Raw genomic sequence first — 71,086 nt, 5'->3', positions numbered from 1 at the left:
GGTTCTACTGCCAGGACACTTCTCCGGCTGGTGAAAACCCGCTGCCCGGCTTCCGCGCCTTGCGCCTTGAATCCAACCACCCGCTGCCGGACAAGTTGACTGCTATTGATCGTTTGTCACTCACCCCCACTATTAGGAAAATCAAAGATCTTTTGGGGAATGGTTTAGATGGCATCGACCTGGTCCGAGTCTGGGTTGCTTGGCGAGTGATTCCATTAAGCCGCCACCCCGGCTTAATGTGTACTTACTCAGGCGAAAAGGATGACCCACTGCGTCATAGTCCTGACAACTTACCAGATGATGCGGTGGAAGCTACAACCCAGTCTTTCCTGAAAGAGGGCACGGTGACTAGTAATGCCTTTGGCTTACTTCCTTTCTGCAAGAAGAACCCGGCCCCTCCAGTGAGTTATTATCCTCCACAATTATCTTTATTATGTTATACCTTACCTTTACTCATAACCCTTTATCCTTATTCATAGGCAAATAGCGACTTCTGGAAGGTCAAGTATGACCATGAGGCTGCCAAACAAGCCAGAGCAGCGAAAAGAGCCGAAAGAAGAACCGCTAAGACTGGAACTTCAAGAAAGAGGAAACCCAGCGCCTCAGATATGATGAAACTGGATGATACTGAGGATGATGAAGAAGAGGTAACTCCTAATTCCTCTGACTCTTTTATCATCATGTTATTGACATTAATTCCTTTCAGGAGGATACAGGCAACAGCCAAGCTGTTAAAGAGGTAACTATAATCTCCTCCGACTCAGAGCCTTTACCGAGGTTGAAAATCCGAAGAGTGACCCGGAAAGTAAGATTTTCACATCCTTTAGCTTACCAAGACCCTCAATTTCTTTTGAAGCGACAGATTTATGAGAGCCGGAGGCAGACCCGGACCAGCAAAGACGCGGAACTCTCCTCCGGCTTACCTGATGTGACCAGGAAACGCCAGGCTGAGGTTATCTCCGATTTACGCCTTCTTTTTCCTTTGGCGGGTTTCATTCGTCAGCCTCTCAATTCTTCTGACTCCAACTATCAGGATATTTCACCTTCCTCCAGTGAGTCTATGCAGTCCGACATGCCAGCCTTCAAAACTGCTCCCGGGTAATATGAACTTGTTGTACCTTATGCCTTATTTTACTCATATTTTTTGTATTTAACCTGTCTACTTTTTCCACAGTGTGCAAGTAAAGCCCAGCAAAAGGGCAAAAAAGAATAAACCGCCCCAAGAGCCGGTTGTGACTGAACCAGAGCTGGGCACAGCTGCTCCTGATGCCTCTGCTCACGAGCCGCCGCCTCAACCATCTCATGATGTTCCTATATCTTCCTCTGACCCGCCTACTGAGCAAACTCTCAACGATTCTGGTAACCCAGAGGCTCCTAGCCCCGCCAAGGCAAATGATCCGGAAGTTGAGATTCTCAAGACTCAGTTTGTTGAGCCGGCACAGCCAACTGTACTTGCCAAGTGTTCTAAAGAGGAATTAGTAGAACGCCGAAAGGCCAAGCTGGACGTCATTGACTATACTCATTTGAGTATTGGAGAGATCGTCTCCGGCTATATCAATCAAGTACATAGCAGCCGTGACCTAGAAATTGACATGGTGAAGCGGATACAGCAAAAATCTGAGGTATGACTTATGCTAGCTTTCTTTAACCATACTTACTGTACCAGCCCCCAAGTCTATTGCTTATAAGTAAATATGTTGTAGACTTTAGAAAATTTCCTAGCACTGCTTATCCGGCTTAGGAAAAAGACATTTAACCCGGTTGTAGCACTTGCGATACACATTAGCCCCCAAGTGCCAAACATCTTTGCTTGCAAAGTGCTTGGGACTTAATTTCCATGAGCCGGAGTAGTAATTGAAAGTTCTTCAGTATACATTAGCCCCCAAGTGTCAAGTACCTTTGCTTGCAAAGTGCTTGGGACTTAATATTATTTACCGTAATCTTGACTACTATCCGGTGCAATGCAGGCCATCATAAGTCAATTTGAATCGGAGATTGTTGACCTGAAGAACCGCGTGGCAGCCCAGGAGATTGAAACTCAAAAGGCTAACTCCAAATTTGAATTCAGCGTCTCTGAACAAGAGAAGCTGAAGAAAAATTTTGAATCGGAGAAGAAAATTTGGGCTGATGAAAAGGCCGCACTGGTGACCTGGGCCGAGACAGCAGAGGCATCACTTGCGGAAGCAACGGCCGAACTGTCCGACTTAAAGCGCCAGATATCTCGAATGGTCTCATCAATCTTTGGTGAGTGACTTACTCAAACCTTAAATGACCATTTCAGTTGTTTCCTCTGACTCACCTTATGCTTAATAACGTAGGCCCCAGGAGCACAAATCTCAAGCAGAACATGGTGATCAAGCTGAAGGCGGTTTATACTCTGGTGGAACAGCTCTACACCGGGTCCCAACGTGCTCTGGCCGGTGTGGCTTTATCAAATGATGTTCCCTATCTCCTGCAAGATGTGCTGAAGCGGCTTGCTGTGCTACCTCAGCGAATCCAAGAGTTAAGACGAGCATTTGCAAGAGCTGGAGCTATAGCCGCATTGAGCCGGGCCAAGGCGTGGCTTCCAGAACTAGACCCCGCTGATATTGCTCTTGGGTATCCAAGTTTAAAGGAAGATGGCACCGTGTTTAATGATAAGGATTTCACCGCCTGTGTGAAGGATATACGTCCGGTGGCTACTCTTATTGGGAACGACACTGACCTCACCAAGTGTCAGCCGGGTTATGACAAGGAGAATCGGAGAATCCCCACGCCGCATTATGACGATGTCAGCTTGATCCCTCCAACCCGTAAGCACACCTTTGCTCCTGAAGTCGACCCAACCGGTTTAATAGATGATGAAGCTGAGTTTGAGGCCTTGAGTAGCATTGACTGGGCCTCATCATCCTTCCAGGACAAAGCAGCCGGCGGAGAGACGGAGAAGGATAACCCGGAGGCTTCAAATCAACCCCAAGAGTAGATTGTCAGGCGCCACCTGCTTATGTCATTGTAGAAAAACAATGCCGCATCATTCAGACTCTGGGAGTCTTGTAACAGAGTAAAAAATACCTTGAGTTTTGCTATGCCTTTGCGCATGCTTATGGCCCTTAATACTTGCATAAGCCGCCGTCACTATGCACTTTGTAGTTTATATGAATCTGTTATGTCCTTTGCAGAAATACCTTGCATTGCCTTGTGATGCTTACGGCTGCTTTTTCGGCTTATATAAACCAACCTCCGAGGGTAAGTTTAACTCCTGAAAATTGGCACATACAAGTTCACCTGGTACTTAACAACCTGATATAACCAATATTAATCCTAGAGGATTGTAATGTATTCCATTGTATTTTCAAGAGGGTCACAAGATATCCAATGTTGACACTTGTAAAATATGATAAACAAAATTCAAGGGTTTCTGATTCGAATACGATCAGTGAACCGTTCCAAAGGGGTTGAGCTAAGATTCGGATACGATCTATTAGCCCCCAGTGGCTGTGGCGATGCCGATCAAGTGGGTATCGATAGCTATGTTCTCTTTGGTTCGAATATGACCTATGTTTGAACACGAAGCCCCCAAGTGACCATAAGAGTTGTTTAATGACGCTGATTCGAATATGATCCATGTCAAACCCAAAAGGGGTTAAGCTATGATTCAAATATGATCAAGAAGCCCCCAAGTGGGTTTGGCAGTATGCCGATCAAGTGGGTATCGACAGCTATGTTCTCTTTGGTTCGAATACGACCTATGTTTGAACAGGAAGCCCCCAAGTGATCACGGCTAGATTCAGATATGATCATAAACCGGACCAAAGGAAAGCCGGATTCAGATATGATCCGCTTCTCCTTGGTTATCTCCACCACCTGACAAAGAAAACACATAAACCTTTTTTTGGGAGTGGAAAAAAGGACAGAGGTCCTGCTTTATTGCTTTATGTAATATACATAGTATAAGTACATACACATTAGAGCCGATGGCTCAAGTATAATAAGGCCGAAGATGAGAGATATTCCACGGCCAACGGGTCTCCTCCTCTGACTTACGTGAGTCTTTGTGTTCCCGAACATCGATAAGGTAGTATGATCCGTTGTTCAGATTCTTGCTGACCACAAAGGGTCCTTCCCAAGGAGGGGATAGCTTGTGCATGTCAGATTGATCCTGGATGAGTCGGAGCACTAAGTCGCCTTCCTGAAAGGTTCTGGACTTAACCCGGCGGCTGTGGTAGCAGCGCGGGTCTTACTGGTAAATCGCCGAGAGGGCTATTGCCAAGTCTCGCTCTTCACCCAACAGGTCAAGTGCGTCTTGCCGAGCTTTTTCGTTGTCTTCCTCAACATAAGCCGCCACATGGGGTGAGTCATGACGGATGTCACTTGGCAGGACCGCCTCTGCTCCATACACCATAAAGAAAGGCGTGTAACCCGTAGATCTGTTAGGTGTAGTATTGATGCTCCAGAGTACAGAAGGTAACTCATCCACCCAACAACCCGGCGTCCGCTGCAAGGGGACCAAGAGCCGGGGCTTGATACCCCTCAAGATTTCTTGATTAGCTCATTCTGCTTGACCATTAGATTGAGGGTGAGCCGCAGCTGAAATGTCAAGCCGGATATGCTCTCGTTGACAGAACTCTTCCATAGCTCCTTTGGAAAGGTTAGTGCCATTATCAGTTATGATGCTATGTGGAAAACCAAAGCGAAAAATCACCTTTTTCATAAACTGGACCACCGTGGCTGCACCACAGTTACTGACTGGCTCCGCCTCCACCCACTTTGTGAACTTGTCAACCGCCACCAAGAGGTGAGTCTTTTTATCCTTAGACCTTTTGAAAGGCCCGACCATATCAAGCCCCCAGACTGCAAATGGCCAGGTAATTGGAATCATCCTCAATTCTTGAGCCGGCACATGGGCTCGTCGTGAGAATTTCTGACATCCGTCACATTTACTGACCAGGTCTTCCGCATCAGCATGAGCCGTCAGTCAATAAAACCCATGATGGAAAGCTTTGGCCACAAGAGATTTTGAGCCGGCGTGATGACCACAATCGCCTTCATGAATCTCACGAAGGATCTCCTGACCCTCTGTAGGTGACACGCAACGTTGAATCGCTCCAGTGACGCTGTAATGATGTAACTCGCCATTGACAATTGTCATGGACTTGGACCGCCGGGCGATTTGTCTTGCCAAGGTCTCATCTTCAGGCAACTCTCCCCGGGTCATGTAAGCCAAATAAGGCACTGTCCAATCCGGGATAACGTGGAGAGCCGCCACCAGCTGTGCCTCCGGGTATGGTATTGCCAGATCTTCCTCTGTAGGTAACTTAACAGAAGGATTATGCAAAACATCAAGAAAGGTGTTAGGCGGCACCGGCTTACGCTGAGACCCCAGCCGGCTTAAGGCATCAGCCGCCTCATTCTTCCTTCGATCAATGTGTTCCACTATGTAACCCTTGAAATGTCTAGCCACAGCATCGACTTCACGATAGTAAGCCGCCATGAGGGGATCTTTAGAATCCCACTTTCCCGACACCTGTTGAGCCACAAGGTCTGAGTCTCCTAAGCATCTTACCCGGCTCAAGTTCATCTCTTTGGCCATCCGGAGACCATGGAGCAGGGCCTCGTACTCAGCTGCATTTTTAGTACAAGGAAACATAAGCTGGAGCACATAACAAAATTTGTCACCTCGAGGGGAAGTTAATACAACTCCAGCCCCCGAGCCTTCCAACTGTCTGGACCCATCAAAGTGAATAATCCAATAAGTGTTATCGGGCTTCTCTTTAGGTGCCTGTAGCTCTGTCCAGTCGTTGATGAAATCCACCAAAGCTTGAGACTTAATGGCAGTGTGCGGTACGTACTTCAGACCATGAGGCCCGAGCTCGATGGCCCATTTGGCGACTCGTCCTATAGCCTCTCTGTTCTGAATAATGTCTCCCAAGGGGGCAGAACTTACCACAATGATAGGGTGACCTTGGAAGTATTGCTTCAACTTCCGGCTTGCCATGAACACCCCGTAAACAAGTTTCTGCCAATGAGGATATCTTTGTTTTGACTCGATGAGTACCTCACTGACATAATAAACCGGCTGTTGAACCGGATGTTCCTTACCAGCCTCCTTGCGCCCTACCACAATTGCCACACTGACGGCTCGTGAATTAGCAGCCACATATAACAGCAAAGGCTCTTTGTCAATGGGAGCCGCAAGAACCGGCGGCTCAGATAACTGCCTCTTCAAATCCTCAAAAGCAGCATTAGTAGCATCACTCCAGACAAAGGTGTCTACCTTCTTCATCAATTGGTACAGCGGTAGGGCCTTCTCCCCTAACCGGCTTAAAGCGGCAACACGACCCGCCAATCGCTGAACATCATTGATACATGCTGGTTTAGCCAAAGAAGTGATTGCCTTAATCTTCTCCGGATTAGCCTCGATGCCCCTGTTTGAGACCAAGAATCCCAAAAGCTTGCCTGCAGGCACCCCAAATACACACTTCTCCGGGTTAAGCATCATTTTGTAAACCCGGAGATTGTCAAAGGTTTCTCTGAGATCAGATATCAAGGTTTCCGCCTCTCTGGATTTCACCACTATGTCATCCACATACACATGAACATTGCGCCCAATCTGATTGTGGAGACAATTCTGTACACACCGTTGATAAGTCGCCTGGGCACTCTTGAGCCCAAAAGGCATAGACACATAGCAGAAGGCTCCAAACGGGGTGATGAAAGCCGTCTTCTCCTGGTCCTTAACTGCCATCTTGATCTGATGATAACCAGAATAAGCATCCAAAAAGCTCAAACGCGCACAACCTGCCGTAGCATCAATGATTTGATCAATACGGGGGAGAGCAAAAGGATCAGCCGGACAAGCCTTATTTAAGTCCGTGTAATCCACACACATCCGCCAGGTGCCGTTTTTCTTGAGTACGAGCACCGGGTTAGCCAACCACTCTGGGTGAAAAACTTCGACAATGAACCCAGCCGCCAAGAGCCGGGCGACCTCTTCTCCTATAGCTTTTCGTCGCTCTTCATTGAATCGCCGCAGAAACTGCCTGACCGGCTTATACTTCGGATCAATATTAAGAGTGTGCTCAGCGAGTCCTCTCGGTACACCCGGCATGTCAGAAGGTTTCCATGCAAAGATGTCCCGGTTCTCACGGATGAACTCGATGAGCGCGCTTTCCTATTTAGGATCCAAGTTGGCACTGATGCTAAATTGCTTAGATGAATCGCCCGGAGTGAAATCAACAAGCTTAGTCTCTGCAGTCGATTTAAACTTCATAGCCGGGTCATGCTCCGTAGTCGGCTTCTTGAGAGAAGTCATATCCGCCGGGTCAACATTATCTTGATAAAATTTGAGCTCCTCTGCTGCACAGATAAACTCGGCATAAGCCGCATCGCCTTCTTCGCATTCCAGGGCCACCTTTCGGCTTCCATGCACGGTGATGGTACCCTTGTAACCCGGCATCTTGAGCTGTAAATAAACATAACACGGCCGCGCCATGAACTTGGCATAAGTCGGCCGCCCAAACAAAGCGTGATATGGACTCTTGATTTTTACCACCTCAAAAGTTAACTTTTCTGCCCTAGAATCATGCTCGTCTCCAAAAGCCACCTCTAGCTCAATCTTACCCACAGGATACGTCGATTTACCAGGCACCACTCCATGGAAGACGGTGTTGGAAGTCTTTAAATTCTTGTCAGTTAAGCCCATGCGCCGAAAGGTCTCGTAATAGAGGATGTTGATGCTGCTACCTCCATCCATGAGCACCTTAGTAAATTTATAACCACCAACCTGTGGTGCCACTACCAAGGCCAGTTGACCCGGATTATCAACCCGGGGAGGGTGATCCTCCCTGCTCCAGACAATAGGCTGTTCCGACCACCTCAAGTAACGAGGGACTGCCGGCTCAACAGAATTCACAGCCCTCTTATGAACTTTCTGATCACGTTTACACAAACTTGTGGTGAACACGTGATACTGCCCACTGTTTAGCTGTTTTGGATGACTCTGATAACCCGACTGCTGTTGCTGACCTCCTTGACCAGACTGTTGTTGATTATAATCACCCTGGCTTCCCTGAAAGCCGGATCCTGAACCGCCGCCCGGGCCATGAAAGCCGCCAGCTCCTGAGCCGCCGCCTGGGCCTTGATTGCCATCAAACGTACTAGAATTCTTGAAAGCCTTCATGATTGCGCAATCCTTCCATAAGTGAGTCGCTGGTCGTTCCCGGGTGCCGTGTTTTGGGCAGGGCTCATTGAGTAATTTCTCAAGAGACAGGCCTGACCCGCCAAACCGGGGTGGCTTTCCTTTGCGCTTCTGATTGTTACCCTGTGCATTGGCCACAAATTCTGGGTTACCGTCCGCCTTACGCTTATTACCTCCTTGACTCGCCGGGTTATGCTGCTGACCCTTTCCATTGTCGTTCTTCTTTCCCTTCCCTGTCTTTTCCTCATCAGACGCGGGATCCTTGGTACTATCAGAATCGGCATACTTGACTAAAGCCGCCATTAGCGTCCCCATATCGTTGCAATCACGCTTAAGGCGCCCCAGTTTCTGTCTCAGAGGCTCAAAACGGCAATTCTTCTCCAGCATGAGAACTGCTGAGCCGGCATCCATCTTGTCAGACGAATGTATTATATCTTTGACCCGGCGTACCCAATGAGTCGTAGATTCACCTTCCTCCTGCTTACAATTTGTCAGGTCCACAATCGACATAGACTGCTTGCAAGTGTCCTTGAAGTTCTAGATGAAACGGGCCTTTAGCTCCGCCCATGAACCAATGGAATTGGGTGGAAAACCCTTTAACCAAGAACGGGCCATTCCGTCCAACATCATGGTGAAGTATTTAGCGATCGCTTCATCGTTAACCTCCAGCAGCTCCATGGCCATCTCGTAACTTTCAATCCACGCCCCAGGCTGTAAATCGGCCGTATAATTCGGCACCTTTCGAGGTCCCTTGAAATCCTTGGGCAGACGTACATTCCGTAGAGCCGGTATCAGACAAGGAACTCCTTCGGTTCTAGTAGCAACACCCGCCTCAACAGAAGTCATCAGGTAAGCCGGTGAGTCCTGTTGGGCTGCTAGCTGAGCCGCTAGCTGAGCTGCCCGCTCGTCCTCCTGACGTATCCGATCCTGAACCGGGTTATACCCGTCGGGCTGGTTCCGGCGCTGAGCGCTACTTGACCAGGCCTCTGACTCCATGTGTCTACTGTAACTCGGGCTCCGGTTTTGACGAGGCGGAGCTAACCAGGGCGGAGGAGTTGAGTGAATCCTGTCCCGGCTGTAGGAGTAGGTCTCTTGCTGAGCCAGGGCTGTTTGGACAAGTTCCCTGATCTTCCGGGTTTCCACCGCTGTCGGATCATTAACATCTACTGGGAGAGCCGCCAAACGTGCGGATGCTGCGATTAAGTTCTCCATGGGGTTGGAGAAGTGACCCTGTGGTATTGGCACGTAATGGGGTGGTGCCATATTGTCGTGAAGAGGCGCCGTCACCGGAGGCTAGACTGGGCCTCCCCTTCCGGATGTCATAAACTGATTTGCACCTGGCAGGTTACTTAGGCCGGCCCCGGGTGTAGCGAAGAGATTCCGAGGATCATAAATCTGAGGTAAACGGGACTGAGTTTTCTGATGTCTCCTCCTCATTACCTCATTGGATGCGTTTAAGCTTAACGTGAGTTGCAAGGCCTCTGCCTGAAGTTGCTGCGCCCGCGCGTCCAAAGCCGCCCGTTCTATTGCTAATCTAGCGTCTTCAGCTGCTACGGTTTCCTTGGCCCGGGCGATCTCGTCGCGAACCTGTGCCACCTCTGCCTCATGCTCAGATTGATTCGCAGGGATGACTGTAACAGTTAACAAAGCCGTAAGCTTATCCATGAGATCCATCAGCACCTGAGCTGGTGAGCGCACAGGGCCTCCTGCCCTGGCTACTCCTAACCCGGACGTTATCGCCGCTGAGGCTGTAGAATTTTGGCCGGGTTGAGTACCAGCCATGAAGACTCCTGCCCAGTTTGGCGACTCTGAGGGGTCCGGAATAGTGCTGCCATCGAAACAGCCCCCAAGCACACCATCTTGAACTTGATACAGCGAATCTGCTGAGCCGGCGGACGAATCACCGTCAGAGAGGACGGCCGGCTCATCATCACCTTCAGATCCTTCAGGAAGTTCACCTCCGTGGATGCAACCCACAAAGGCACGATTCACGACGGGTTGAGCTCAGGCGGGTTTCACACGCTGAGCCGTCTCGACGAGGTCGGTGCAGCTGTCCGGCTCAGGGCCCGGCTCACCAATCCGGCCGATGAAGACGTGAATTCCGCCAAAGGGGACCCGGTATCCGTACTCAATTGAGCCGGCGTCGGGGCCCCAGCCTTCGTCGTCGATGTAGATCTTGCCGCGACGACTCTTGGTCATCCGGCCAACTGCGTATCCCTTGAGCCCTTCAAAGCTGCCCTTCAAGAACTCAAATCCACCGTGCGCTGGCCCCACGGTGGGCGCCAACTGTCGTGGAATTGTCATGGCAGATGTCCTCTTGCAAGGACTTAATCGTGGAGCCATCGCAGCTAGGAAGCTTGAAGGGGTTAATCGGGACAAAGGATACGCGAGGTTTATACTAGTTCAGCCCCTTACGGTGAAGGAAGGCCTACGTATAGTTGGGTTGGAATTGCTTGAGGTTTCGATGACCAGGGAGCGAGATACGCTATGCCCGGTTCTCGATTTTGTTGTTTCTTATCCTAAGCCACCAGTGGGTCGTCCCCTTATATACACGGGTCGACGCCCTACGGCTTACAGAGTCCCGGCCGGCTCATAAACAGTGTCCGGCTCGGTGACTAGTTACTTCTACCTTACAATACAAGTCACGCCCTTATGGCAGTTTATCACCATGGGCCATAAATCGCCTGTGGGCCTTTAGACCCTTTACTGAACCGCCATCTTCATGTCTTGGTCTTGGGCTTCAGATGGGCTTCTCTTTGCGTAACCCGGCCCCTCCTGGGCGGCTTACATAAATAGTTATATCCCCAACAACTGCTGCTGCTGGTGGCCCCTGATGGTTGTAACCTCCCTGGTTTCCCTGACTCCCTTGATTGCTGTATCTGGTTTGATTGCCCTGAAATCCTGAACCGGGGCTGCCGCCTCCATAACCCGGCCCGTGGAAACCACCTCCTGAACCGCCGGGTGGGCCATTATCATACTGAAACATATTGGAGTTCTTGAAATCTCGCATGATATAACAATCCTTCCAAAGATGCGATGCTGGCCTCTCCTTTGATCCATGCTTTGGACAGGGTTGGTTTAACAGGCGCTCCAAATTGGGGCCTGAACCTCCACCTCTCTGGGTTGCTTGCCATTACGGCGCTGACCGTTGTCCTAAGCATTGGTGTTAGCCACAAAGTCCAAGCTATTGTCGGCCTTGTGCTTACCGTTGTTCCCATGGCCTGCCGGATTATGCTGCTGACCCTTGGTGTTGCCGTTCTTTTTCCCTTTCCCCGGTTTGTCCTCCTCTAAGTCAGGGTCTTTGGTAGTATCTGAATCGGCGTATTTAACCAAAGCGGCCATAAGCGTTGACATATCATTGCAGTGACGTTTGAGTCTTCCTAACTTCTGTTTGAGCGGCAGAAAACGGCAATTGCCCTCCAATGTTAGTACTGCGGTATCTGCATTGATACGATCCGATGAATGCAAAATTGTTGAGACCCGCTTTACCCAATGGGTCATGGACTCTCCATCCTCTTGGACACAAGCGGCCAGATCCACAATTGACATGGGCTGCTTATAAGTATCTTTGAAGTTCTGGATAAACCGGTGCTTCAATTCGGCCCATGATCCGACAGAGTTAGTTGGTAAGCTCTTCAACCAAGTACGAGTTGTTCCTTCCAACATCATGGTGAAGTATTTAGCACATACTACTTCATCCACATCCAACATCTCCATTGCCATCTCGTAGCTTTCAACCCACGCCTCTGGTTGCAGATCGGCGGTGTAATTGGGTGCCTTACGAGGTCCTTTGAAATCCTTGGGCAGTCTCACTTTACGCAAAGCGGGGGTAAGACACGGCACCCCTAAGGAACTGAATACCACACCAGGTTCGACTGAAGTGGTGGCATGAACCGGAGTAGGTTGACGGGCTCCGTGCAGAGCTGCTAACTCGGCCTCTCAACATGCACGACCATGATCCACCACATCCTGCGCATTGGCACCTCCTCCTGCTGGGTTGTGCCCTTGAGGCGAGTTACGGCGACGTGCACTACTTGACACGGCCGGTTCATCCTCAACGTGTGTGATGTAGCTCCGGCTTGGATGGGGGTGGAATGAATCCTCTCACGACTGTGCGAATATGCCTGCTACTGGTTTAGAGCTGTTTGAAGGAGATCTCTGGCCCGTCGTGCTTCAACCGCAACTGGTGATTCACCGTCGATTGGGAGGGCTGCTAACCGTGAAGCAGCGGCTACAATGTTGTCCAACGGGTTGGAGTAATGCCCGGGAGGTGTTGGAACATACTGTGGCACAATGTTGTTCTGACGAGGCGGGTCCATCATGCGCGGCTGAACCGGCGCTCCTGTCCCTGGCGCCTCCGTCCGGTTTAATATTGGCTGGTTACTAGTTCCTGCTCCTGGTGTATTGAAGAGATTTCTTGGCTCATAACTCGGCGGGAGATGCGATCGGTATCTTCTTCTCATGACTTCTTCTGACGCATTCTGATCCAGCCTAAACTGGTAGGCCTGAGCTTCCAACTCGGCCCGTTCTGTAGCCATCCTAGCGTTCTCTGCTGCTAGGTCCGCTTTAGCCTGAGTTATCTAATCTTTCACCTTTGCAATCTCCACGTTGTGCTGATCCCTGGCTGCTGCATCCACCTCTGCGGCCATCAATGTTGCCAAAGCGTCGAACAAGTTAGACAGAACTTGAGCCGGAGGCGGCGCAGAGCTTCCTGCCCCCGCCGGCGTGGCCGTTGCTGAACCGGAGAGTATTGCTGCGGCGGTTGATGAGTGGGGCGCTGACTGTGTACCGGCCATGAAGATAGCGGCCGGTTTGGTAGATCAGGGGAGTCCGGAATACTGTTGCCCTCGGAACCTCCACTAATCCGGCCATCCTGCAGCTGATAGATCGATTCGGTTTCTCAAGAAGACTCGCCGTCGGAGAAGATAACGGTTTCTCCATTGGATGTCGGTCCGTCCTCATACTCTGCTCCATGGATGACACCTACGAAAACATGCTTTGCCATGGGCTGAACTGGGGACGGGCTTGCACGCTGAGCCGTCTCAATGATGTCGGTGCAGGTGTCCGGCTCAAGGCCCGGTTCGCCAATCTTGCCGATGAAGACGTGAATCCCACCAAAGGGGACCCGGTACCCGTATTCGATTGAATCAGCCTCGGGGCCCCATCCTGCGTTGCCGATGTAGAGCTTGCCGCAATGACTCTTCATCATCTGGCCCACAGTGTATCCCTTGAGTCCATCAAAGCTGCCCTTTAAGAACTCGAAACCATCATGTGATAGCCCCACGGTGGGCGCCAACTGTCGTGGGTTTGTCACGGCAGATGTCCTTGTGAAAGGACTTAGTCGTGGAGCCATCACAATGGGTTAGCTTAAAGGGGTTAAACCGGACAAGGGGACACGGGGAGTTTATACTAGTTCGGCCCCTTCGATGAAGGTAAAAGCCTACGTCTAGTTGTGATTGGTATTGCTAGGGTTTTGATGACCAGGGAGTGAATCCGCTTTGGCTGGCCCTCGAGTTGTTGTCTGTTCTCCTCAAACCGTGGCCGGGTCGTCCCTTTATATACACAGGTTGACGCCCGCTGGTTTACAGAGTCCCAAAGCCGGATTATAAACGTGTCCGGTTCGGTCTCTATACTTCCTATCTTACAATGCAAGTTACATAATAAGGTCGGTTTACATCTACAGGCCTTAACTCGCCTTTGGGCCTTGGGCCTCCATAAAGTGCCATCATTCTTATGTCTTCGTGGTCTTCTAATCTTCATAAAGTTAACCCGGCTACTCCTGGCCGGTTTATGTCCAGTAGCAATATCCCCAACACAAAGGGTTTACTAGAGTCTATAATCTAGTTCACATCGCTATGTGATTAACACCCAAAGAGTGATCATGTTTTTCTTGTGAGAGAAGTTTAGTCTACGGGTCTGCAACATTCAGATCCGTATGTATTTCACAAATTTCTATGTCTACAATGCTCTGCACGGAGCTACTCTAGCTAATTGCTCCCACTTTCAATATGTATCCAGATTGAGACTTAGAGTCATCTAGATCGATGTAAAAAGCTTGCATCGACGTAACTCTTTACGACGAACTCTTTTATCACCTCCATAACCGAGAAATATTTCCTTAGTCCTCTAAGGATAATTTTGACCATTGTCCAGTGATCTACTCCTAGATCACTATTGTGCTCCCTTGCCAGAAAGATGCTAAGGTATACAATAGGACTGGTAAACAGCATAGCATACTTTATAGAACCTATGACTGAGGCATAGGGAATGACTTATCATTCTCTTTCTATTTTCTGCTGTGGTCGGGTTTTGAGTTTTTACTCAACTTCACACCTTGCAACATAGGCAAGAACTCCTTCTTTGACTGTTCCATTTGGAACTATTTCAAAATCTTGTCAAGGTATGTACTCATTGAAATAACTTATCAAGCGTCTTGATCTATCTCTATAGATCTTGATGCTCGATGTGTAAGCAGCTTCATCGAGGTCTTTCTTTGAAAAAAACTCCTTTCAAATACTCCTTTATGCTTTCCAGAGAATTCTACATTCTTTCCGATCAACAATATGTCATTCACATATACTTATCAGAAATGTTGTAGTGCTCCCACTCACTTTCTTGTAAATACAGGCTTCAACGCAAGTCTGTATAAAACCATATACTTTGATCATTTTATCAAAGCATATATTCCAACTCCGAGATGCTTGCACCAGTCCATAGATGGATCGCTGGAGATTGCTCACTTTGTTAGCACCTTTAGGGTCGACAAAACCTTATGGTTGCATCATATACAACTATTTTTTTAAGAAATCCATGAAGGAATATAGTTTTGACATCCATTTGCCAGATTTCATAAAATGCGGCAACTGCTAACATGATTCGGACAGACTTTTAAGCATCGCTACGAGTGAAAAAATCTCATCGTAGTCAACACCTTGAACTTGTCGAAAACACTGCGGCAATTCGAGCTTTGTAGATAGTAACACTACTATCAGCGTCCGTCTTCCTCTTGAAGATCCATTTATTCTTAATGACTCACCAATTATCGGGCAAGTCAATCAAAGTCCATACTTTGTTCTCATACATGGATCCAATCTCAGATTTCATGGCCTCAAGCCATTTCGTGGAATCTGGGCTCATCATCGCTTCCTCATAGTTCGTAGGTTCGTCATGGTCAATTAACATGACCTCCAGAACAGGATTACCATACCACTCTGGTGCAAATCTCACTCTGGTTGACATACGAGGTTCGGTAGTAACTTGATCTGAAGTCACATGATCATCATCATTAGCTTCCTCACTAATTGGTGTAGGAGTCACAGAAACAGATTTATGTGATGATCTACTTTCCAATAAGGTAGCAGGTATAGTTACCTCATCAAGTTCTACTTTCCTCCCACTCACTTCTTTCGAGATAAACTCCTTCTCTAGAAAGGATCCATTCTCAGCAACGAATGTCTTGCCTTCGGATCTGTGATAGAAGGTGTACCCAACTGTCTCCTTTGGGTATCCTATGAAGACACATTTCTCCGATTTGGGTTTGAACTTATTAGGATGAAACTTTTTCTTATAAGCATCACAACCCCAAACTTTAAGAAACGACAGCTTAGGTTTCTTGCTAAACCACAGTTCATACGGTGTCGTCTGAACGGATTTAGATGGTGCCCTTTTTAATGTGAATGCAGCTGTCTCTAATGCATAAACCCCAACATGATAGTGATAAATCGGTAAGAGACATCATAGATCGCACCATATCTAATAAAGTACGGTTATGATGTTCGGACACACCATTACGCTGTGGTGTTCTAGGTGGCGTGAGTTGTGAAACTATTTCGCATTGTTTCAAGTGAAGACCAAACTCGTAACTCAAATATTCTCCTCCGCGATTAGATCGTAGAAACTTTATTTTCTTGTTACGATGATTTTCCACTTCACTCTGAAATTATATGAACTTTTCAAATGTTTCAGACTTATGTTTCATCAAGTAGATATACACATATCTGCTCAAATCATCTGTGAAGGTCAGAAAACAACGATACCCGCCGTGAGTCTCAACACTCATTGGTCTGCATACATCGGTATGTATTATTTCCAATAAGTCAGTGGCTCGCTCCATTGTTCCGGAGAACGGAGTCTTAGTCATATTTCCCATGAGGCATGGTTTGCAAGCATCAAAATGATTCATAATCAAGTGATTCCAAAAGCCCGTCAGCATAGAGTTTCTTCATGCGCTTTACACCAATATGACCTAAACGGCAGTGCCACAAATAAGTTGCACTATCATTATTAACTTTGCATATTTTGGCTTCAATATTATGAATATGTGTATCACTATGATCGAGATCCAACGAACCATTTTCATTGGGTGTATGACCATAGAAGGTTTTATTCATGTAAACAGAACAACAATTATTCTCTAACTTAAATGAATAACCATTCTACAAAAAACATGATCAAATCATATTCATGCTCAACGCAAACACCAAATAACATTTATTTAGGTTTAACACTAATCCCGAAAGTATAGGGAGTGTGCGATGATGCTCATATCAATCTTGGAACCACTTCCAACACACATCGTCACTTCACCCTTAACTAGTCTTTGTTCATTCTGCAACTCCCGTTTTCGAGTTACTACTCTTAGCAACTGAACCAGTATCAAATACCGAGGGGTTGCTATAAACACTAGTAAAGTACACATCAATAAAATGTATATCAAATATAGCATTGTTCACTTTGCTATCCTTCTTATCCGCCAAATACTTGGGGCAGTTCCGCTTCCAGTGACCAGTCCCTTTGCAGTAGAAGCACTTAGTCTCAGGCTTAGGCCCAGATTTGGGCTTCTTTACTTGAGCAGCAACTTGCTTGTTGTTCTTCTTGAAGTTCCCTTTCTTTCCCTTTGCCCTTTTCTTGAAACTAGTGGTCTTGTTAATCATCAACACTTGATGCTCTTTCTTGATTTCTACCTTCATCGATTTCATCATCATGAAAAGCTCAGGAATCGTTTTCGTCATCCCTTGCATACTATAGTTCATCACGAAGTTCTGCTAACTTGGTGATGGTGACTATAGAATTCTGTCAATCACTATTTTATCTGGAAGATTAACTCCCACTTGATTCAAGCGATTGTAGTACCCAGACAATCTGAGCACATGCTCACTGCTTGAGCTATTCTCCTCCATCTTTTAGCTATAGAACTTGTTGGAGACTTCATATCTCTCAACTCGGGTATTTTCTTGAAATATTAACTTCAACTCCTAGAACATCTCATATGATCCATGACATTCAAAACGTCTTTGAAGTCCCTATTCTAAGTTGTTAAGCATGGTGCACTAAACTATCAAGTAGTCATCATATTGAGCTAGCCAAATGTTCATAACGTCTGCATCTGCTCCTGCAATAGGTCTGTCACCTAGAGGTGCATCAAGGACATAATTCTTCTGTGCAGCAATGAGGATAATCCTCAGATCACAGATCCAATCCACATCATTGCTACTAACATCTTTCAACTTAGTTTTCTCTAGGAACATATCAAAAATAAAACAGAGGAGCTAAATGCGAGCTATTGATCCACAACATAGATATGCTAATACTACCAGGACTAAGTTGATGATAAATTAAAGTTCAATTAATCATATTACTTAAGAACTCCCACTTAGATAGACATCCCTCTAATCATCTAAGTGATCACGTGATCCAAATCAACTAAACCATAACCGATCATCACGTGAAATGGAGTAGTTTTCAATGGTGAACATCACTATGTTGATCATATCTACTATATGATTCACGCTCGACCTTTCGATCTCAGTGTTCCGAGGCCATATCTGCATATGCTAGGCTCGTCAAGTTTAACCTGAGTATTCTGCGTGTGCAAAACTAGCTTGGACCTGTTGTAGATGGGCGTAGAGCTTATCACACCCGATCATCACGTGGTGTCTAGGCACGACGAACTTTGGCAACAGTGCATACTCAGGGAGAACACTTTTATCTTGAAATTTAGTGAGAGATCATGTTATAATGCTACCGTTAATCAAAGCAAAATAAGATGTATAAAAGATAAACATCACATGCAATCATAATATGTGACATGATATGGCCATCATCATCTTGTGCTTTTGATCTCCATCTCCAAAGTACTATCATGATCTCCATTTTTACCGGCATGACACTATGATCTCCATCATCTTGATCTTTTATCAATGTGTCGTCACATGGTCGTCTCACCAGCTATTGCTTTTGCAACTGTTGTTATCCTATAGCGATAAAGTAAAGCAATTACATAGCACTTGCATCTTATGCAAATAAAGAGACAACCATAAGGCTCGTGCCAGTAGTCGATAACTTTAACAAAACATGATCATCTCATGCAATAAAAAATAGCATCATGTCTTGACCATATCACATCACGACATGCCCTGCAAAAACAAGTTAGACGTCCTCTACTTTGTTGTTGCAAGTTTTACGTGGCTGCTACGGGCTGAGCAAGAACCGTTCTTACCTACGCATCAAAACCACAACGATAGTTTGTCAAGTTAGTGTTGTTTTAACCTTCTAAAGGACCGGGCATAGCCACACTCAGTTCAACTAAAGTTGGAGAAACTGACACCCGCCAGGCACCTGTGTGCAAAGCACGTCGGTAGAACCAGTCTCGTGTAAGCGTACACGTAATGTCGGTCCGGGCCGCTTCATCCAACAATACCACCGAACCAAAGTATGACATGCTGGTAAGCAGTATGACTTGTATCGCACACAACTCACTTGTGTTCTACTCGTGCATATAACATCAACGCATAAAACCTGGCTCGAATGCCACTGTTGGGGAACGTAGTAATTTCAAAAAAAAATCCTACGCACACACAGGATCATGGTGATGCATAGAAACGAGAGGGGAGAGTGTGTCCACGTACCCTCGTAGACCGAAAGCGGAAGCGTTATGACAACGCGGTTGATGTAGTCGTACGTCTTCATGATCGACCGATCCTCAGTACCGAACGTAAGGCACCTCCGCGTTCAGCACACGTTCAGCTTGGTGATGTCCCACGAACTCATGATCTAGTAGAGCTCGGGGAAGAGTTTCATCAGCACGACGGTGTGGTGATGATGTTGATGAAGTTACGGCAACAGGGCTTCGCCTAAACACCGCTACAGTATGACCGAGGTGGATTATGGTGGAGGGGGCACCGCACACGGCTGGGAGAGATCTTTGTGATCAACTTGTGTGTCTAGAGGTGTCCCCCTGCCCCTGTATATAAAGGAGAAAGGGGGAGGCCAGACGGCCCTTGTTGGTGCGCCTAGGGGGAGGAATCCTCCTCCTAGTAGGAGTAGGATTCCTCTCTTTCCTACTCCTACTAGGAGGGGGAAAGGCAGGGAGAGAAAGAAAAGGAAAGGGGGCGCCCCCCCTTCTCCTAGTCCAATTCAGAAAGGGGGAAGGGGCGCGCTGCCTGCCCTAGGCCGGCCCCTCTCTCTTTCCCTTATGTCCCAACAAGGCCCATTAGCCCCCGGGGGGTTTCGGTAACCCCTTCGGTACTCTGGTAAAATCCCGATTTCACCCGGAACTATTCTGATGTCCAAATGTAGGCTTCCAATATGTCAATCTTTATGTCTCGACCATTTTGAGACTCCTCGTCATGTCCGTGATCAAATCTGGGACTCCGAACTACCTTCGGTACATCAAAACATATAGACTCATAAAACCGATCGTCACAGAACTTTAAGCGTGCGGACCCTACGGGTTTGAGAACTATGTAGACATGACCGAGACACGTCTCCGGTCAATAACCAATAGCGGAACCTGGATGCTCATATTGTTTCATACATATTCTATGAAGATCTTTATCGGTCAAACCGCACAACACTATACGTTGCTCTCTTTGTCATCGGTATGTTACTTGCCCGAGATTCGACCGTCGGTATCCCAATACCTAGTTCAATATCATTACCGACAAGTCTCTTTACTCGTTCCGTAATACATCATCCCGTAACTAACTCATTAGTTATCATGCTTGCAAGGCTTATAGTGATGTGTATTACCGAGAGGGCCCAAAGATACCTCTCCGACAATCGCAGTGACAAATCCTAATCTTGATCTATGCCAACCCAACAAGTACCTTCGGAGACACCTGTAGAGCACCTTTATAATCACCCAGTTACATTATGACGTTTGGTAGCACACAAAGTGTTCCTCCGGTAAACGGGAGTTGCATAATCTCATAGTCATAGGAACTTGTATAAGTCATGAAGAAAGCAATAGCAACAAACTAAACGATCAAGTGCTAAGCTAACGGAATGGGTCAAGTCAATCACATCATTCTCCCAATGATGTGATTCCGTTAATCAAATGGCAACTCTTTGTCTATGGCTAGGAAACATAACCATCTTTGATCAACGAGCTAGTCAAGTAGAGGCATACTAGTGACACTCTGTTTGTCTATGTATTCACACATGTATCATGTTTCCGGTTAATACAATTCTAGCATGAATAATAAACATTTATCATGATATAAGGAAATAAATAATAACTTTATTATTGCCTCTAGGGCATATTTCCTTCAAATGAAACAAAAGAAAATAGGAAAGCGGTTAAAGGATGTTACCGGAGTGCCTGCAGACTTGTCTGTATTGTGCTTCCATCAATGCCCATGGTATCTTGAGTGCGTAATTATGTATGCGCGGTATAGTTTTAACGGGTATATGAGATGGGCAGCGGAAGCCGAACTGCTATTTATGTTTCGGATTTGATCGATCTTCAGGGGGAAATTGCTTCCGTCCTCCGGCATTTAGCTGGTGAGCCGCTTCGTTGTCCCTATTGCCTGGTGGCCCATTTCCATTGTGTCTGGCATTGAGCCTGCCGGCCTGCTTGAGGACCCAACAGCTTCTGTTGGTGTGATTAGCTGGTTTATTGGGGTGGCCATGAATCTGGCAGGGCCGGTCCAATATCTTGTCTAGTTTGGATGGTCCGTCTCTGTTTGCCTTGAATGGATTTTTCCGTTGACCGGGCTTGGGATCACTGAATCCGGCGTTGACCGCTGTGTCGCGTGATCTTTCATTATCATTGTGACTGTTGTGTATGCTTCGTCGTGGCTTGCCATTGCCGTCTCGGATTTTGGAAGTGCCTGAGTCGCTATCATTGTTGCTTCTACGAGCGAGCCAGTTGTCTTCTCCCGCACAAAAGTGGGTCATTAGAGCGATAAGGGCTGTCATGGATCTAGGCCCTTCTTGACCGAGGTGGCGCGCAAGCCATTCATCCCGGACGCTGTGTTTAAAGGCCGCAAGGGCCTCCGCGTCCGGACAGTCAACGATTTGGTTCTTTTTAACTAGGAATCTGGTCCAGAGCTTCCTGGCTGACTCTCCGGGCTGCTGGACGATGTTACTTAAGTCATCAGCATCTGGCGGCCGGACATATGTTCCTTGGAAGTTATTGCGAAAGGCGTCCTCCAAATCCTCCCAGCTGCTGATAGAATTTTCCGGCAGACTGTTTAACTAGTACCGAGCTGGTCCTTTGAGTTTTAGTGGTAGGTATTTGACGGCATGAAGGTCGTCACCGCGGGCCATGTGGATATGGAGGAGGAAGTCCTCGATCCATACCGCGGGATATGTTGTTTCATCGTATGATTCGATATTCATGGGTTTGAACCCGTCTGGGAATTCATGCTCCATTACTTCATTTGTGAAGCAAAGAGGGTGTGCGGCGCCTCTATGTTGGGCCACACTGCGTCGGATCTCCGACAGAGTCCATTTGCGGTTTTCAGCCGGGTGTGGCTATGTTTGACACGTCTGAATAGGTGGTCGTCGTCATGTGTCGAGGTATGTCCTTGCAACCTATAGATCGCTCTTAAGTGTCCTGCTTTGCTACCCGAGTCTTGTTGACGGTCGTATGTATAACCCCGAGCTATTTTGGCCTTGCTTTTACTGCGAGGTGGGGCGGTCTGGTGTTCGGCTTGAGGTGCCGCTTTACCTGGGCCCAGTTGTGGTCGACCTGCCGCATTATGTGATGATGGTACGGGCTTCAGCGCCTTATTGTTGCCCTGGGGTAGCAATCTATGCTTTGGGTAGCTTTTGGCTGGTCCACTAAGGTCGTATTCTTCGGCGGCTAGGATTTCGGTCCATCTATCATTGAGCAAATCTTGGTCAGCTTGAAGCTGCTGCTGCTTCTTTTTCAGGCTCCTTGTAGTGGCTATTAGTTGGCGCTTAAAGCGCTTCTGCTCACGAGGTTCCTCAGGCACGATGAAATCCTCAGTGCCAAGGCCCACCTCATCCTCAGAGAGCGGAAGGTAATTGTCGTCCTCCGAATCTTTGTGTGTGGCCTATTTGACAGGGCTAACCTGCCCATCTTCTTGTTCATTAGTTGAATCAACGGGGTCTTCGCTGTCATCGGCATCATTGTCCATGCCGTCGACATTCTTGGAGTCGTAATCAAGTGTATCGGTCAAATTCTCGACTGTGGCTATGAAGTGGGTGGTGGGTGGGAAGCACAATTCTCCACAGTCAGCCCCTGGTTCGAGCCAGATATAGTTCGGCTATGAGTCCTCCGACGAGGACAGGTTTTTTAAGGAATTAAGCACATCACCCAAAGGCGAATGCTGGAAGATGTATGTGGCGCTGAATTTAAAGATCGATAAATGATCAAGCTCGGCATCCACAGGCTCGCACGGTTCGGAACCTACGACCGGAGACGAGTCCGGCGTTCCGGTGGCATAGGCATCGTGTGAGACCAGGTCCATGTGCGGCTCCAACATCGTGGAGTCTGCGGCCTCCGAGGTGGGGTTAATCCTCCCGTCTTTGGATGGCGCGGCATGATACGTCTCCAAAATATCTATAATTTTTTATTGTTCCATGCTATTATATTATCAACTTTGGATGTTTATGGGCTTTATTATGCACTTTTATATTATTTTTGGGACTAACCTATTAACCCAGAGCCCAGTGTCAGTTTCTGTTTTTTCCTTGTTTTAGAGTATCGCAGAAAAGGAAAATCAAACGGAGTCCAATTGACCTGAAACTTCACGGAACTTATTTTTGGAAGGAAAGCAACACGGGAGACTTGGAGTCCACGTAAGGGAAGCAACGAGGAAGCCACGAGGCAGGGGGCGTGCCCACCCCCCTGGGCGCGCCCTCCACTCTCGTGGGCCCCTCGTGGCTCCCCTAACGTACTTCTTCCACCTATATATCTCCATATACCCTAAAAACATCCGGGAGCACAATAGATCGGGAGTTCCGCCGCCAGAAGCCTCCGTAGCCACCGAAAGCCAATCTAGACCTGTTCCGGCATCCTGTCGGAGGGGGAATCCCTCTCCGGTGGCCATCTTCATCATCTCGGTGCTCTCCATGATGAGGAGGGAGTAGTTCTCCCTCGGGGCTGAGGGTATGTGCCAGTAGCTATGTGTTTGATCTCTCTCTCTCTCTCTCTCGTGTTCTTGAGGTGGCACGATCTTGATGTATCGCGAGCTTTGCTATTATAGTTGGATCTTATGATGTTTCTCCCCCTCTACTCTCTTGTAATGGATTGAGTTTTCCCTTTGAAGTTATCTTATCGGATTGAGTCTTTAAGGATTTGAGAACACTTGATGTATGTCTTGTCGTGCGTATCTGTGGTGACAATGGGATACCATGTGATTTACTTGATGTATATTTTGGTGATCAACTTGCGGGTTCCGCCCATGAACCTATGCATAGGGGTTGGCACACGTTTTCGTCGTGATTCTCCGGTAGAAACTTTGGGGCACTCTTTGAGGTTCTATGTGTTGGTTGAATAGATGAATCTGAGATTGTGTGATGCATATCGTATAATCATACCCATGGATACTTGAGGTGACATTAGGGTTTTGGTTGATTTGTGTCTTAAGGTGTTATTCTAGTACGAACTCTAGGGCTGTTTGTGACACTTATAGGAATAGCCCAACGGATTGATTGGAAAGAATAACTTTGAGGTGGTTTCGTACCCTACCATAATCTCTTCGTTCTTTCTCCGCTATTAGTGACTTTGGAGTGACTCTTTGTTGCATCTTGAGGGATAGTTAGGTGATCCAATTATGTTATTATTGTTGAGGGAACTTGCACTAGTGAAAGCATGAACCCTAGGCCTTGTTTCAATGCATTGCAATACCGTTTACGCTCACTTTTATCATTAGTTTCCTTGCTGTTTTTATATTTTCAGATTACAAAAACCTTTATCTACCATCCATATACCACTTGTATCACCATCTCTTTGCCGAACTAGTGCACCTATACAATTTACCATTGTATTGGGTGTGTTGGGGACACAAGAGACTCTTTGTTATTTGGTTGCAGGGTTGCTTTAGAGAGACCATCTTCATCCTATGCCTCCCACGAATTGATAAAGCTTAGGTCATCCACTTGAGGGAAATTTGCTGCTGTCCTACAAACCTCTGCACTTGGAGGCCCAACAACGTCTACAAGAAGAAGGTTGTGTAGTAGACATCAAGCTCTTTTCTGGCGCCATTGCCGGGGAGGTGAGTGCTTGAAGTTATATCTTTAGATCTTGCAATCGAGTCTTTTAGTTTCTTGTTTTATCACTAGTTTAGTTTATAAAAAAATTATTAAAAAATATGGAATTAAGGGTACCTCATATGCTTCATCTTTTTAATATCTATCGTGAAAATAAGGATTCCGATAATTGTGCTCAAGTGCTAGAAGAAGAATGCATTAAAATGTTTAGCACTAAATATTTGAATGATGAGCATGATTGCAATGTTGTTAGTATGAATTCCTTGACTATCCATGATGCTAATGATATGCGAAGCCACAAGCTTGGGGAAGCTATGTTTGATGAAGATGATATTTTTTTTCCCCCAATTTTGATGAGAAAATTTATTATGATGAAAGCATGCCTCCTATTTATGATGATTATATTGATGAAAGTGGATTTGGAGAGGTCATGACTTTATTTTGTGATGAATCCACTATTCCGGAAGAGGTTCCAATTGATTATGAGAACAAAGTTGCTATATATGATGATTATTGTGATGACTTGTATGCTATAAAGAATAATGATATACATGAAACTTGTCATCATGATTTTAGTTTTCAATTGGATTATGCCTCACATGATAACTGTTTTGTTGAGTTTGCTCCCACTATTATTCATGAGAAGAATTTTGCTTGTGTGGAGAGTAATAAAATTTCTATGCTTATAGATCATGAAAAGAATGCTTTAGGTGCTGGTTATATTGTTGAATTCATTCATGATGCTACTGAAAATTATTATGAGGAAGGAATATATGCTTGTAGGAATTGCAATAATATCAAGTTTCCTCTCTATGTGCTTAAAGTTATGAAGTTATGCTTGTTTTACCTTCCTATGCAAGTTGATTCTTGTTCCCACAAGTTGTTTGCTCACAAAATCCCTATGCATAGGAAGTGGGTTAGACTTAAATATGCTAGTCATATTCTTCATGATGCTCTCTTTATGTTTCAATTCTTATCTTTTATGTGAGCATCATTGAAATCATCATGCCTAGCTAGGGGCGTTAAACGATATCTCTTGTTGGGAGGCAACCCAATTTTATTTTTGTTCCTTGCTTTTTTTTCCTGTTTAGTAATAAATAATTTATCTAGCCTCTGTTATGATTGAGTTTTTTGTTTTAATTAGTGTTTGTGCCAAGTAGAACCTTTGGGAAGACTTGGGGAAAATCTTGTTGATCTTGCTGTAAAAAACAGAAACTCTAGCGCTCATGAGAATTGCTGCCATTTTTTATTGGAGAGTGATAATTAGTTAATTCTTTTTGCATATGATTAATAGATAAATTCCTCACGTCCAACAATTTATTTTAGATTTTTGGGGTTCCAGATCTTGCGTTAGCTACAGATTACTACAGATTGTTCTGTTTTTGACAGATTCTGTTTTTCGTGTGTTGTTTGCTTATTTTAATGAATCTATGGCTAGTAAAATAGTTTATAAACTATAGAGAAGTTGGAATACAGTAGGTTTAACACCAATATAAATAAATAATGAGTTCATTACATTACCTTGAAGTGGTGTTTTGTTTTGTTTCGCTAACGGAGCTCACGAGTTTTCTGTTAAGTTTTGTGTTGTGAAGTTTTCAAGTTTTGGGTAAAGATTCGATGGACTATGGAATAAGGAGTGGCAAGAGCCTAAGATTGGGGATGACCAAGGCACCTCAAGGTAATATTCAGGGACAACCAAGAGCCTAAGCTTGGGGATGCCCCGGAAGGCATCCCCTCTTTCGTCTTCGTTCATCGGTAACTTTACTTGGAGCTATATTTTTATTCGCCACATGATATGTGTTTTGCTTGGAGCGTCAATTTATCTTATTTTGTTTTGCTTGCTGTTTGAATAAAATACCAAGATCCGAAATTATTAAATGTTAGAGAGTCTTCACATAGTTGCATAATTATTCGACTACTCATTGATCTTCACTTATATCTTTCGGAGTAGTTTGTCATTTGCTCTAGTGCTTCACTTATATCTTTTTAGAGCACGGTGGTGGTTTTATTTTATAGAAATAGATGAACTCTCATGCTTCACTTATATTATATTGAGAGTCTTTAGAACAGCATGGTAATTTGCTTTGGTTATGAAACTAGTCCTAATATGATGGGCATCCAAGATGGGTATAATAAAAACTTTCATATAAAGTGCATTGAATACTATGAGAAGTTTGATACTTGATAATTGTTTTGAGATATGGAGTGTTGGGGAATGTAACAGAAATTCAAAAAATTTCTACGTGTCACCAAGATCTATCTATGGAGAAACCAGCAACGAGGGGAAGGAGAGTGCATCTACATACCCTTGTAGATCGCTAAGCGGAAGCGTTCAAGAGAACGGGGTTGAAGGAGTCGTACTCGTCGTGATCCAAATCACCGGAGATCCTAGTGCCGAACGGACGGCACCTCCGCGTTCAACACACGTACAGCCCGACGATGTCTCCCATGCCTTGATCCAGCAAGGAGAGAGGGAGAGGTTGAGGAAGACTCCATCCAACAACAGCACAACGGCGTGGTGGTGGTGGAGGAGCGTGGTACTCCAGCAGGGCTTCGCCAAGCACTGCAAGAGACAAGGAGGGAGAGGGGTAGGGCTGCGCCAAGAAGGAGAGGAACTCATGTGTATTGGGCAGCCCAAACCTCAAGTATATATAGGGGGAGGGGAGGGGCTGCGCCCCCACCTAGGTTTCCACCCCTAGGGGTGGCGGCCAGCCTAGATCCCATCTAGGGGAGGCGGCCAAGGGGGGAGGGAGGGAGGCGCACCACTAGGTGGGCCTTAGGCCCATCTGAGCCTAGGGTTTGCCCCCTTCCACTCTCCCTTGAGCCTTGGGCCTTGGTGGGGGGCGCACCAGCCCACCTGGGGCTGGTCCCCTCCCACACTTGGCCCATGCAGCCCACCGGGGCTGGTGGCCCCACTTGGTGGACCCCCGGGACCCTCCCGGTGGTCCCGGTACATTACCGATAAACCACGAAACTTTTCCGGCGACCAAAACAGGACTTCCCATATATAAATCTTTACCTCTGGACCATTCCGGAACTCCTCGTGACGTCCGGGATCTCATCCGGGACTCCGAACAACATTCGGTAACCACGTATATCTATTCCCTATAACCCTAGCGTCATCGAACCTTAAGTGTGTAGACCCTACGGGTTCGGGAACCATGCAGACATGACCAAGATGTTCTCCGGTCAATAACCAACAGCGGGATCTGGATACCCATGTTGGTTCCCACATGTTCCACGATGATCTCATCGGATGAACCACGATGTCGAGGATTCGATCAATCCCGTATACAATTCCCTTTCTCTAGCGGTACGATACTTGCCCGAGATTCGATCGTCGGTATCCCGATACCTTGTTCAATCTCGTTACTGGCAAGTCTCTTTACTTGTTCCATAACACATCATCCCGTGATCAACTCCTTGATCACATTGTGCACATTATGATGATATCCTACCGAGTGGACCCAGAGATACCTCTCCGTCACACGGAGTGACAAATCCCAGTCTCGATTCATGCCAACCCAACAGACACTTTCGGAGATACCCGTAGTGCACCTTTATAGCCACCCAGTTACGTTGTGACGTTTGGCACACCCAAAGTATTCCTACGGTATCCGGGAGTTGCACAATCTCATGGTCTAAGGAAATGATACTTGACATTAGAAAAGCTTTAGCATACGAACTACACGATCTAGTGCTATGCTTAGGATTGGGTCTTGTCCATCACATCATTCTCCTAATGATGTGATCCCGTCATCAACGACATCCAATGTCCATGGTCAGGAAACCGTAACCATCTATTGATCAACGAGCTAGTCAACTAGAGGCTTACTAGGGACATGGTGTTGTCTATGTATCCACACATGTAACTGAGTTTCCTATCAATACAATTCTAGCATGGATAATAAACGATTATCATGAACAAGTAAACATAATAATAATCAATTTATTATTGCCTCTAGGGCATATTTCCAACAGTCTCCCACTTGCACTAGAGTCAATAATCTAGTTCATATCGCCATGTGATTAACACTCACAGGTCACATCGCCATGTGACCAACATCCAAGAGTTTACTAGTGTCACTAAACTAGTTCACATCATCATGTGATTAAGACTCAATGAGTTCTGGGTTTGATCATGTTTTGCTTGTGAGAGAGGTTTTAGTCAACGGGTCTGCAACATTCAGATCCGTATGTACTTCGCAAATCTCCAGGTCATATTATAAATGCTGCTTCCACGCTCCACTTGGAGCTATTCCAAATGGTTGCTCCACTATACGTATCCGGTTTGCTACTCAGAGTCATTCGGATAGGTGTTAAAGCTTGCATCGATGTAACCCTTTACGCTGAACTCTTTATCACCTCCATAATCGAGAAACATGTCCTTATTACTCCAAGGACAATTTTGACCGCTATCTAGTGATCCACTCCTGGATCACCTTTGTACCCTCTTGCCAGACATGTGGCAAGGCACACATCAGGTGCGGTACTCAGCATGGCATACCGTATAGAGCCTATGACAAAAGCATAGGGGACGACATTCGTCCTTTCTCTTTCTTCTGCCGTGGTCGAGCTTTAACTCTTAACTTCATACCTTACAACTCAGGCAAGAACTCCTTCTTTGACTGATCCATCTTGAACACCTTCAAGATCATGTCAAGGTATGTGCTCATTTGAAAGTACCATTAACTGTTTTGATCTATCCTTATAGATCTTGATGCTCAATGTTCAAGTAGCTTAATCCAGGCTTTCCATTGAAAAACACTTTTCAAATAACTCTGCATGCTTTCTAGAAATTCTACATCATTTTCGATCAACAACATGTTAACAACACATACTCATCGGAAATTCTATAGTGCTCCCACTCACTTCTTTGGAAATACAAGTTTCTCATAAACTTTGTATACACCCTAAATCTTTGATCATCTCATCAAAGCATACATTCCAACTCCGAGATGCTTACTCCAGTCCTTAGAAGGATTGCTGGAGCTTTGCATACTTATTAGCATCTTTCAGGATTGACAAAACCTTCCGGTTGTATCACATACAACCTTTCCTCAAGAAAATCGTCAAGGAAACAATGTTTTGACATCCTATCTGCAAGATTTCATAAATAATGCAGTAATTGCTAATATAACTCCAACAGACTCTTAGCATCGCTACGAATGAGAAAGTCTCATCGTAGTCAACTCCTTGAACTTGTCGGAAAACATCTTAACGACAAGTCGAACTTTCTTAATGGTGATACTTACCATCATTGTCCGTCTTCCTTTTAAAATCCATCTGTACTCAACAGCCTTACGACCATCGAGCCGTTCTGCCAAAGTCTACACTTTGTTTTCATATATGGATCCTCTCTCGGATTATATGGCCTCGAGCCATTTTGGAATCCAGGCCCACCATCGCTTCTCCATAGCTCGTAGGTTCATTGTTGTCTAGCAACATGACTTCCAAGACAGGATCACGTACCACTCTGAAGTAGTACGCATCCTTGTCATCCCACGAGGTTTGGTAGTGACTTGATCTGAAGTTTCATGATCACTATCATAAGCTTCCACTTCAATTGATGTAGGTGCCACAGGAACAACTTCCTGTGCCCTGCCACACACTAGTGGAAGAGACGGTTCAATAACCTCATCAAGTCTCCACCATCCTCCCACTCAATTCTTTCGAGAGAAACTTTTCCTTGAGAAAGGACCCGATTCTAGAAACAATCCCTTATTGCTTTCGGATCTGAGACAGGAGGTATACCCAACTGTTTTGGGTGTCCTATGAAGATGCATTTATCCGCTTTGGGTTCGAGCTTATCAGCCTGAAACTTTTCACATAAGTGTCGCAGCCCCAAACTTTTAAGAAATGACAGCTTAGGTTTCTCTAAACCATAGTTCATACGGTGTCATCTCATCAGAATTACGTGGTGCCCTATTTAAAGTGAATGTGGTTGTCTCTAATGCCTAACCCATAAACTATCGTGGTAATTCGATAAGAGACATCATGGTATGCATCATATCCAATAGGGTGCAGTTATGATGTTCGGACACACCATCACACTATGGTGTTCCAGGCTGCATTAGTTGTGAAACAATTTCCACAATGTCTTAATTCTGTGCCAAACTCGTAATTCAGATATTCATCTCTATGATCATATCATAGATCTTTTTATCCTCTTGTCACGACGATCTTTCAACTTCACCCTGAAATTACTTGAACCTTTCAATAATTCAGACTCGTGATTCATCAAGTAAATATACTCAACATCTACTCAAATCATCTGTGAAGTAAGAACATAACGATATCCACTACACGCTCAGCACTCATTGGACTGCACACATCAAAATGTATTACTTCCAACAAGTTGCTTTCTAGTTCCATTTTACTGAAAACGAGGCTTTCAGTCATCTTGCCCATGTGGTATGATTTGCATGTCTCAAGTGATTCAAAGTCAAGTGAGTCCAAACGGTCCATTTGCATGGAGTTTCTTCATGCATATACACCAATAGACATGGTTCGCATGTCTCAAACTTTTCAAAACGAGTGAGTCCAAAGATCCATCAACATGGAGCTTCTTCATGCGTTTTATACCGATATGACTTACGTGGCAGTGCCACAAGTAGGTGGTACTATCATTACTATCTTATATCTTTTGGCATGAACATGTGTATCACTACGATCGAGATTCAATAAACCATTCATTTTAGGTGCAAGACCATTGAAGGTATTATTCAAATAAACAGAGTAACCATTATTCTCCTTAAATGAATAACCGTATTGCGATAGACATAATCCAATCATATCTATGCTCAACGCAAACACCAATCTTGATGGTAGAGGGAGCGTACGATATTTGATCAACCTTGGAAATACTTCCAGCACATATCGTCATCTCACCTTTAGCTAGTCTCCGTTTATTCCGTAGCTTTTATTTCGAGTTACTAACACTTAGAAACCGAACCGATATCTAATACCCTGGTGCTACTAGGAGTACTAGTAAAGTACACATTAACATAATGTATATCCAATATACTTCTATCGACAGCCTTCTCATCTACCAAGTATCTAGGGTAATTCTGCTCCAGTGGCTGTTTCCCTTATTACAGAAGCACTCAGTCTCGGGTTTGGGTTCAACCTTGGGTTTCTCCACTAGAGCAGCAGCTGATTTGCCGTTTCATGAAGTATCCCTTCTTGCCCTTGCTCTTCTTGAAACTAGTGGTTTCACTAACCATCAACAATTGATGCTCCTTCTTGATTTCTACTTTTGTGGTGTCAAACATCGTGAATATCTCAAGGATCATCATATATGTCCCCGATACATTATAGTTCATCATGAAGCTCTAGCAGCTTGGTGGTAATGACTTCGGAGAAACATCACTATCTCATCTAGAAGATCAACTCCCACTCGATTCAAATGATTGTTGTACTCAGACAATCTGAGCACAAGCTCAACAATTGAGATTTTCTCCTTAGTTTACAGGCTAAGAAAATCATCGGGGGTCTCATACCTCTTGACGTGGGCACGAGCCTGAAATCCCAATTTCAGCCCTCGAAACATCTCATATGTTTCGCGACGTTTCAAAACGTCTTCGGTGCCTCAACTCTAAACCGTTTAACTGAACTATCACGTAGTTATCAAAATGTGTATGTCAGATGTTCGCAACATCCACAGACGACGTTCGAGGTTCAGCACACTGAGCGGTGCATTTAAGGACATAAGCCTTCTATGAAGCAATGAGGACAATCCTCAGTTTACGGACCTAGTCCGCATAATTGCTACTATCAACTTTCAACTAAATTTTCTCTAGGAACATATCTAAACAGTAGAACTGAAGCGCGAGCTACGACATAATTTGCGAAGACCTTTTGACTATGTTCAGGATAATTAAGTTCATCTTATGAACTCCCACTCAGATAGACATCCCTCTAGTCATCTAAGTGATTACATGATCCGAGTCAACTAGGCCGTGTCCGATCATCACGTGAGACGGACTAGTCATCATCGGTGAACATCTTCATGTTGATCGTATCTACCATACGACTCATGTTCGACCTTTCGGTCTCTTGTGTTCCGAGGCCATGTCTGTACATGCTAGGCTCGTCAAGTCAACCTAAGTGTTTCGCGTGTCTAAATCTGTCTTACACCCGTTGTATGTGAATGTTAGAATCTATCACACCCGATCATCACGTGGTGCTTCGAAACAACAAACTGTCGCAACGGTGCACAGTTAGGGGGAACACTTTCTTGAAATTATTATGAGGGATCATCTTATTTACTACCGTCGTTCTAAGTAAACAAGATGCGAAAACATGATAAACATCACATGCAATCAAATAATAGTGACATGATATGGCCAATATCATATAGCTCCTTTGATCTCCATCTTGGGGCTCCATGATCATCTTGTCACCGGCATGACACCATGATCTCCATCATCATGATCTCCATCATCGTGTCTCCATGAAGTTGCTCGCCAACTATTACTTCTACTACTATGGCTACCGGTTAGCAATAAAGTAAAGTAATTACATGGCGTTGTTCAATGACACGCAGGTCATACAATAAATAAAGACAACTCCCATGGCTCCTGCCGGTTGTCATACTCATCGACATGCAAGTCGTGATTCCTATTACAAGAACATGATCAATCTCATACATCACATATATCATTCATCACATCCTTTTGGCCATTTCACATCACATGGCATACCCTGCAAAAACAAGTTAGATGTCCTCTAATTGTTGTTTGCATGTTTTACGTGGCTGCTGTGGGTTTCTAGCAAGAACGTTTCTTACCTACGCAAAAACCACAACGTGATATGCCAATTGCTATTTACCCTTCATAAGGACCCTTTTCATCGAATCTGATCCGACTAAAGTGGGAGAGACAGACACCCGCTAGCCACCTTATGCAACTAGTGCATGTTAGTCGGTGGAACCAGTCTCACGTAAGAGTACGTGTAAGGTCGGTCCGGGTCGCTTCATCCCACGATGCCGCCGAATCAAGATAAGACTAGTAACGGCAAGTAAATTGACAAAATCAATGCCCACAACTGCTTTGTGTTCTACTCGTGCATAGAATCTACGCAATAGACCTAGCTCATGATGCCACTGTTGGGGAACGTAACAGAAATTCAAAAAATTTCTACGTGTCACCAAGATCTATCTATGGAGAAACCAGCAACGAGGGGAAGGAGAGTGCATCTACATACCCTTGTAGATCACTAAGTGGAAGCGTTCAAGAGAACGGGGTTGAAGGAGTCGTACTCGTCGTGATCCAAATCACCGGAGATCCTAGTGCCGAACGGACGGCACCTCCGCGTTCAACACACGTACAGCCCGACGATGTCTCCCATGCCTTGATCCAGCAAGGAGAGAGGGAGAGGTTGAGGAAGACTCCATCCAACAGCAGCACAACAGCGTGGTGGTGGTGGAGGAGCGTGGTACTCCAGCAGGGCTTCGCCAAGCACCGCAAGAGACAAGGAGGGAGAGGGGTAGGGCTGCGCCAAGAAGGAGAGGAACTCATGTGTATTGGGCAGCCCAAACCTCAAGTATATATAGGGGGAGGGGAGGGGCTGCGCCCCCACCTAGGTTTTCACCCCTAGGGGTGGCGGCCAGCCTAGATCCCATCTAGGGGAGGCAGCAAGGGGGGAGAGAGGGAGGCGCACCACTAGGTGGGCCTTAGGCCCATCTGAGCCTAGGGTTTGCCCCCTTCCACTCTCCCTTGAGCCTTGGGCCTTGGTGGAGGGGGCGCACCAGCCCACCTGGGGCTGGTACCCTCCCACACTTGGCCCATGCAGCCCTCCGGGGCTGGTGGCCCCACTTGGTGGACCCCCGGGACCCTCCCGATGGTCCCGATACGTTACCGATAAACCCCGAAACTTTTTCGGCGACCAAAACAGGACTTCCCATATATAAATCTTTACCTCCGGACCATTCCGGAACTCCTAGTGACGTCCGGGATCTCATACGGGACTCCGAACAACATTCGGTAACCACGTATATCTATTCCCTATAACCCTAGCGTCATCGAACCTTAAGTGTGTAGACCCTACGGGTTCGGGAACCATGCAGACATGACCAAGACGTTCTCCGGTCAATAACCAACAGCAGGATCTGGATACCCATGTTGGTTCCCACATGTTCCATGATGATCTCATCGGATGAACCACGATGTCGAGGATTCGATCAATCCCGTATACAATTCCCTTTGTCTAGCGGTACGATACTTGCCCGAGATTCGATCGTCGGTATCCCGATACCTTGTTCAATCTCGTTACTGGCAAGTCTCTTTACTCGTTCCGTAACACATCATCCCGTGATCAACTCCTTGATCACATTGTGCACATTATGATGATGTCCTACCGAGTGGGCCCAAGATACCTCTCCGTCACACGGAGTGACAAATCCCAGTCTCGATTCGTGCCAACCCAACAGACACTTTCGGAGATACCCGTAGTGCACCTTTATAGCCACCCAGTTACGTTGTGACGTTTGGCACACCCAAAGTATTCCTACGGTATCCGGGAGTTGCACAATCTCATGGTCTAAGGAAATGATACTTGACATTAGAAAAGCTTTAGCATACGAACTACACGATCTAGTGCTATGCTTAGGATTGGATCTTGTCCATCACATCATTCTCCTAATGATGTGATCCCGTCATCAACGACATCTAATGTCCATGGTCAGGAAACCGTAACCATCTATTGATCAACGAGCTAGTCAACTAGAGGCTTACTAGGGACATGGTGTTGTCTGTGTATCCACACATGTAACTGAGTTTCCTATCAATACAATTCTAGCATGGATAATAAACGATTATCATGAACAAGGAAATATAATAATAATCAATTTATTATTGCCTCTAGGGCATATTTCCAACATGGAGATGGTGATATTAGAGTCATGCTAGTTGAGTAGTTGTGAATTTGAGAAATACTTGTGTTGAAGTTTGTGATTCCCGTAGCATGCATGTATGGTGAACCGTTATGTCATGAAGTCGGAGCATGATTTATTTATTGATTGTCTTCCTTATGAGTGGCGGTCGGGGATGAGCGATGGTCTTTTCCTACCAATCTATCCCCCTAGGAGCATGCGTGTAGTACTTTGTTTCGATAACTAATAGGTTTTTGCAATAAATATGTGAGTTCTTTATGACTAATGTTGAGTCCATGGATTATACGCACTCTCACCCTTCCACCATTGCTAGCCTCTCTAATACCGCGCACCTTTCGCCAGTATCATAAACCCACCATATACCTTCCTCAAAACAGCCACCATACCTACCTATTATGGCATTTCCATAGCCATTCCGAGATATATTGCCATGCAACTTTCCACCGTTCCGTTTATTATGACACGCTCCATCATTGTCATATTGCTATGCATGATCATGTAGTTGACATCGTATTTGTGGCAAAGCCACCGTTCATAATTCTTTCATACATGTCACTCATGCATCATTGCACATCCTGGTACACCGCCGGAGGCATTCATATAGAGTCATATCTTGTTTTAAGTATCAAGTTGTAATTCTTGAGTTGTAAGTAAATAAAGTGTGATGATCATCATTATTAGAGCATTTTCCCAGTGAGGAAAGGATGATGGAGACCATGATTCCCCCACAAGTCGGGATGAGACTCCGGACGAAAAAAAATTAAATAAAAGAGGCCAAAGAAGCCCAAATAAAAAAAGGAAAAAAGAGGCCAAAAAAGTAGAAAGGCCCAAATAAAAAAATATAAAAAAATGAGAGAAAAAGAGAGAAGGGGCAATGCTACTATCCTTTTACCACACTTGTGCTTCAAAGTAGCACCATGATCTTCATGATAGAGAGTCTCCTATGTTGTCACTTTCATATACTAGTGGGAATCTTTCATTATAGAACTTGGCTTGTATATTCCAATGATGGGCTTCCTCAAAATGCCCTAGGTCTTCGTGAGCAAGCGAGTTGGATTCACACCCATTAGTTTCTTTTGTTGAGTTTTCATACACTTATAGCTCTAGTGCATCCGTTGCATGGCAATCCCTACTCACTCACATTGATATCTATTGATGGGCATCTCTAGAGCCCATTGATACGCCTAGTTGGTGTGAGACTATCTTCTCCCTTTTTGTCTTCTCCACAACCACCATTCTATTCCACCTATAGTGCTATGTCCATGGCTCATGCTCATGTATTGCGTGAAGATTAAAAAAGTTTGAGAACATCAAAAGTATGAAACAATTGCTTGGCTTGTCATCGTGGTTGTGCATGATTTAAATACGTTGTGTGGTGAAGATGGAGCATAGCCAGACTATATGATTTTTGTAGGGATAGCTTTCTTTAGCCATGTTATTTTGAGAAGACATGATTGCTTTGTTAGTATGCTTGAAGTATTATTATTTTTATGTCAATATTAAACTTTTGTCTTGAATCTTATGGATCTGAATATTCTTGCCACAATAAAGAGATTTACATGGATAAATATGTTAGGTAGCATTCCACATCAAAAATTCTGTTTTTATCATTTACCTACTCGAGGACGAGCATAAATTAAGCTTGGGGATGCTGATATGTCTCCAACGTATCTATAATTTTTGATTGTTCCATGCTATTATATTATCAACTTTGGATGTTTATGGGCTTTATTATGCACTTTTATATTATTTTTGGGACTAACCTATTAACCAGAGCCCAGTGCCAGTTTCTGTTTTTTCCTTGTTTTAGAGTATCGCAGAAAAGGAAAATCAAACGGAGTCCAATTAACCTGAAACTTCATGGAACTTATTTTTGGAAGGAAAGCAACCCGGGAGACTTGGAGTCCACGTAAGCGAAGCAACGAGGAAGCCATGAGGCAGGGGGCGCGCCCACCCCCTGGGCGTGCCCTCCACCGTCATGGGCCCCTCGTGGCTCCCCTGACATACTTCTTCCACCTATATATCTCCATATACCCTAAAAACATCCGGGAGCACAATAGATCGGGAGTTCCGCCGCCAGAAGCCTCCGTAGCCACCGAAAGCCAATCTAGACCCGTTCCGGCACCCTGCCGGAGGGGGAATCCCTCTCCGGTGGCCATCTTCATCATCCCGGTGCTCTCCATGACGAGGAGGGAGTAGTTCTCCCTCGAGACTGAGGGTATGTACCAGTAGCTATGTGTTTGATCTCTCTCTCTCTCTCGTGTTCTTGAGGTGGCACGATCTTGATGTATCGCGAGCTTTGCTATTATAGTTGGATCTTATGATGTTTCTCCCCCTCTACTCTCTTGTAATGGATTGAGTTTTCCCTTTGAAGTTATATTATCGGGTTGAGTCTTTAAGGATTTGAGAACACTTGATGTATGTCTTGCCGTGCGTATCTGTGGTGACAATGGGATACCACGTGATTCACTTGATGTATGTTTTGGTGATCAACTTGCGGGTTCCTCCCATGAACCTATGCATAGGGGTTGGCACACGTTTTCGTCGTGATTCTCCGATAGAAACTTTGGGCACTCTTTGAGGTTCTATGTGTTGGTTGAATAGATGAATCTGAGATTGTGTGATGCATATCGTATAATCATACCCATGGATACTTGAGGTGACATTGGAGTATCTAGGTGACATTAGGGTTTTGGATGATTTGTGTCTTAAGGTGTTATTCTAGTACGAACTCTAGGGTTGTTTGTGACACTTATAGGAATAGCCCAACGGATTGATTGGAAAGAATAACTTTGAGGTGGTTTCGTACCCTACCATAATCTCTTCGTTCGTTCTCCGCTATTAGTGACTTTGGAGTGACTCTTTGTTGCATGTTGAGGGATAGTTATGTGATCCAATTATTATATTATTGTTGAGGGAACTTGCACTAGTGAAAGTATGAACTCTAGGCCTTGTTTCAACGCATTGCAATACCGTTTACACTCACTTTTATCATTAGGTACCTTGCTGTTTTTATATTTTCAGATTACAAAAACCTTTATCTACCATCCATATACCACTTGTATCACCATCTCTTCGCCGAACTAGTGCACCTATACAATTTACCATTGTATTGGGTGTGTTGGGGACACAAGAGACTCTTTGTTATTTGGTTGCAGGGTTGCTTGAGAGAGACCATCTTCATCCTACGCCTCCCACGGATTGATAAATCTTAGGTCATCCACTTGAGGGAAATTTGTTGCTATCCTACAAACCTCTGCACTTGGAGGCCCAACAACGTCTACAAGAAGAAGGTTGTGTAGTAGACATCACGGCCTGCTCCCGCTCTAGGGTCAGAGCGGTTACAGGAGCGATCTCCTGGATGCGGCCCGATGACAGATTTAGGTCATGGTCATCGGGGTGACCGGGAGCGGCCACCGCGGTATTTAATCCGGCGAAGATCAAGTCTCCACAGATGTCCACCACATAGTTCAAACTCCCAAATCTGACCTGATGACCAGGGGCGTAGCTTTCGATCTGCTCCAAATGGCCAAATGAGTTGGCCCGCAGTGCGAAGCCGCCGAACACGAAGATCTGCCCGGGGATCATTATCGACGATTGAAGGGGCCATCAAACCTTTCAGCGACAGCACAAAGGAACTCTCAATGAAAGCACCAATGTCGGTGTCAAAACCGGCGGATCTCGGATAGGGGGTCCCGAACAGTGCGTCTAAGGTTGATGGTAACATGAGACATGGGACACGATGTTTACCCAGGTTCGGGCCCTCTCTACAGAGGTAATACCCTACGTCCTGCTTGATTGATATTGATGAGTATGAGTATTACAAGAGTTGATCTACCACGAGATCGTAATGGCTAAACCCTAAAAGTCTAGCATGTATGACTATGGTATTGAGTATATCCTTTTCGGACTACACCCTCCGGTTTATATAGACACCGGGGGGGTCTAGAGTTACATAGAGTCGGTTACATAAGATGGAATCTTCATAGTTGTTTGCCAAGCTTGCCTTCCACGCCAAGGAGAGTCCCATATGGACACAGGTTCAGTCTTCGTTCTTCATATCTTCACAGCCCATCAGTCCGGCCCATAGATAACAGGTCAGGCGCCCGAGGACCCCTTAGTCCAGGACTCCCTCACATGCCAATTGTGGGAAAAAGCTGAACACAAATTGTCCTCTTTGCTTTGCACGATGAACCAAGAGAGTAAGTTGATTTTGTTGAATTCTTTGATAACCTCCCTCATGATCTACCACATGCCCACCCTTAAATTTCCATTGAAATTGATAGAGCACCTGGACAAAATCAGAAGATGAATGTGCGTTATATCGACTAGAGGGGGGTGAATAGGTGATTTGTACAAATTCGTCGCTGAGGAATTTTAGGGTGAGGAATTTCCTAAGCAAAAAACTACTTAGCAGCAGAATAAGTACTCAGATGCAAGCATAACAGAGTAGTAGCACAATCATCATGATGAAATGAAAACAAGCACATAGTACAAGTAGCGTAAACACATGATAATCAGGCTGAAGACAAAGTGACTAAAGAATTAGGATTGAGGAAATTGACAAAGTCTTTAGTCAAAGTCTTCAAATAGTAACGATCAAGTACTTCTATACAGAAATGAGGAAATGAAAGGGTTGAGGAAATAGAACCAGTAGCTTGGTAAAGACAGTGATTTGGTAGACCAGTTCCAACTGCTGTGACAGTCGTACGTCTGGTTGGAGCCGCTAGGTATTTAAACCCGAGGACACACAATCCTCACCGTATTCTCCTTGAGCTAAGGTCACACAGACCTCACGCCAATCACTCGTTGTAAGTCTTCAGGTGACTTCCAAACCTTCACAGACTCGGTCACTCGGCGATCCACAATTTCCTCTTGGATTCTCTAGACCATGACGCCTAACCGTCTGGAGGATGCACAGTCCTCAAAGATAACAAGCGTCGGTTCCACACAGGAACAATCTTTTCAGTGATGCCCAATCACTTTGGGTTTGTAGGTGTTTGGGTTTGGGTTTTCCTCATTTGATGATTTTCGCTCAAAGTCCTCGGAGGATGGGATGCTCTCAATGACAATTGTTAGTTTCTCGCGGAGCAGTCAACCAGCTAGTGGTTGTAGGGGACGGCTATTTATAGCCTAGGGAACAACCCGACATGATAAGACATAAATACCCTTCAATGATACGACCGTTAGCTGGGTAGATATTTTAGGACAACTGGTGCATAGCACAACAACGGTCGGAAATTTGACTATCAAATTCCTCAGGGCTATCATGTTCCTCACTTGTAGGCAATCCGCACTGGCGAATTCCTAACTCCTCAGTAAGAACAAATTCCTCAGAGACCAGAAGATCTTCGTCTCTGTCACTAAAGAAATTGACTGAACTATATGAGATTTCCAATGGCTTCACTCAAATGGATTGGTAAGTGTAGGATTTTGAGATGAGCGTCACTTGAAAACTTTTCCTTAGTTTTACCTCGACCCCATTTAACAGTACGATGTTTCCTATGACTCAAGAAAGAGAAAATGAAACTATGAAAACAAAAGTCTTCACGCTTCATATTCCTCGCATGAATATCAAGTCTTCATGGTCACACCAATTTCTTCACTTTCAAAGTCTTCAAGAAAACCAAAGTCTTTAGCCGAAGACATTTATTTTTAGGGGTCGACTTTCATCGTAAATATCAAACTCCTCATAGACTTATAGACCTGTGCACACTCACGAACTCATTAGTCCCTTAACCTATAAGTCTTCAATACACCAAAATCACTAAGGGGCACTAGATGCACTTATAGAAGAAGATGCCTCTGGCGCAAGAAAACTGAACATGGGGAGACATGTAGTTCTTTGGCGGCTTGGGATTTGGTATGTAGACCCAAAAAACTGCCAGGGGACGTTGCATGGAAAATAAAAAAATCTACGCACACGCAAGATCTTTCCATGGAGATGCATAGCTACGAGAGGGGGAGAGCATCTTCATACCCTTGAAGATCGCTAAGCGGAAGTGTTTATCAATGCGGTTGATGTAGTCGTACACCTTCACGATTCGTCCCGATCAAGTACCGAACGTACAGTACCTCCGCGTTCAGCACACGTTTAGCTCGATGACGTCCTCGCCTTCTTGATCCAACAAGAGGGGTGAAGTGGTAGATGAGTTTCGGTAGCACGACGGCGTGGTGACGGTGGTGGTGAAGAACAATCTCCGCAGGGCTTCGACAAGCACAACAGAAACTATGACGGAGGATAAACTAGAGAGGGTGGAGTTGCCGACACATGGCTTGGTGAATCTTGATGTGTTCCGGGTGCTAGCCCTGCCCCTCTATTTATATGCTATGCCCTGGGGTCGTTTCTTGGAGAAACAGCCTCCTCAAAGTCGGTTTGGCACACAAGGCAAGAGTCTTTCTCGGACTCCAAGACCAGGCGCCAGGGTCCTTGGCCCCAGACGCCAGGGTCCCTGCCGTCTGGCCCCCTAGCCTCCGCAAAACTCTTTTTGCACCTTCCTAAAGTTTTATGGGCTTTACCCCTTGGCCCAAATAAAGTGTTCTCGTAGCCAAACTAAACTTGAAGTTACACATTCAAGCACAATTCTGCCTTAATCAAACAATCTTTCTTCTGTCAAAGATCAATCAATCTTTCTCTATGGCTGTGGGCTTGAAGCGATGTTACTTGAACCATTCAAAATACATAAATTATTTTAAGTTCCCAACTATCATTCAGATATTTATATTATTATTTTTAGAATGGACGGGCACGGCAACGCGCCTTAACGGTCTAGTATAGAAGAAAAGCGCCCCCTCCCCAAGGATCATCATAGGCCCTGCATGTGTGCTGAAATAACATATGGGGCTGATGAGACTTGATCAAGTGTATGTCTCGCCTTTAACGAGACGAAAGCCAAGCTCGCCTAGAGAACGACAGTTGTTTGGCCTTAGTAGTCATGTGGTTTTGTCACATTGACGTCAGACATGTGCATTTTCATTCCTCTCTATATTAAAAACTAAATACATATATTATGACAAATAATTTAGTTAATCTTTTTTAAAGTGTTCATCATTCATTAAAGAAATGTTCATGTATGGTAAATAAAAATGTTAGCTGAGCATTTAGAGAATTATGTACCAATTTAAAAAAAAGTTGACATTTCTAAAATTTTCATGCATTTTTTTGTATGTAACATGTTCTAAAAATGTTGCAATGAGAAAATATGTGTAATTAAAGAAATGTTTTGCATCATTCAAAAAACGTAAATTTCATTTTAAAGAATGTTCACACATTTTATTTTTATATTTAAAAACATTATTTATAGAATTAGAAAAAATATTCAATTTGTTTTAAAAAAGGTTTGGTATTTCAATGTATATTTGAAAAATATTTAACACATATGCAGAAAATTGTTGAACAAACTATTTTGCAAATAGTGAAGATAATTTAGATGTATACGACAGATATATGATGTGTTTGGAAAAAAAGTAGACATTCTTTCCACAATTAGCCCCCCGCCCCGTGGTTCCCATTTTTATTGCAAAAGAGAAACCAGTGAGTACCACAAATTGTTGTCTCTCTCTGGCATGAGAGTTTTGAAACTTATTACAATCATCCACACCCACAATGTCTAATCCAGGATATAAAAAACAAAAGAAAGGCTAGAAAAACTAGTAGAGAAAAAAAAGTATATTTGAAAAAGTGTTAAACTTATTGTAAAATGTGTATAAAAAACGTTCCTAATGTATACATAAAATGTACAATATGTGTAAAAAATAGACTTGTTTTAGAAGAAAGAAGAAAAAGGAAAGCAAAAAAAGGGGGAAAACTGCAGAAAGTAACGACGAAACTGAAAAGAAAGAACAAGAAAAAGAAAGAGGAAAAAAAGAAAAACATAAGAGAACCAGAGAAAAAAATAAAACCCAAAGAAAACTGATGCTAAACAGTAAAAAAAGACCTATAAAACCAGTGGAAAAAACGAGAGCAACTAGTTAACGAGCGCTAATTCGGGAGCTTCGCAACGATCAGCGCCACTTGGCGCGCTCTCAGCCATTCGCCACGTGTCGCGCTCTGGACGCTTCCTTCGGATTTTGTTTTTTTATTTTTCCACACGCGTTTTCGGCTTTTTAAACGGTTTTTTCCCGGGTTTTTTCGACGTTTTGGTTTTCCCTCGGTCTTTCTTAGCTTTTTGATTAAAAAAATTGAAAAAAAAAATTTGCGCGAAAAAACGTGTTTTCTTTTTTTTCGCAAAAGTCACGGATTTTCTTCTGCGAGAGGCACGGTTGTGCTTTATCGAGAGTCATGGCCGTGCCTTTCGGAAACGAAAAAAAACGCATTTTCTGTTTTTTTTCTTTTGTGAGATTCACGGTTTTTCTTCCGCGAGAGGCACGGTTGTGCTTTTGCGAGAGTCACGGCCGTGCCTCTCGGAAAGAGAAAAACAAAACGCGTTTTCTGTTTTTTTTTCTTTCCTGAGAGTCACGGTTTTGCTTCCGCGAGAGGCATGGTTGTGCTTACGCGAAAGTCACGGCCGTGCCTCTCGGAAAGGGAAAAAAATACGCGTTTTCTTTTTTTTTCTTTCACGAGAGTCACGGTTTTGCTTCCGCGAGAGGCACGGTTGTGCTTTCGCGAGAGTCACGGTCGTGCCTCTCGAAAACGAAAAAAACGCGTTTTCTGTTTTTTTTTCCTTCCACGAGAGTCACGGTTTTGCTTCCACGAGAGGCACGGTTGTGATTTCGCGAGAGGCACGGGTGTGCCTCTTTCGGAAAGGGAAAAAACCATGCTCCCGGTTCAGTTTTTTCGTTCGGTTTTTTCGTGAAAAAAAAGTTCGTCAAAATCTATCAACATGGGATCTAGTTTTGAAGATCTCAACGGGAGGAATCCAACGGTGAAAACGGTTCGAGATTTGGACGCACGGTTTAAGAGATAAAACGTTTTGAATAAACGGATCAACGAAAAAAGGATAAACTCCCAGGTTGCGACAAGTGACGCGCTGCATGTATGCCACTTGTCGCGATCTAGGAAAGTGAAGTGTTCTTTGTAACGAGTACTCCTTAATTAGTGATTTCGGGACGCGCAGCAACAATATTGGGCCAATCCAGTAGCACCGCACTGTAGGCGAGAGCTAATACACGACACGCAAAGGCGGTACATAGCTGTCACGCGCTTATAACGCCCCGAGCCCAGGGGAAGCGCGGTTCCCCAGCGGGCCTGGGCCGTCGGGCTAGTTTCCTGGTCCCCTTGCCAGTCTCTCTGTTGTGTTCCGTTTCCGATCCCCGAAGGCGAGCGGACTGCCTTGCTCCACCACATCACCGGCGCTCGGCCTTCTCCCCCTCGCAATCGCATCGCGTCGCCCGGATTCTATATTCCTCCGCGGAAACCTCACGCAATCCCAACAGATATCCCCCCTCCCAATCCCGTCCCCTCCGCGGCAATCTGTTCCGATCGTAGCCCGTTCTGCGTCTCATCCATCCCGTCTCGGATCCCATCTCCTCACGCCCTCGTAAGCGACTTTCCCCCTCCTCGATTGATTGCAGCAGAGCGACTCCTGGCCGGTGGTGCGTCCGTACTGTATCGACACCGTCGGCAATTCCGGCCATTGGTTTGGTTTCTGAGGTACGAGCATTAGAACCCCAGAGATTCTGGGCGCGCGCCATCTAGATCCGCCACCGTGTATTTTTCGGGGTAGTGTTGGAACTGGAATCTGTTCATGCTGTTAGGCTGGCTGTTGTTAGCTTGGAACCAGGGCTTGCTCGAAAGAAAATCTAGCGCTACTTATAAATTGTAATGAATAAATAACTGTACCGGTGATGGAGCTAGTTTGTGTTTCGCTGTAAAGTTTCGAGCTTGTTGATAATCCTGAAATTTTGGTTCGGATCCTTTGGATATAAGGAGCTAAATAGTGTTACTTTCCTTGTCATCCTAGTTCTCCGTTGCGGAGAATTGCGATATTGTACATTTTCTTATGCGGCTTAAATAGTTTCCCCTCATACTCGCTTATGTTTTTTACAGGTAAATAACAGGTCCAAGAGAAGTAGAAGCAAAGGTCCACTCAAGATGGTATGCATTACTTCAACTGCCCTTGAAATTTCCTATGCAACTAAGTGCCGTACTGCCATGGATATTATATTAGACAATTAGATTGTATACCTGCAAAAAAAAGGAAAAAAAAAAGAAAAGAGAATTAGGCTGTATATGTGACTATATTTCGTATTTGTATGCTTGGTGCCAAGTTATTTCTGCCTACAAATGCCAAGATAGGGTTCAAGTGTGGCATTTGATAGATGAATCTGGTTATGTTCATACTCTTTGAAGGATTCTTTTGAATATCAGTTGATGAAAGTCATTGCTAGTCTGACCATACTAACAATAAACTGATCCGGAGATAACTTTGGTAAAAAAATAAATTTCACATCGAATTAATTTTAGTACACAGTACTTTCTTGTTGTTCCTTGTTTACACCTCGAGTGAATTAATAGTAAATTAGTAATACACCTACGTGAACTGGGAAGGGGAGCCTTGGCGCGGTGGTAAAGCTGTTCCCCCCTCTGTGAACTGGACTAATTAATCATTGGATCATCCCTTCATGTATGTACGATTTGTCTTTCTTATTGAATAGTTTGCAAAATACTTCACACCTTAACGCAAATGTGCATATCTGCAGGTTAATCTTGATTAACTCTGTTCCTGTGATAGTCATGGCGTTCGTAATTATTGTATTGTGGTCCTTTTTCATTCTTAGCTTAGAACAGCTTTTCTGAACAGATGCCACAGTAGTTAGTTTCTCTCGTATTTGGTGTAGTTCGCATATGCTTAGCTAACCCAAATTTTCTCTTATGCAGTTTTACGCGGGATATGGTTACCATGCTAGTAATTTTGAGCAAACGTACCGCTGCTATCCAGCATCTTTTTTTGACAAGGTATTCTACTTGCGGTATCAATTTTATCTGCTAGTACCTAGCAGTGCTAGAATCTGAATTGTATATAACCATCTTTCTGAATTTTTATATTTTCCAGCCACACCTGGAAGGTGGTGACAAAGGTAAGCCTTGGAGCCTCTTCTCTCCTCTTGTTCTTCAGTTTCAATATCACTTAACTCTAATATAGTTCTATGTTTTCCAATGCAGTAATAATGCCGCCATCTGCCCTTGATCGTCTGGGTAAAGCTCAAATCCTCTTCCATTAGACCTTAGGCTGAATGTCGTAGCTTCATATTGTTGACTTTAATCACTCTTGAGAGAATATTATTATGTGCATTTGTAACTGTTTGGTTTTGATTTAACAGCTTCCCTGCACATTGAGTATCCTATGCTATTTGAACTGCACAATGGTGTCACCGACAGGATTTCACACTGTGGTGTATTGGAGTTTGTAGCAGAAGAAGGCATGATCATCATGCCCTACTGGGTATGTGCTATGAGTGAACTTGCTTTACTGCTCTCTTCAGTTGAAAAGTATTCCGACTGAGTTGTTACATAATTTTTCTCTCATATGTATAGATGATGCAAAACATGCTTCTTCAAGAGGGTGACATTGTGCGTGTCAAGAATGCTACTCTTCCCAAGGGTACATATGTGAAGCTGCAGCCTCACACGACTGATTTCCTGGACATCTCGAATCCCAAAGCCATGTCAGTAGCTAGACGTTTGCACTAAAACCCATTCATTTTTTTTGCCATTCACCATGTTAATAACTGATAACTTTGTGCTAGAGTTGTCTATTAAAGTCACTTAATTCATTTTGTCATCATTAATATGCTTGTGTAACTTTGCAGCTTGGAGAAAACTCTAAGAAACTTCTCTTGCTTAACCACGGGCGACAGCATCATGGTAGCTTACAACAACAAACAGTATTATATTGATATTGTTGAAGCAAAACCTGCTTCTGCAGTTAGCATTATTGAGACAGACTGTGAGGTGGACTTTGCACCTCCTCTTGATTACAAAGAACCTGAAAAACCACAGCGTCCCATAGTTCCTGCAGGCAAGGCACCTGCTGAAGGTATGTGTTTTACTCTTGTCAAAATCATAGTTGCTGAATGTGATTGTGTTTTACGTTATTGTTGAACAAATTTATTGTTCCTGTCTGGCATACGTTTTATAGCTGCAGATAAACCTGGGAATAGTTTGACATCCAAACTAAAACCAGTCCAGTCTATAGAAATACACGCCACACATCCAAACCAAACCAAACCAACCCAAATATTTTCATCTAGAATCTAAACCAAACCAAACTATGCATGCTCTCCATTCAACCCAGTCCAAACCATTTCCAAAATTTGGATTGAACCCACAGATTCAAACCGTGGACAAATCCATAAGAGGGCACGCCATGAATGTAGTCAAAGCTCGTGACAGCCGACGGGCTCCGGCCAGCAGCAGCGGCTGTTGGATTTGAAGCACTAGTAGCTTGGATCCTCTAGAGAGCAAACACGTACGAGTGCAAAGCTAGCCCAAAGAGACTAGCACACAGACAGGTTGATCGATTTTGTAGCCGCACGTGCACGCCCTCGCCGCATAGGATACATACATACGTGAACCGTCTTGCAGTGCGTGTGGCCGTGTGGGCAGCAGCAGCAATGTCCGATCGCGTCTTTGAAGTTTGGCTGGAGGTGGAAGCGGTGCGCGGCTCAGACTAATCGCTTGATTTGGTCTCAAACCATGGTTTGCACTTGTTTTGGACTAAGAAATATGAACCCAAACCTATCCAGTCCATTCTTAGGCACAACCCAAACCAAACCGAACTGGTTTCCATCTCAATCCAATAGAGGCCAAATCTATATAGAAATCAAATCAAAAGCCAATCCAAAAACTAAGTTTCAGTCCAAACTATTCCCAGGCTTAGCTGCAGATCTATTTAGGCCCTGTTCACAATGGATGTATAGAAAACAAAGGAACAAAAACCTTTACAGGAATAGGATTGGGGTGCTAGTAGAAACCTATGGGAGAGAGAAACAAGGGAAGTAGAAAATCAAGACCGTTTGGTTCACAGGAAAGGAATTAGGAACATGCAAAAGGTTTGGGACCCACCAATCGCAGCACATGACCCAAGCACCCCATGTGGGCCTCTAGTAGTAGCTTTTCCTGTGCCTCGCCTAGGGACTCTGCCAAAAAAAAGAGCTCCCGGCAGATGTTTTATTTCCTGTGAAATCAAAGGTTATGGAAACTTTCCTCTAGCCGTTCGTTCCTGCAGACCGAACGCTACTTCCGTAAAATTTTCCTCTGTTTTATTTTCCTTTACATTTCCTCCACAATCCCTTCAAACCGAAGGCAGCCTTACTGGTGTTGCCACCTGGAAATGGAAACAATATTGTACATAAATAAATACATCAGTCACTATGACCAACTCGATGTATTTTATGTTTATTAGTCTGCTTCAAAGTATTGTTGGACATCCTATGCCACTTTTCTATAGGCTGCTGAAGATAGTTGTGATATTTCCCCTTTTGAAACTATGTTGTTTTGGCAATCTTCAGATCAAGAGGCTATCGTTGAAGATGAACCAAAGTTCAAACCATTCACTGGTTCAGGAAAACGGTTGGATGGTAAGGGCCCAAAACAACCAGCACCTGGAGCTTCTTCGGCCACTGCGGCTGCACGTTCTGCGCCTTCAGACTCAAACAAAAGGGCAAATCAGCAAACTGCATCACCTTCAGGAGCCAGCACATCCACGCGCCAGAAAACAGGAAAGCTTGTGTTTGGTTCAAGTGCAAGCAGCAAGAAAGAAGCAGAAGCACAGAAGGTAGTTTCTGCTATTTTAAAAATTGTTCATATGCTCTTTTTCTCTACTGAATTTTTACTTTAGCAAGTTAAACCTTTCAAGTTCAGTGTATTCGGAGACAAATTCCGGATGCTGAAATGATTTCAGAATCATTTATGTGCAAAAACTAAAATTTTCATTTAAAGCTAACCAGTTATGTATGACATTTCTGTAAGAAGACACGATATTTAACATAATCGTAGTCGCTAATTTCTATTCAATTGCTGCCAACAGGAGCCTGCTAAAGGGAGCGAGCCTCCGAAGAAGGAAGAGCCGAAGTTCAACGCGTTCACAGGAAAGAGCTACTCCTTGAAGCGTTAGCTGCTGCTGGTATTTATTGCCAGTGACAACTTTCGCAATCAAACACGCCATCTTGCTTGGAAGTTGTCTGGTTACTGTGGTAGCTGTAGTGAACTCTGTATCTCCACTTCGCATTCGTCTGAATCAGCACACCAACCGCGTGTGATAGGAAAATGAAGTGATAAACGGTTTAGCTCGATGGCAATCTATTTGTCAAGTAGCACAATCATTTCTCAACAATTTGCCAGTATGCAGTCTTGGTATTCTGTTCCAGTCTCAGTCTCATCAATTGCTCTCAGACTCTTTGATTCAGAACTGTGACTAGTAGGAAATCAAAGCGATGATGATGTGACATAAACTATGGTCCTCAGTGGCAGGCAGGCAGGCCAGATTCTTGAGATGAGCTTGAGCAATCAATGTTGGGCCCTGTTAAGCCACCGATAGTCTGGTTATCATAAATAAATACCCTGGCAGCGTGCTGATTACTCAACAGAGTGCAGCTGATTAAAGCAGGCCAACAGTATACGCATGTTGTTTGGCGATGAAACGGGTGTTGTCGTTCTGGACTTCTTGTGCTTCGGCGTCAGTAGATTGCGATTGATCCACTGATGAGATGAAGAAAACTATCTTTTGACCTGCGATGACACAAAGTCCATGGCATCAAAATGATATCACTGACTGATTGTGACATGTACTACACGTTTTTCTTCTTGTCTGTCGCTGAATTTGCCGAGTCTTTACTGAAGAAACAAGAGCTCCAATATCTCCAGGACTCCAACTACTTGGCCTAGCTGGGTTGCTCTCGGTATTGAAAGCTCCGGATGGCAAATGAAATGATACTCCGCCGAGATCCAGGGTCTTTGCTCAGCCTCAGCACCCATCATCCATCATCACGCTGCCTCGGTCCTGCCATTTTGTACCACAGCTACACTAGTCCCTTGCTCTTCCTAGACCCGGTACTCCGGCGCAGATTTGTGTACTAGGCCGATGCATGGTCCATGGATCCATAGGGTGAACCTGAAACCGCGCCCTGCTTGTGAAAGAAGGAACTCGGAATGCTTTCGACAAATGCTTAATTACACGACTACACGAGTAGCCATAATGCACTCCTACAGTTTAGTATAGGATTCATTGTGCAACAGTTGCCGAGTCCACAACCACAAGGTTCTGTATGCAACAACCGATGAACTTTTGCTGCGTCTCGTCTTCAATCCCCGACCTACCCTTCTTCCTTACCTCGCTCACTGCCCTCCGAAAGTCTCAACTCTCACAGCTTCCTCCCTAAATGTTACCCATGTTCATTTATGCAGCGATGCAGATCGAGCACAGACCCCGGAGCACTCTTCGTCTACACGCATCGGAAACGAGCTGGTCTGAGCTCCCTGACAGTTGCTAGTTTTTTTATCGTGCACCAGCTTTACACGTCTAAGCTAGACTTGTGGCAAATCGCCAAACCTACACATGGGTGCTCTGCGTCTGCGATAGTGCCATGTACCAAAACTGGCTCTCTGACCATGACCGTGGGAAGCACTGGCAATTCGGTGGCACTCAGTAAAGGGAGCTTAACCGATTTGATGAGTAACAGGCAAAAGGCTGGGGCCCCACGGCCTTTTTTTGCTTGCCAAGTTACCGGCCCTGACCTAACCATGCATCAACAACGACGGTATCCTACTCCACCAGGCAGGAAAAGGTGAAGAAAACTTATCACGAGTGCATAGTTGCATATCATACTCGTCACTCGTCAGTGTCATCCCCGCCCATGGAAATGCATGCAATGCATGCATGCATGCGCACCATCAGTCCAAAGATGATGCATCCTAATCTAATGGCAAGCGAAATGGCTGCGTCCCCGTGACGTCGCCGTCGTCGTCGTCCATTGTTTGCATCGTCGGCGGACCTCTTCTTGTTGCGCTGCCGTTGTTGGGAGTGGCCAGGCCACCGATGGACATGGAATCGACAGGACCGAGGCTCGAGTCCGAAAGTGCCACGGACGTCGACATGTTTGGAGGCTAAGCAACAAGCGCTACATGCCGCTGCTACCACACCTTGGTGGCATAGTAGCTTTTGTTCGCCTCGTCTTTTTGTGGGTGCGCGTCGTCTTCAGGTAGCACGTCTTCAAGTAGCCGGGCCGGTGGTTGCCTCTTTCTCCTTCCTTTTTCTCCTCCTTTCTCTCGAGAGCTCGTGTGTGTGCACTTGCATGAGTGTGGTTTTCGAAATAATGGTGGTTAGGCACCAAAGCATGAGTGTGCGCGTCGCCTAAAGCGGGATTTGTTTGCCTCGCGTGTCCTCATCGAAGGAGCACTGAATAATTGTGACCCCTGATCGATGATTAGGATGCACGATCGTCATTTTTCTTCGGACATTACGGTTGGGGTACGAGTATGTTAATTGCTCATGTGTCCCCCAGTCCCCGTCGTGCCAAGCTTTTGGATGATTTTTGTTGATTCGTGGGGTTTAATAAGGTTTTAGAGCTCAGGGGTTTATTCCAGTGTCGGCTGGCGCCATTTCTATCCGGAGAGAGAGTCTATACATGGCTGGGCTGACTGATGAAATGGGAATAAGTTTTTCAAAGAAGTTTTAATAAGTAGTGCATATATATAACTCACTGTCAACCACCATAGTCGTGACTCCCTCGCATCTTCTGGCCTACGCGCGGTCGCTACCCCTAGTTACTTCTTCTCGATTGTCTGCCTGTCAGTCCTCCATAGCTAGTAATTCCATTCCTAAGCGGCTACACCTACACCTAAACCCCATCATTCTTCAAGGATTAATATGACATGCTCCTATAGTCAAACCAAACGAGATGCATCATAGAATGCAATGGAGCATAATTAAGAAGCTCTCGTGTAACAATCTGTCGACCGATGCAGCAAGACGTAACGATCGAGGAGACAAATCAGGCAAGTGCAAAAGCAACAACAACAAGCAAGCACGTAGTGACTCGATCGAGTCACCTCGGCCCTTTCTCGTCCAAAAGCGACGCCCTAACGGACGACGTGCAGGTGAGGTTCTGCAGAAAAGCTAGCATAGCATGGGATCCCAGAGAGCGATCGATCGACCGGCTGGGGACCGGTGCCCATGCGATGCTTAGAACCCACGTAAAATTACTGCTAGCTAGCTGTCCTTTTACCAAAGAAAACGTAATTTGGCCGAGGTATCTGCATATAGACTACTTTGTCTTGTCGACGCGGGGTGGGTCGGCATAACGGAAAACAAGTGACGAGACACGACAAGCCACCTCCACATACGACGACATGCACCAACAAAGCTACCAGTAAGGCAGTAAGCATGCATGCATGTTAGCCCGTGACGGTAACACAAGTTTTTTTTTTTTTTTTGAGGTTGACGGTAACACAAGTTGGACGGTCGATTTTCAGGTTAAAAATTGGAAAATGCATGCAACGCTCGCGATCCCATCTACCTGTCGTTGTTTACCCACCTAATTTTATAACGGAAAGAGGCTACCGATCTTTCTTTAAGGTACGATATCAAGGTTAATCTGATAGTTCTTGTCTCCGCGTGCAAAAGTTAGTGATACATGCAGCACATGATAGAATAACAGGAGCATGCGCCCATGCATGAGCATTGAGCAACTCCGTCAGAGCCGCCAGATCGATGATCGTCATCTGTCATATGCAGCACGCTTCTTATGGATACGAAGGTTGTGCAAATAAGGCCTAAACTCAGAATCGCCAAGTTTCAGCTTCCATAATTTAAACAGTTCGATTTCCTTTAAATTTAAACATTTACCACATCAAGCAAACACCCATATGGTTTACGATAAGTTGCATGAACCAAAGGATTTCGCCGGCGACATGTACAATTCACATGTTCCTGCTGTGTGACTGCCCCCTTCTTCGAGTTTTGTAAAATGAATGATCAAATCCAGACTCCGCCCAAAAATCTCGCGCCACTGGATCCATTAGGTTTGGATCCAACACGAGGAACCGATTCAGCTCGGCCATGCGATCAACTCTCGCCCGATCTTTCTTAGTTTGGGGTCTATGAGCCTCCATCTCTTGCTTAATTCGGAGCCAACGCGCCTCCATCTCTTTCTAACACCCTCTTCTCTTGGTTCTTCTTTTCCTCCATCTCTATTTTTTCCTTACTTCCTCTTCTCACCTTACTCCGTTCTTGCCCTGATCAATCGATCTATTTTTTTCATCGTCTCCACCTCTCCTTCTATCTCGAGTTTCAATTTTTCCGCTTTTCTCCCGCCGGGCTGACCCGTGCTAAATGGCGGAATGGTATTTCTAGGCACCTTTGCCCTTTCTTGCCGCCAAAGCTGTGTCCTCGGAGCCCATCGCCATCGTGGGATCGTCCTCATGTCAGAGATCTGGGTGAGCTGGCCGGCAAGCCGGCCTCGATCTGCCTGGCACGGCAGCTCTGCCACACAGCCGTAAGGGCGTCCACCTCGTGCTTCATCTCCGTGGATGTTAAAAATATGCCCTAGAGGCAATAATAAAGTTGTTATTATTATATTTCCTTGTTTATGATAATCGTTTATTATCCATGCTATAATTGTATTGACTGGAAACTCAAATATATGTGTGTATACATAGACAACAATGTCTGGATGCCCACAAAACCCTCACACATTTGTCTCCGGCTTGCGGGAGAAAGCGCGTGTGAACCGCCCTGCGGACCGATACTAGCTCGCGCTCAAGGGTCGCTGATGGAAAATGCCCTAAATGAGTATATTATAGACTTGTGCCCCTTTGCCCTTGTTTATTTTCCAAGTTTGTCTTTAAAATCTTCTTCTCAAGGGCAAAGGGGCACCTGTTGATCACGACAATTTATTTAGACTTCCTTGACTTGCCATGTGGGACTAGGCGAGACCAATGGGTAGAATTACCATTACCACAACACCGCCGATCATATTCTTGTATGGTAGAAATTTACACGTTAATTTTCTAATCAACACACATGTGAATCATGTGAGTGATTTTGTCGTTTCGTAGTTTTTCAATACTTGCATGGAAACTTGGTTCCGGTGCACCCAGATTCCAGAAATCGGCTGCTCATATATCCCTATCGTCCTATCCGTGGACACACAGTTGGAAATTCCAAAACGATCAAGCGTCAGTCACGACCTGCCAAGTACCACGGCACGAGATCTCAAAAAAAAAAGTACCACGGCACGCACACGAACGCGCTGATCCATCCGCCCCATAATATCCACCAGCGACAATTATTATGCGACGCTTGCGTGGAGTGGTCCTTTTGGTGCGCCGTGCACGCAGCATAGAGGCTGCCCGGAGGAGACCGGGACGAGGCAACGCAACAATTGCACCACAGCGGATCATGAACACGAGTTAGTACGTACGTGGTCCTGCGTGCACGGTCGCCTTTCACACAAAGCAACAAACACGAAAGCATGCAGATCAACCGCACTGTCTGCCCGCCCTGTAGCAGAGCACCTCTTGTGTTCGTCGGGGAGCGGCTGGCGCGACGTAGTACGGCACGCAGCAGCCAGCAGATACGTACGCGGGATCGGCTGTTCGTGTTCCGCCCGGTCGCTCTTGCTTTGCGAAGCGGCCATGAGCTGGAGCAGGGGACGTAGGTGGGGGCTGATTAATTAACACACGCGCGAAGGAGAGTACTTCCTGTCACAGTTTAGAAGACACAGTTAAATTTACGTGCATTTTCATAATAGACAAGGTTTAAGCGCTTTGCATTTATTTTTAGTAGCTAATTAGTACTCCGATATACTATTTCTATATGCATGCGTAGTGTGAATGCTATTTTTTAGCCCATCTCACAACCAATAGATAACCAGTCCTAGAGAATTTCTAAGCGCACCTTCTAAACCGTGACGGAGGAAGTACTATACACACAGAAACCTCTTCTTCGAGCGGAATAATTGTACACGCTCCGCATACGCCGCACGTGCCACCACCACCGGCGGCATCCGACGTGAACATGTGGTCTGGCGAGCGTACGTGCCCGGCTCGGCTTGTCACGTCGCGATTACTGAGGGTCTTTTCACGGAGGCGCTGCGCGGGCACGCTCGGAAAGCCGCGTACTGCACTTGCCCTTCCCCCAACCAACTGCTGTACCAAGCCGCGTACGGTAAGCCTCCGACCACCGCACGCGACGAACGAAGGCTGCATAGCACGACGCTCTGGCTCGGCACCAAACCGGCGCCATGCGGGGTGCGCGATCCCTGCCACGCCACCGCTGCCTGCCCCGCACGGGGCGCGCGGCCAGGTCGCGGGGCGTGGTGGCGGGTGACTGGCGACCCAGTCGACGGAGCACGACGCGGGGCACGTGGTAAGTCGGCCTCTGCGGCCGTAACTGCCACTGCTCCGCCCGCCCAGGCTGTAAAGCCCTCACGCACGCACGCACGCACCGTGGCGGTCGACCCGGCCCGGCCCGGCCCGGCCTGCGGCTCCCCACTCCGCCCCACTAACCAGCGCCGGGACTTAACTAATGCTCCACCATAATCCAACCACTTCCCCGCTCCGCTTTGTCCCGCCCCGTTTCAAACCAAAGATAATCGCGTGCCGAGCCAAAGCGAAAACACGATCGAAAGCGACGACAGGCAGCAGCACCGGCGACGTGGGCGTAATCACGAGCCGCTAAGCCGAGCGCCGTGGTGGTGGTAATCAGATTAGATCCCTCGGATCGGATGGATTAAAATCAGAGGGAGGACTATAAAAACTGGGCAGCAAACGTGACCCGGCAAACGCCCACCCCGCCCGCCCGCGTCGCGCCCCCCACGCACGCCTCCCCGCATCCTCCTCCCCTTCCGCGCGGCGGAGCGCGGCCACCGCCACCGCCGAGGAGCCGCCATGGCGCCGTTCCAGATGCGGTTCGGGCTCGGGATCTCCCCGTCGCGCACCTACGACGAGGAGGAAGACGACGAGGAAGAGGAGGAGTTCGAGGAGGACGAGTTCGAAGAGGAGGCGGAGAGCGACGGGACGGCCTCGCCGCCGTCGGCGATGATGCAGGCCGGGAGGGGAGGCGGGCTGGTGGGCGCGGTGGTCGGCGCGCTGCGGCGGTCGCTGGTCATGTGCAGCGCCGGCGCGATGGGGGAGGACGACGACAGCGACAGCGGCGGCGAGGAGGAGGGGATGGAGATTGGGCGGCCCATGGACGTGCGGCACGTCGCGCACGTCACCTTCGACCGCTTCGGCGGCTTCCTCGGTCTCCCCGCCGACCTCGAGCCCGACGTGCCCCGCCCCACGCCCGGCGTCAGGTCAGCTCTCTGCCACCCACTCTGTACCTGGTTTGTTTCTTTGTTGCAGTATTGATTGTGCTGCTGAATTTCCTTTTATCGGCGCTGCTGCTGACTGCTGACAGCTGAGTAGTATAGTTTTCGTGAATTTGTGATCGAAACAAGCCGCGCGCAATGCTTTGCTAGTTTCTGGACCGTGTATCTTTTTTAGGCACTTGTCAGCACAACGTATAATTTTTTGGGTGATCAGACATTTTAGACTTCGACACAACAAGGATAATTCGTATATCTTTTTGGGTAACCAGGAATTTTCAATCAGATACTTCCGCACGATAAGGATATTTACTATTTAGTACTACTTCATTTCAAGCGGAACACGGTTATTTACTTTGTGCAAAAGGTAAATAAAATAAGAAATTTAACAGCACATGAAACTCTAGGTACGACTATTGTTGCCAGGAAGGCTCCTGAGTAGTTGATGCAAACATGCTGATTTAATGAGCTGTGTTTTGCTATTCTCTTGTTATGCTTATGCACTCAGAGAAGATACAGGGTACGAACAGTGGAATTCGTTAAAAAATGTTTAACTAATTAGGTCAACAAGTGGATCTAAAAATAGGACAAGTGGTGCCTTTTGAATCAGAAGTTCTGTGAATTATGGTACTATTATAAGTTATAAGGTTACGATCCATGCCAAGGAGTGGGAAACTGTTTAGCCCAGAAGTTTATTCATTTTTGGTTGAGGGCTGGTCTAGTGGTCTGCTCCTGGCACAGTTGCCATGATTCTGAAGATACGTGGAAACACGATTCTGAGGACACAGACCGGCGGATGAACGAAATAAATTGATTTTGGGATTCTGTTGCATGGCTAACGGCTGAGCTCTTTATTGGATTTCGTACCCAGATTTGTTATGTGCTTGACCTTGAAGTTGGGACTTTTTAGGTGTCTGACCTGGCCGGCATGGGCAGCTCAATGGGAATCTTCTCGTCTAGCTTATGTTTTGGATTAGGTTGATCTCAGCAGCTGTACTTGCATCTGACATAGTATGGGATTTTTGTTTATTTTTACCTTTTGTATTTTTAATGCCATTCGCATCATCTTTTTAGGTTGTTAACATCAAATCAGGACAGGATTTCAGTATTTATTTAATACAGCTCAGTATTTATTTAACGTTGTCATACTGCTGCCGTTGCTTCCTAGTCCCTTAAAAAGAAACAGTTGCCTCAGATTGTATGTTTTCTGCTACGTTTGCCTCAAGCTAGATATGAAGCGTCAACTAAATATCATAAGACCTTAAACTCGATGCTCCAGATTATTACTTAGTGCTAGTTGCTAACTTGTCCTAGTCATATTTTCCCGTGCAGTGCAAGTGTATTTGGCGTTTCACCAACCTCTTTGCAATGTTCATATGATCAAAGAGGAAATAGTGTGCCCACGATACTCTTGATGATGCAGAGGAAGTTGTATCTACGAGAAGGACTTAAGGTATGGCCAGTTGTAAGCTAATAAATCAGCAATTGAAATACCAGCTTCAAGCCCTCTGAATGCTTATTTATATCTGTTGTGTTCTTAGATTGAAGGGATCTTCAGAATTAACGCAGAGAATGGTCAAGAAATCTGCGTCAGAGACCAATTAAACAGCGGCGTAGTTCCGGATGAAGTTGACTTACATTGCCTGGCTGGGTTGATAAAGGTGCTGAGAACTTCCGCTGTAACGCTAACTCTCTTTTATTTTCAACTTCAAGAGATACCTAAGACTAGCAGACAGTATGCTGTGAGCGCAATTTCTCTGCAAAACCAACATGTTTAGAGCCTTAAAGATGAACATTCAGGAAGGAACCATACACATTAAGTTTGAGCAGTAGCATGAAACTGAAAATGAGAGAGATATTTGTGGGCAATGGCTACATTTAGATAAACATTATTTAACCATTTTTCTCGTACATCCTCTCGTGACCTATCGTGCTCTTTTGCAGGCATGGTTTCGGGAACTTCCAACAGGAGTATTGGACACGCTGACTCCAGAGCAAGTAATGCACTGCAACACAGAAGAGGAGTGCGCTCTCCTTGCTTCTATGCTACCGCCAGTTGAAGCAGCATTACTTAACTGGGCTATTAATCTAATGGCCGATGTTGTGGAGCTTGAAAACTACAACAAGATGAATGCACGAAACATCGCTATGGTTTTTGCTCCAAACATGACTCAGGTTATTGGAAATACTACTATTTGTTATTCTTACCTGCAGAGCAAACCCTGTGTGACCAAGCACATCCGCGAGCATACACTAACCCCATGGTATTTCTCTTCCAGATGGCCGATCCATTAACCGCCCTGATGCATGCAGTTCAGGTGATGAATTTCCTCAGGACTTTGATCGTAAGGACCGTAAGGGAAAGGGAGGAGACAGCTGCAGCATCCATGACATTGCAGTCATGCTCCGATTCCCCAAATGACCAAGACGAACCTCAGGCGCCGGAGCATTTGGCGAAACCGTTCACTTGTTCAACTCAGGAGAGGGTCGATCACCCGATGATTGATAAGGCTATTTCCGAACAGTTCCTATCTGAGGCTCAACAAGTCCTCCATAACTCCAAAAATGATTTCGAAGAACAAGAGAAGAAGTGTGATATGGACCACAATAAGTGCCACAGTGGAGTTCCTCCACGTCACAGCGATCTGAATAGCCGAGTGAACAGTTCCGGAAAAGAATTTGGTAGCAGAAACGCGGAGGGCTTGTTCGACAGATTTAGTTTCAGGAAAGGTGTGGAGAGGCTGTGCAGGCACCCCGTGTTTCAGTTGAGTAGGTCCATGAGGAAGGCCCCAGACGTGGCTGTGTTTGATGCTCCCAGAGAAGCAAGACAAGCTTGGGTATGATATGATAGCGAGATAGTATGGGATTGTATGTAATGTTAATGGAGTTATTTTTGCTTCTTTTTTTGTTTAGTTGATTGATTGGCCGTTCCTCTAGTTTGTGTGAGTAGAAACGGTTAGCCAAGCCAATTATAGTTTGTAGGTACTGCAGATTTCAGTGTACATTATAATCGTTAACTGACGACAACGTGTGAAAGATTGCATCATGTGGTTCCTATATAAGTGAACGAGTAGTCACAGTGAACTTCGACTAGATTATGTACCTAGAAAGCTAGTGATCCCTGCACTGTTCTTATACAAATTTTATGATAAGTCATTGTGGAACGTTATCAGCAAATGGCAGTATATATTCCATTTTTCCAAGGGGATGCATTCGGTATTGCCAGTGAATGGCTTTATAAATGCATTTGCCTTAGTACGGATGCATCTGCCATTCTCTATTGTCAGTGCAGCTGTGGAAACTTATTATTATTTTGTAAGACAGATGCATTCCCCCGTTAGCCGAACAAGATAGCAGCCATTAGCATGTCTGACAGCTCGCCTGTACTGCGCCCAATCTTCTCATCCAGATTCAGTTGGGACAGTTCAATCTCCTCTTGAAGCAGTCAGACAATGACCTTGTCAAACGGTACTACGGATACGATGCAGCAGGCACCATAAGCATGCAGCATGCCAGTGCGCCCAGCGTACGAGAATTGGATATATGCAGTCCTACCTAGAGACGTTCCACGATTCAGCATAGGATGGCCGTGCTCCCTCCCCGCTGCTGCCCCTCCCTCTTCACAGCAGTGATCTTGCTCCTGTTTCGCCCATCTCCGGCATCGCCTCATGCTTTCTTCATCTTCGGCGACTCCCTCGTCGACGCGGGGAACAACGACTATCTCGTGACCCTCTCCAAGGCCAACACCCCGCCATACGGCGTCGACTTCTCGTTTTCTGGCGGCAAGCCGACCGGGAGATTCACAAACGGCAGGACCATTGCGGATGTCATTGGTAATAGTAGCAAGTATGGGTTTTCATGAGAAACTTTGTTTAGACTGTCCATGTTTTATCTGACGAAAATGTCTTGGTGCTATTCCCTCAGGTGAAGCCTTGGGGCAGGAGAGCTTTGCTCCTCCCTACTTGGCCCCAAACTCTAGTGCTGAAGTGATCAATAGTGGAGCCAACTATGCTTCTGGTTCTTCCGGCATTTTCGACGAGACCGGTTCCTTCTATGTAAGTGATTTTTCTGTTCAACTTGTATACTTCCCTTGGTTTGTTTTCTGTCTGTCTGTCTGAATTGCAATTGTGTGAAAATGTGGTTGGGTTGGCAGATCGGAAGGGTGCCACTAGGACAGCAAATCAGCTACTTTGAGAAGACCAGAGCTCAGGTAATGGAGACCATGGGGGAGAATGCCACGGCCGACTTCTTGGGGAACGCGCTCTTCACGGTGGCTGCTGGATCCAATGACATCCTGGAGTACCTCTCACCTGCAGTGCCATTCTTCGGACGACAGAAACCTGACCCTGCAGTTTTCCAGGACGCCTTGGTTGCCAAGTTGGCATTTCATCTCAAGGTGCCACTCGATCACCTCTAACTCGCTAGTCACCAGCACTGTAATTTTCTCTGCTTTGCTCCCGTTCTGAGCTCACCATCTTGCAATTCGCTTCCAAAACGAAGCGGCTGAACGAGCTCGGGGCTAGGAAATTTGTCATCGCCGACGTCGGCCCGCTGGGCTGCATACCGTACGTGCGCGCCCTGGAGTTCATCCCTGCGGGCGAGTGTTCGGCGGCTGTGAACAGGCTCTGCGAAGGCTACAACAGGAGGCTGAAGAGGATGATCGGCAGGCTGAACCAGGAGACGGGCCCGGAGAGCGCGTTCGTCTACACCAACACCCACGGCATCGTCATGGAGATCATCCGGCAGCACCGTCAATACGGTAGCAGGATTTTCTTTCTTGCGTGCTGCAGGCAGGTTCGCATTTCGTGGACTGAGAGTTGGATCTGTGTCGTAGGTTTCGAGGAGGCGCTGGACCCTTGCTGCGGCGGCAGCTTCCCGCCGTTCCTCTGCATGGGCGTCGCCAACTCGAGCTCCGCCACCCTGTGCGAGGACCGCTCCAAGTACGTGTTCTGGGACGCGTTCCACCCGACCGAGGCCGTCAACTTCATCGTCGCCGGCAGGATCGTCGACGGCGGCGCCGCCGATGCGTGGCCCGTCAACGTCCGCGCCTTGTTCCAGCGTCGATACGGATGAACGAGGAGATCGGCGTGCATGCACCGCATCGCGGAATATCTCCTCCCCGGCGCAACACTTGCTGCACGTCTGCAAACGTGTAGAACGTGACGGACGACGGTGACTTTGACGCGCGGCAATTTTCTTTTCTTTTTCCTTCTCTCCGCTGTTTGCCTTTGGCTCCTTTGTGAAGGCCGGAAAGTAGATCGCTGTTGTCGAAAGGAACCATTCGGAGCGACCGACGGACGGTAATATATACCGGCGTACGTGCGGTGTACAGAGGTGCATAAGTGCGAAGCAGTAGAGAGTAGAGACTGGTAGCGCACGTTTTTTACGGGACTGTTCTGCGCAGCGCCGCCGGTGCAGCTTCCGGCCACGCCACGCCACGCCACGCGCCCACGCGGGTATATATGCGCGCAACACTTGGACTCGGTCTGTTGACGACGGCCGGGCGGTGCCAGGCGCGTACGTAGCCTTCCATGGAGGCGGGTGCGGGGCCTCCGAAGCCCGGGGCCGCGGCGAAGGTGGCGTCGTCGTCGTCGTCGTTCTCGTCCGTGGCCGCCACGGCGGCGAGCCTGGTGGCGGTGGGCCTGGGCGGCGCGGCGCTGCTGGTGTGGTGGGCGCTGGCGTTCCACCCGGCGCACGCGCGGCTCTGGATGGTGCCCGCGGGGCTGGTCCTCCTCGGCACCCCCGTCCTCGCCTGGCTCTCCCTCTTCGCCTCCGGCCCGTGCCGCTGCGGCCGCCGCCGCCCTGTCGACGCGCCGGAGCCTCCGGCGCCGGGCGCACACGCAGCCGCTTAGCGACCTGCTTACTTGTACGTAGCTTGCAGTTGCTTCACCTGCCGAATACCATTCTTCCGTGCGCATGCAGTAGCTTCTCTTCTTTCGACACGTACGCGCCTGTCTAATTAGTTTGCTCTGCTGCTTCTTGCTCGCTCCGGGATCAGATGAGATCAGACCAGATGTACACAGCCATACTACATATGTTCACCTTTTGTCTCTATGTCCAGCCGTCCAGGATCACTACTACTGCTTGGGTTTCTTCGTTACTTTGCAGTGTTCTTGCTCGCGCCCAAACGTTTTCCGACGTTCTTCCCGATGCTGACGGCCGATCAAGTGGCGACTTTCTGATCCGTTCACGCGCAAACGATTTTGTTCCTTCACGCGGCGCCGAAAGTCTAAAGCGAGCTAGCGAGCGGGAGTGTGCGTGTGCCGAATCCTACGCCGCCACACTCCGCTCCGTCGGATCGGTCTCGATCAGCGGTCGGATCGGGAGGTGGACGCGCACTACGCGCGCGCGGGGCCCAGGGAATGCTCGCCCCCCTCTTGCCGGATAGCGACGGGTTCCACTCGGCAGGCAAAAAAGATCTTTCGCTGGTTTACAACGGGTGTTATCTTAGGTGGGTGATGCGGTTAACGATAAGGATTTAGGCCCTTCCCAGTGCTCCACCGTGGACAGATGCTAAGCATGCCACATAAGCGGAAAAATGACATGACACATCATTTAAAGAGGGGAGAGAGCATTTTGGTAACCCCAGGAAGAACCAATGCCAAGCGCGAGAACCTAGGCAAACCACTTAAATGAAACAATTTGACCAATGCATGAAAGACTTTAGGTGTTAACTCATTAAATAAAGTGTGCTTAGCAACAACAAGTTAAGCACCTATGCATTGGGAAGTTGAGTTGCTAAGGTATTTAATGCACTTAGCACCTCATCTAAGCACCATTGCATTGGGAGAGGTCTAAGGTATTGGAACTGGAACTGGTGAGCCTACTAGGCCTATCGTATGAGGATCGAAGTAAACTTTTGTTATCTTGTCATCCTACTAGTTTTAGCAGATTGCGCGTTCGGTTCGAGTCCAGTCACCGCGCACAATGCTCTGATAGTACGTGTGATGAGAGATTCCCAGGTTACTTGACAGGGCACGCGGATGCGATCGGAGCCTCCTTTCTGATAGGACAGTACATAGTTCAATGTAAGAACTAGTAGTTCTGAATTACAAGATGTTCTACTCTTAACATTTTTTCTGATTCGGATGTATATATATGCTCCCTGCATCCCACGAATAAGATCATTTTTCAAGCTAAGGGACGGACGGAGTATGTTTTAGTGTGCTTGTTGACTTATTTCAATCAGTATGTAGTCCATATTGACATCTTGTAATAGTGAACGGAGGGAGTAGAGTAATATTGTAAGGGGAATTTGGCAACATGGCACGGCCAGCCATGAGCCGCTTTCTTATTTCATCTCTGATTGCTACCTTGTCTTGGGCCGATTATATATACATAGTACAACAATATACATGCGGTATACAGGGAACATCCAGAGGCAGAACGCACCAGGATTCCGATAGCATGGTTCGTATTGGGTGGCCATCCGCACCACCCCATTCACGCAGTTTCAGCTTCGGGATGAACTTTGGATCCAGGGTAGGAGAACAGTTTGGTGGCGTTCCTGTAGCTCGCCTCGGCGAGTTCTGCTTCCGGCATTTCAAGCAGGGATGCCACATACTTCAAAACCTGAAAGGAACATGGAAAGGCACGGTTTATACCAGAATGATAATTTCCTTAATCCATCATCATTTTGTGTGAGAACGAGAGCTTGTCAAGTAAACAAGCCATTGTTGGACAGATGGAGTAGTGACAATCGTGCCAGTGAGCTGGGAGTGGATCAATTAAACAATACTTCAGATGGATGGTTTGGAAACAGCAGGGTACACTTTGAAAACAGTAAGCACAGAAATGGCATCGTACTGAACAGGGCACAGTAATGTTGAAATAGTGGAGTATTCAGAGAAAATATTGTGTCTATCCCTAGAAAGGTTTAGGTCTTCGTATACATCGCAGTATGCTAGTCAGTACAGTAATGTTAATGGAGTATTGAGAGAAAATATTGTGTCTATCCTAGAAAGGTTTAGGCCTTCGTATACATCGTAGTATGCACAAGAATATTTTCATTATTAGGACACTGTTTAAAATAAGAGATGTAGCAAGGAGCTCGTGCAACATGTACCATGAAGATTTGCTAACAAAAGTACTCCCTCTGTAAAGAAATATAAGAGCGTTTAAATCACTAGAGTAGTGATCTAAACGCTCTTATATTTCTTTACGGAGGGAGTATCAGGCAAAGGTGTCAGGACACAAATCTTACAATGTGGATGTTAGCTGGATGGTTCAAGGATTCTTTTGAAGGCATGTCCGCCTGAGAGGCCGAATCGCTGTGAGACTTTTCAGCATCTGCATCTGAAGTGTCCACAGGGACTGTGACTAGAGAAACATTGTCCAACTTTGGTACTGCATCTGGCGCATCTGTCTCTAGTAGAATTCTGTCCAAGGGTATCTAGAACAAATACAAATGCATTTCATTGGTGGTGCCAAAGAGATTTACGGTAATGTTAAAAATCTGACGTCAGATTTTTAACCATGGCAAATCAAACGTTTTTATGCAATTTATGTTGGGGCGAGGATGGCAAATTTAGTTTGCAAGCACGGCACTTTCCTGGGGGGGAAAATGAACTGAGGCGGATTTGCCATGCTTGCCAACTAAACTTGCCACCATCGGCAAACATAAATTGCCATAAAAAACGTTTGATTTTCCATAGTTGAATCCATAACTACTCCCAGGGAAAAATACAGGCATGACCGACTTACTGCTTTGAGCATTTTCTTTGCCTTACTCGATTTCATGCCTGTAAGGAAACCAGACAACGAAAAGTAACAACCTAAATTTGCAAGGCCGGGCACCATTTCTGCAGACCCCAGATAAGAATGCAACAGCACACCTGCTGGGAAAGGCCCAGTATGCCTGCAGGCAGCCAAAATGTTAACACAGCATAACATTTATTTGTAGACAAAGAGATGAGAAACTACAGGACATCCATACTAGACTAGAAGTATGGAACCTGCTCTTCAGTATGACATATATATCTAGGAAGAGCAATATATTCTGTTTTGGAATTGTGATGAAAAAACCCTAACTGCAAACCTTACTAAGAACCTGGACAAACAACCTATCACTACCTGTCATATTGAACTAGATACTGACAAGAACTAAAAAGATGATAAAGACCAAACATCCTTTCCTTACTTTAGTATTTCCAGAAGATCGCCGAAGGCACGTACACAATGAACAGAAACAGGTTTCTCCAATTCCTTAGCAAGTTCAAGTTGTCGTTGGAATACTTCAACCTGTGTTAACATTGTTATGCTTAAGGTAAAAGGTAAAGGGGTACAATTAAAGCTATAGTGACAAAGCTAAATGGTTATATCCATTATCATGTAGCTGAATCCATTGGTAAAAAAAATCATATTCAACAAGAAGTGCAGAGGGGCCCGTGCTAACAAACCTGTTCTCCGAAGTCAATAGTTTTTCCATGCGATCCCTTGTCCAGACCAGTCTGCATAATAGTGACATATGAGAATATTCTAGAAACAAATAGCGACATATGAGAATATATAATTGCACAAGTCTCGTATTGCACATGCCAAAAGGAAACAGAAGAATAAATTGGCTGTGTTTGGCAGCTCAGTTTTTCTTTTTTGGACTATTTGGTGAATACTGTGAGACCATGGTTTTGAAAATTTTGATTTGTTCGGCATTGATAAATACCACAGTTTTATAAACCGTAGTATCCCGAATACGGTGTTTTTTTGCAGTATTTCAGAAAGAGGTTTCGACCTCTTTTTTGTAAACCGAAGTGAGAAAAACTGTGGTGTTTAGAACTACGGTTTTGCAAAAACTATGCTGCCAAACTAGGGCAGTCTATTAGGTTAAATTCAGAAACAGTCATCTCGGCTATAGAGTTACACTGTTACAGTAAGCAGAGGCGACAGATAAATATACCCTATTGCCTGATAAATTTAATGAGTTGCAAAACAAGATGATCATAATTTACATCATATTGGAGAACTAATGCTTGTAGGTAAGCCTTGGTTTGCACTTTGTAGCAGTCCAGTCTATTACAGTACATATTACCGCAGTTTTATTGCTGGCTACTTTGCTAGTACTCTCTCCGTCCCATAACATAAGAGCGTTTTTGACTCTCTAGAGTAAGTAACCTAGAAGAGTAAGTAACAAATTGACAAGTACAGCCCTGCCCACCTCTCCAACAGCCGCCTCTGGGGTCTCCGAGAAGAACTGCCGGAGCGAATCCATCCAATCGGGCGACCTCTCCGGCACCCACCTACCAAATTCACGGTTTTAAAATCCGGATAGCATAAGCAGCAGCACACCGCGAGAAGCGGCCAAGGAATCTTGCCATGGGTGGAGGCCGAAGCAGGGGATGACAGCCGGGTGCTCCTGGGCCATCTGCTTCACCAGGTGCCAGTCTTTCTGCGCTCGTCCAGTAGACAAGGAGTCATGGAGGAGCGGTCGCTCGCGTTCAAGCACGAGGCAGGGGCGGGGCGTACCTCGGAGGTGCCGTTGACCGCGAACCGGCCGACGCCGGAGGCTGTGGCGGCGCGTATGAGGGAGGGGGCGGCCGCCGCGATGCGGGGGTCCTGCAGGTGGCAGTGCGCGTCGAAGAGCCGCACGGCGGAGGCGGCGCGGCCTGGAGACTGAGCCATGGTGATGGTGGGGTGGAACTTCCGTGGCCGGAGCCGGCGCGGAGATTCGAGCGGTGGCTGCTGTCCGCGAGCGTCGTGTCAGCGAATCGATGGCCATGGGCCGGGAATAGGCCTAGAGCTAAGAGGATTTCAATCCGCAGGCCGAATGGGGTGCTTGCATGGGCGCCCCTGTTTCTCGCTTTCTGGGAGGACAAATTGTGCCGGCCCAGGCGCGAGAGAGGCCACAGCCTCGTTTTCCTCTTTTTTTTTTACGTTTTCTGATTTCGTTTTTTTGCTTTTTTTAATTCGATACATTATATATATATATATATGTATTACAAAAGCACTCTAAAAAAACATTTGAAACATGTTGAACAAGTATTTAAAAATGTTGAACAAGTATTTGAAAAATATTGAACAAATATTTGAAAAATGTTGATCAAGTATTTGAAAAATGTTGAACAGGTATTTCAAAGAATATTGATCATGTATATAAAAATGTTAATCAAGCATTTGAAAAAATAAATTGAACAAGCATTTGAAAAAATTTAATCAAGCATTTTAAAAATGTTGACCATGTAGTAAAAACAGATGAATTCTATTGATCATGTATATAAAAATGTTAATCAAGTATTTGAAAAAACAATTTGAACACGCATTTGAAATTTTTTAATCAAGCATTTGACAAATGTTGACCATGTAGTAAAAACAGGTGAATTCTATTGATCATGTATATAAAAATGTTAATCAACCATTTGAAAGAATGTTGAACAAGTAATTTAAAATGTTAAGCAAGCATTTAAAAAATGTTAAATGTGTATAGAAAGAATGTTGACCATGTATTAAAGAAATGATGAATCTTTTTGATCATGTATATAAAATTTTTTATGAAGCATTTGTGAATACAATGTTGAAAAATCATTTAAAAAATGTTGAATAAGTATTAAAAAAATTCAAAATTATCTAAAAATTGTTGAACGAGTATTTGAAATGTTGAACAAGTATTTTAAAAATACTTAATAAGTATTAAAATGTTGAACAAGTATTTAAAAAATGTTGAATAAGTGTTCGGACAATGTTGAACATGTATACATAAAATGCTGATCACTTATTAAAAAAACTATTTTAATATATACAAAAAATATAGAGTGAAAACAAAAACGAACATAAGAAAAAACAAAAAAAATACAAAATGGAGAAGAAAAAAGAAAACCAAACAAAAATGGAGAAGAAAAAGAAAACCAAACAAAAAATGGAAAAGAAGAAAAGAAAACCAAACAAAAAAGGGAAAAAAACTGTCAAAGACAAAAACAAAAAACAAAAGAAGAATAAACCCTGAAGAAAATGGCTGTAGCCCCAAGTAGAATGTGCCGCTAGTTCTTATCACAAAGGCTATGTTTGGTTACGAGTGAGAGAAATTCTAGGGTACAAAAAGCACGGCCATAATTTCCTTTACACATTGGAATCCATGGGGTATAATCACATCACCATTTGGCACCTCAGGGGATGAGGTTCTCTGGCCTCTGCGAAGAAAAGAGAGAATAGCAAAAAAAAAAAAACAAGACTCTCCTCGCATCCAGCGAGCTAGCGAGATTCATCTTCAACCTCGGCCAAATCAGCTCCTCCAGCCGCGGGCTGCAGGGAAGAGGGTGAATTCTTAATTTAGTTTCACCAAGTAGTAGATGAGGAACTCACACAGTCTGGTCACAAATCTGTTGATTCCAGCAAAATTGTGGTTGTATCGGAGCCAGCCATGGCTGAGCACACACGTGTATGCTCTCCCGAGGAATTTTGTTCTTTCAGGGCTCAAGCTCGTGAGGAAGGTGGGGCGAGAGGACAGGCCAGAGTGGGTGGGGTGAGCAGGTGTTGCATAGTGGCGGCGATGGGATGTGCTCGTCCAGAACGGCGACGGTGCCCCCAGAGTTTCAACGAGCGACGGGGAAATCTTCCATGGGTTAGGGGTGGTTTTTATTTAGCCCAGGGGTCTAAGGGCACCTACAATGGAGGCGCTTAGCCCGGGCGCTAGGGTCAAATCCCCAGCCGTTATGCCCCAAATCCCAGCCCTTTTTTTTTGTTCCCAGCTAAGCCCAGGATTCACGCTTGCGTCGACGCAACTTCTCGCGCCGGGCGCTAGACCTCTTTTCCTTCTGCGCTAGGACTCGAAGTGTGCCATATTAAGCGCGTAGCCTTGTCATTAGCGTTGGAGGATTGGATGCTACAGCCGCTGCTACGTGAGATTTAACTTTTCTTTTATTTTCCTAAGCGCTCGTGCAAGCGGCCAGGCATTGGACATGCCCTAACAGGTATGGGGCCGGGTTGACCAAATGAACAGCCACGCAGCCCCAGGGAGGGCATCGACGGGTGGCAGCTGCCCAGGGAAAGAGTGGGGTTCCCGGGAGGATGAATCTCTCGCAACCAAACGAGCGAGATTGCCATGGAGACCTCGGTTCGACCCCTGCTTCTCGCACATTTCTTTGTTCTTTTTACACTGCGCACACATGAATGGGCCGGCCCAATATGAGGCGGGGGAGGAAAAAGCTTCACCGATAGAAGTTGCTTGTATCGCTTAAGGCGATAAATAGTAGTCGCGCTTGCGGCATCGGGACCTTGACACCTACACACGTTCTTCATGGACCGCAATTAATGCGGCCCGCCATTAAGTAACATATATTTTCTTCCCTTCATAGATATCAAATTTATACTTTGCATACTAATTTGTAAACCAATTTTCAAATTGGAAAATGTATGCATTGGTATAAGAAACTTTTCGGTATAACAAATAATGTTACTATTTTGGAAAGAATTGTTCCCGTATTAGAAGAACCACATGCATGTATGAGAAAAATAATTGCTTATATATTTCAAACAACATGTTGTGGAATAAAGAAACATATTTCTCTATTTCCAAATAAATGTTATGTATCACGGGATTTTTTTAATGTTTTTACTAAATACATTTATCATAAGAAAAGTAACATTCATGCATGAAAGCAATATATAATAGATTTACACATATCAAAATAATATTGGCAGGAAAAGAAAAAAAAGCAAAAAAAGCAAAAAAAAAAACAAAAGGTTAGGCCCTGGATTCTAGTCATGGTACGGAAAAACTCGATGAAGTCTCCTCATTCATCCATCAGAAAGGATGCCTAATTCATGGGACAAGGCATTGACGTATTGGCTTTTCACATTTATAACTACATTTTCACATTTCTTTTCTTGATCCCATGACTTTTTAGGTGATAAAAAACAAACGAGATCATAAAAGTCATTATTGGGGCCAACCGTACAATAGCTATAGTGGGAGTAAAGCCCGCAATAGCATAAATGAATGATTGTTTAGCCAATGATGGATTTCACAAAAGAAAATGTAAACAACCAAGAAAAAAATATGTGCGCTAGACCCACCATCAGGAGGAAATATTTTAATAGGGCCTAACCATTTTCCATTAACTGAATAACAAAAATGGAACCGCTGAATCAGAAAGAGTAGAGGAGATGAGAAAGGGGAAAGTGAGCCCAACGAATTGTTGAAAAACCCATTGTAGGTGCTCGTCATCGAAACACCCAATGCAGACCGAAAACCCGACGACACCAAGCTAACCTACCACCAATCCAAAAGCTCATGCGGAAGTAAATAGGTTCATTACTCAAACAGAAGCAAATAAAGTAGGATGACATAGCAAAACAAAATAGAAAGCTATTAA

The 71,086-nt window shown here is 45.7% G+C and overlaps 4 protein-coding genes across 6 annotated transcripts; 3 read left to right on the top strand and 1 right to left on the bottom strand.

Annotated features, from left to right (window-relative positions):
* Positions 1–44,795: 44,795 nt before the first annotated feature.
* Positions 44,796–49,843, top strand: LOC125539315 (ubiquitin fusion degradation protein 1 homolog). 3 transcript variants are annotated; one of them, XM_048702743.1, is made up of 10 exons: positions 44,796–45,013; positions 45,523–45,570; positions 46,354–46,431; positions 46,529–46,553; positions 46,639–46,671; positions 46,797–46,918; positions 47,011–47,141; positions 47,286–47,512; positions 48,987–49,252; positions 49,505–49,843. In XM_048702743.1, exons 2-10 carry the CDS (start codon positions 45,568–45,570, stop codon positions 49,589–49,591), a joined length of 972 nt encoding a protein of 323 aa, XP_048558700.1. In that variant the 5' UTR covers positions 44,796–45,013; positions 45,523–45,567; the 3' UTR covers positions 49,592–49,843. The 3 variants fall into 3 exon arrangements, with proteins under 3 accessions (XP_048558700.1, XP_048558698.1, XP_048558699.1); XM_048702741.1 differs by having other exon boundaries at positions 44,816–45,126; XM_048702742.1 differs by having other exon boundaries at positions 44,816–45,128; positions 45,526–45,570.
* A 6,398-nt stretch (positions 49,844–56,241) lies between these two features.
* On the top strand, positions 56,242–59,845 carry LOC125539311 (rho GTPase-activating protein 5-like). Its single transcript, XM_048702738.1, has 5 exons — positions 56,242–56,771; positions 58,116–58,236; positions 58,325–58,444; positions 58,728–58,958; positions 59,063–59,845. Exons 1-5 carry the CDS (start codon positions 56,365–56,367, stop codon positions 59,624–59,626), a joined length of 1,443 nt encoding a protein of 480 aa, XP_048558695.1. The 5' UTR covers positions 56,242–56,364; the 3' UTR covers positions 59,627–59,845.
* Positions 59,846–59,995: 150 nt separating this feature from the next.
* On the top strand, positions 59,996–62,837 carry LOC125539312 (GDSL esterase/lipase At5g41890). The gene is made up of 5 exons (XM_048702739.1): positions 59,996–60,616; positions 60,708–60,838; positions 60,937–61,179; positions 61,284–61,542; positions 61,618–62,837. The coding sequence occupies exons 1-5, from the start codon at positions 60,367–60,369 to the stop codon at positions 61,854–61,856; spliced, it is 1,122 nt and encodes a 373-aa protein (XP_048558696.1). The 5' UTR covers positions 59,996–60,366; the 3' UTR covers positions 61,857–62,837.
* A 1,191-nt stretch (positions 62,838–64,028) lies between these two features.
* Positions 64,029–67,551, bottom strand: LOC125539313 (uncharacterized metal-dependent hydrolase BUsg_343). The gene is made up of 8 exons (XM_048702740.1): positions 67,245–67,551; positions 67,094–67,167; positions 66,937–67,018; positions 66,182–66,232; positions 65,923–66,023; positions 65,487–65,640; positions 64,987–65,175; positions 64,029–64,355 (listed from the first exon to the last, which is right to left on the bottom strand). Exons 1-8 carry the CDS (start codon positions 67,398–67,400, stop codon positions 64,227–64,229), a joined length of 936 nt encoding a protein of 311 aa, XP_048558697.1. The 5' UTR covers positions 67,401–67,551; the 3' UTR covers positions 64,029–64,226.
* Between the last annotated feature and the right edge of the window lie 3,535 nt (positions 67,552–71,086).

The sequence above is a fragment of the Triticum urartu genome, chromosome 2, assembly GCF_003073215.2.
Source record: "Triticum urartu cultivar G1812 chromosome 2, Tu2.1, whole genome shotgun sequence".
Taxonomy (NCBI): domain Eukaryota; kingdom Viridiplantae; phylum Streptophyta; class Magnoliopsida; order Poales; family Poaceae; genus Triticum; species Triticum urartu.
This window is presented reverse-complemented; position numbering and strand designations above follow the sequence as displayed.

Excerpts from the sequence above, each read along its gene's own strand:
- LOC125539315 (XM_048702743.1), top strand. Across the intron at positions 46,554-46,638 it reads CCTGGAAGGTGGTGACAAAG|TAATAATGCCGCCATCTGCC; the intron begins GTAAGCCTTGGA and ends TTTCCAATGCAG. Across the intron at positions 49,253-49,504 it reads AAGAAGCAGAAGCACAGAAG|GAGCCTGCTAAAGGGAGCGA; the intron begins GTAGTTTCTGCT and ends TGCTGCCAACAG.
- LOC125539311 (XM_048702738.1), top strand. The coding sequence starts at position 56,365 with ATGGCGCCGTTCCAGATGCGGTTCGGGCTCGGGATCTCCCCGTCGCGC. Across the intron at positions 58,237-58,324 it reads ATCTACGAGAAGGACTTAAG|ATTGAAGGGATCTTCAGAAT; the intron begins GTATGGCCAGTT and ends TTGTGTTCTTAG. Across the intron at positions 58,445-58,727 it reads GCCTGGCTGGGTTGATAAAG|GCATGGTTTCGGGAACTTCC; the intron begins GTGCTGAGAACT and ends GCTCTTTTGCAG.
- LOC125539312 (XM_048702739.1), top strand. The coding sequence starts at position 60,367 with ATGGCCGTGCTCCCTCCCCGCTGCTGCCCCTCCCTCTTCACAGCAGTG. Across the intron at positions 60,617-60,707 it reads GACCATTGCGGATGTCATTG|GTGAAGCCTTGGGGCAGGAG; the intron begins GTAATAGTAGCA and ends CTATTCCCTCAG. Across the intron at positions 61,180-61,283 it reads AGTTGGCATTTCATCTCAAG|CGGCTGAACGAGCTCGGGGC; the intron begins GTGCCACTCGAT and ends TCCAAAACGAAG.
- LOC125539313 (XM_048702740.1), bottom strand. The coding sequence starts at position 67,400 with ATGGCTCAGTCTCCAGGCCGCGCCGCCTCCGCCGTGCGGCTCTTCGAC. Across the intron at positions 65,641-65,922 it reads GATCTTCTGGAAATACTAAA|GCATACTGGGCCTTTCCCAG; the intron begins GTAAGGAAAGGA and ends GGCTGCCTGCAG. Across the intron at positions 64,356-64,986 it reads ATCCAGCTAACATCCACATT|GTTTTGAAGTATGTGGCATC; the intron begins GTAAGATTTGTG and ends TGTTCCTTTCAG.